The following is a 60,948-nucleotide window of genomic DNA, read 5'->3' as shown; positions in this document are numbered from 1 at the left end:
TCTTTCAGTACTCCATTTTTCCAACTTTCTTTCAAAACTGCAAGCTGAGCATGAGACTCACCAATGCAGCATGCAAAGCTAGGATCAATGTTATGCTGATCTCTACTCATATGTATTCAAAGAACCCGTGGCAGCAGATGCTGAGTTTTCCCCTATGATTTCCAGTGTCATTGCTTTCCAGGGAATTGTGTTGCTTTGGCCCTGAACACTAGATGCAAAACCCCAGCACTGTGCTGACTTTGTACACAGACAGTGGATGAGAGCCAGGCTGCAGAAGAGGCCAGGTTGCTCTGCCCTTGTCAGTGCTCACGCACAGACTGCCAAACACAAATTTCATCAATAGCAACGTTATATCTTACCTTGGGATCAGTGATTGAAACAATGGATACCTCTTTCCTAGTGACTCCAACAAAGAGAAATTAGCAGGGATTTATTAGAGGGACATTTTTTATGATCTGTTACTATATCACTAGTTAAAAGTTAAACATAAAAAATATTTTTAAGAATAATACTGTTCAGATGGAAAGCATCATGGCAAATGTGAAATACACTGAAGTGAGATTAGGCCTTTTGTTATTCCAATCAGAATACCAATTAACCTATTTATTACACTAAGGTGGTGAAATATAAATTATTTATGAGAAAAGGAATTTGTTTTTCCTCATTTTGAGCTCCAGTCATTACACATTTGGCTCTGCAGCCACAGCTGTTTCTTTTTTGGAAAATGAATAGCTGAGTAAAATAGGCCAAGTAGAACACAACTCTGATTTAAATTGCAAATACTTAGAAATTTAAATAAAGCCAAAGAGACCCAGCAGGTAGAAACACTGGGTATTTTTCATTGCTCCAGTGAAAACTCAATCACTAAGTTAAAGGCAAACTCACAAGGTGCCACAGTTGCTACAATTAAATATATTACATGAGATAGTGCAGAGCTATCACCTCAAAGGACCCTCCAGAGAGAAATGAGAAGCAGAAAATATTTTGTAATAGCACTGATAGAATCTTCCTGGATTTAAACAGACTTCAGATGTACTTGTTCCCCAAGTGATAAAGGGCCAGACTGAAACATTATGGCAGTTAACAAGAGTGAAGAAGGAACAGGGAGAAATGAAGATAAATAATACCCCCCCCCCCCAAAAAAAAAAATTGGAAAAACCTATGATGGCAAAATCATTCTATCTAAGATGTATCATTTTGACGTCCCAGCAGAAATTATTGGTGATGTCACTGGTTTGTAACATTTTTTTTTACTGGACTATGTCAATATAGAGAAGTTTTTATGGGAGAATAATTATCAAACAAATTAGAATTAAACAAATTTCAGCTCATTGCGCATTTCAGACCCCTCAGGGCCTGACTAAGGCATAGGTTAGGCTAACTTTTTTCTATTGCCCTTTCATTGACAGCAGTAGAACTATTCAATTTGCTGTCATGTGGAATTTGGATTAGTGCACATCCAGAGCTATACCAATTTACTCTAGGTGTTATCCAACCCATTATTTCCATGTCTGTTTACAAACTATTTTATTTTTTGCAGACTAATCTACAAGAAGATGAAGCTGAACCAGCTACTGGAATGTATATGCACTGGGTCAGGTAAAAGAAATATATTCCCACAGTTGAGGTAATTCACAGCATGCCTGAATTCTCACTTCACAGCTGTTTAGTTCTGGGTGCTGTCTTCCTTTGTGAGGAATCAGTGCATTTCATGACATTGAAAATGTGGAAATTTTGAAAAAAAAAATAAATTAGTTAATGCATCTCTCTGTCTGTGTATGCTAGAGATATGGAACCTTTGAAAACGCAAATCATTGTATTTTTCAGTGTGTGGAAAAAAAAGCCTCAGCAGGACAATGCTTGCTTTGAATCCTAAATGAATAAACAAATGAGTAGAAACTGAGACTGTGCAGTCAAAGTTTGCAAAACAAGCCAGCTCATGCATCTGAGAATAAACCTGCAGTTAAAACAAAAATATGAGGCTACAAAAAACCATCTCTCATTGCTGGTATAACTGCAAATCTAATTTCATTCTTAGAAGATTCATCAAGATACCTTTGACCAGAACACTCCAGTCTAATTTGGATCAGCATATGTTGTCCAACATGCTCTCTGCTCATCTGCTCTCTACTTAATGGAGGCTGCACTGGTGTGATTAACAGAACTCACATGGGGAACAAGTGGTGTTGGGCTGCTTACATCAAAGAGCAGCCAGTGGTACCCTGAGACAGGAGCCACTAGTGTATCTCTGGAATGTAGTCACGCTCCTCTTCCTTCTTGGTCTCTGAACACTTGCATTTTAAGCCAGTCTGGGCAGAACTTTATAGCTTATTTTTGGCAGCATGTGAAAGAGCTTGTTGTCAAGCCTTTAGCTTCAGATTGGTCAGCACAATTTTCTGAAAATTTGTATAACGTTTGGTCTTCTGTGCCAAGTATGAGCTGAGTGCAGAGGACAACATTGCACTTACAGCAACTGCACTTCAGCTGTCATGTTCCAGGTGGAACTGCAAATGTTTACAGATGAGACAAGTCTTCCACAGTTCAGTATATGAATGCCTTCAATCTGGCCCTCTCCCACAAATGTGAAGGAAGTAAGCTGGTAGCTCTGGAGCAAGTTAATTGTGTGCCCATGACATGCTGCAGCCATTCATTAAGCAAAGACTTTTAAAGTCATGCAAAATACTGAAGAACATTAGCAAAGACCTCTAATAATGAAAGGTTAAGACTACTGATGGTATTTTACAGCTTTGACATATGTAAAACAAGCTCAGGTAGCATGTATTCTGCTAGACTGTGTGAAGAAACATCATGTACTCCAACAAGTACTAGCATTGAGTATATCAAGTCTGAAATGAAAAACTTAAAATAATTATATGTGTATGCAATTCAAATAGAACAGCAAATAAAGTTACAAACACTGAATTAACATACTGTGCTGGTTTGGCTGGGATGGAGTTAATATTCTTCATAGTAGCTATTACAGGGCTGTTTTCAATATGTGCTCAAAATGGTGTTAAGATAGGGGTGTTTTCATTATTGCTGAGAGGTTCTTACACACCATCAAGGCCTTTTCTCCTTCTCACCTCACCCCAGTGAGGGGACTGGGGATGCATAAGGAGTGGGGAGAGGACCCATCCAAAACAGCTGACCCCAACTGGGGGCCAGCACATAAAGCTGGAGGGAGAAGCAAAGGGGGGGATACTTGGAGTGATCACATTTGTCTTTCATAGTAACTTAAGCAGGATGGAGCCCTGCTTTCCTGAAGGTATCTGAATACCTACCTGCTGATGGGAAGTGGTAAATGAATTCCTTGTTTTGCTATGTTTGTGTGCATGGCTTTTGCCTTACCTATTAAACTATCTTTATTTCAACCTATGAGTTTTCTAACTTTTATGCTTCTGATTCTCTTCCTCATCCCATTGGGTGCTGAGGGGAGTCAGTGAGTAGCTGTGTGGGGCTGAGTTGCCAGCCGGGTTTAATCCATGATACATACTGAATGCAACAACACATTTTAAAAAAGGAAGGTGGATCTTTAAGTGAAAGAATTGTCTACTTTCCGACCTCCACCATTATTTAACAGCATAGAGGGAATGACATACAGCAAATATGCTCAAACTGACATGAAGGTAGATTTAAAACAGCACAGGCAAGGCTCTCAGGAGGAATATCTGCAGCAGATCCACGATCCTGGCTCCAGCATTGTTTCAGTATTAGCAGGAACTTGGTCTTTGAAGACAAAAGATATTCATGACATCTTATCCCGTTGATGCTGATACTACCTTATTTATACCAACTCCTGTCTACTGCCAAACTTCATCTTTGGCTGCTGCCAGACCTCTCTCAGACCTGTTCCCCGGTCTGAGCAGGCACTGGAGCGCTCTCAGCCCGGCACTGCCACTGAGGCTCTGCCAGCCCCGCGCAGGTGATGCTCGGGCTGAGAGCAGCGTTCCCAGCGAGGGGATCACTCAGTGTGCTTTGTGCCCAGCGCCGCGGCTCCTGTCCCGCAGCCCAAGAGGCTGGAGAGCAATGGGAGCGCTCACCGCCCTCCCCATGTGCTCCATGCACAGAGCCGCGGTTCTCCCGCAGCCCAAGGGCTGGGAAGGAACGGGAGCGGCTACCCCCGAGCGGCTCCTCAGCTGCGAGCTCGCAGCAGTGATGGAACCGCACAACCCACTGGCACAGGAATGACTTTCTAAGTGACAGTTTTTACATAATTCTTCTAATTAGGAGTATGACTATTATGTTAAGTCAGTAATTTTTCACGATAGCCACCGCATCACAACAGTATCCGATTGCTCATTCAGTTTCTGCTTGTGCTTCTCCTCCACAAATAGAAGATGGGAAAAATTAAACATTCTCACTTCAAAGTCTCTTTTTTGATCCTCTCTATTCATAAAATTTATTTTTGCAGCTATGTATAGACCTGGCTGATGTTAAGCTTCTAGATACAAGAATTAAAAATGCATCATATTAGAAGACTTTCAGTGGCAAATTACTGAACTATACTTCAATTTCAAAAGGCCCCAAAGATCCACATAAAAAAAATATCAGTAATATGGGCAAGGCTAGAAAACAGTAGTTGTTCAGAACTAGAATAGCGACTCAAAGTAAATGTGTAAAGAATTGCTTATGAAAGATATAACTGCCTTTTTCTTGAAGAATTTAGGTTCTTATGAATTGCTGAGTAAATACTTGCAACCCATGTCAGACACTTCAAACAACTCATTCTTTAGAAAATAAGTACAAAAGGAATTTCACCAACAGTTTCACGTAGTCTTAACTTTCTCCTGCTTACTCTGGGAAAATCAGAAAGGCTATGCTCAGCAGTATCCCATTTTCCACACTTTTACACTGCTCTGCATTTCTGGTCAACTTGTTATAGTGCTTCTTTTCTGAAAATCTTTGCAAGGTTCCATAACTGTAAAAAGTTATAGACTATTAAAAACTGGACCAGGTGACACCACATTACAGTACACTGAGAGAGAGAACCACCTTAGAACCATGAGTCCACAAAATTTTTTATTAAAATAACACCAAGTTTAAGCAATCAATGCAGTGCAAAGAAAATGCAATGATTTTTCATCCTTAAGTATGTAAACTGCATTCCAATCCTGACAGGATCGATGTAATACAGGAAACTGTATCCCAGATGAATGTCAAAGTTAAAGACTGGCATGCTGAGCAAGAAAGGTTCTTATTCTTTGCAACAGTTCTTTCTTTACACTGTCTGGTACCAAAGCTGAAACACAAATAAGACAGCAAGAAGTAAAAAAAGTCAAAATAAAAAGCTAAAACCATACTTTTACAATAGCCATTTCTATTCCTTTTATTGTTCTTGCAATTCTGTTAATACCTAAAGTAACTGAAACTACTTGATTTTCATATAGCACATCTATATTTTTCCCATTTAAAATAGGCTAAAATTGAGATCTGTTGAGAACAATGTTGTTATTGCTCTGGTTTTTTTGCCTATTCCTAGTCCAGAATGGACTTGGAAAGTCTGAGGAAAAGGATTATTCAATGGGAAACAGGATATAATACCAGAACAAGTGTGATTATCTTACCTTTTTTCTTCACAAATTTAAGACCAAAAAAAATCTCAACCCTAGCCTCTGAGTAAAGGTATTGAGCAATCTATTTTGAAGGCCTATTTTTATTTAGAACTTAATGAAGTTTCTATCACTAACATCAATCCCTGCTAGAGAGCCCGAGAGGAACAATATAAAGACAACTGCAGTTTCCTTACATGATTTCATTTTTTTGGTATGTGTATGCTATGTCCTTTACTTTCCCATTCCACTAGAATGGTTAGTTCTGATTTTCCATCTTAAATATTTAGAATTTTAAAACATCTGTGTTGCATACTCAGGACTATTAAGTCAATTATAAAAATGAACATAGGCATGACTAAATGATGTAATCTGCAAAAGCAATCTGAAGGCTGATACGCAATACAAATTTACATGTTTCATTTGTTGTTAATATTAAGCTATCAACATTTTATTTATCAAGCTATTAACATTTTTCCTTGAATCCTACATAGGCAAGCTCATGATGCTGCTTTCAAAACATTAATGAAATAGAGCTACGTATGTTTACTGATGTGCTACTCCATCTACATTTGTATTTTCTTACCTCTGCCTTTGGGAGTGATTTCTGCCACCAAATCATCAACAGTAACATGCTCTAATCCTTTTTCTTTAATGACATCTGGGGAAGACCAAGACCAATACTTTAAGTCTTTTAATCCATTCATAAGACAACAAAACCTGCCTATATCATCACGGGAGAATATGAAGTAGCATGGGACCTAAATATAGGTTATTAGCTCGGTACCTGCTGCATTGTACAGTGGATTTTAGTATCTCACTCAAGCAATAGATTTAAGGATGGGAACTTGTCACTGCTGATGCATCTTGATCAGCTCATCTTTTAAAAACAAACATTAAAATGTTTTATCTCATCCGAGCATTACCAGATGTGGCTGTTACTGGAATGTTGGAGCAGTTCACAAGTTGGCTCACTAATCTCTTAAAACATTATTTCCACAGTAGTAGGAAAGGTGCAACTGAAAAAACCCTTTGAAACATGCAATATGGAAGAGCACAGACTGTAATTGGTTTAAACAAGATTTCTGTACATCAGCCAAGTCAGAAATTATGTCAGAGAGAAAGGAATAAATCTATAGCAAAATAAAGGCTACTATTAACACACATCAGTATTGAAACAACTGTTTACTTATAGTGCCTTGCACACTACTGAAAAATGCAGATGTCAAAGCTGAGAAGTAATCTGAATTCAATAGCATGTTTAAACTTAAATGTCAAGTTGCCAAGGTGTTGTTTAAATTGTCAGTAAAGCCTTCATCTGGGACTTTTATTTGGCCAGAATCTCAGCTGACTACAAAGGAAATTAATTAATTGACCACTGTTACCTTTGCAATGTGCCTTCAACTGATCCTTCCAACCACATTCAATTAACTTGGCTCTCAGCAACTCTTTAAGGCTGTTAAGACAATATAAAACTTGTTAGAACAGTTAACATTCGTGATAGCTTAAATATGCTCGTCTGAAAGTCAAGCCTACAAGTACTACCCAAAAGCTCTCAGACCAGCAGCAGAAATAGCTGAACAGCAGGTGAATCCAAAGCCAAATGAGTTCCAATTTCAGTTTACCACATTGGACTATGAGGATTTGGTGCCTCCAGGACTAACTCACAGAACTGCTTCAGGCAATGTTGATAATGCAGCCACGGAGAAAAAGGTAGAGGCCTCTGAATTACTCGAACTGAATCTACTCTGATAGCAGACGTGTGCAAACTTTCAAAATTGGAGTATTGCACCTCATACCAGGTCTTTAAAATAAGTAAAACCTTCTCCCTCAACTTTCAGGAAGAATCCTGCACTAGTCAACTGCAGGTTTATCTCCTCAGTTACACATTCCCTCATTCTGGGCGAAAATGAAGGATCCTAAATCTTATCTTCCTAACCATGGTTAGCTATGTAAGCTTAAGCAACAAGCATTCAGGCATTAATGGAAAAGACAAACAATCTGCTACAATGAAGCATCTACTCCATATATCAAAACAGAGTATTTAAAGTTAGCTAAAAAAGTGAAAATTAGTACTAAAAAACCAGAAGAATGGAAAATGAAAGTAAGCTATCATAAATAACTAATATCTTTTACCCTTTTCTCCATTAGCTAGTCAGCCTGCTTATCTTGTACTATCTTAAATAACTCTAGCAAAACCCCGTTTTTATGAATTAAAGGATTGTAGCAAGAGGTTGAACAGTGTAGGTCTAATTCCTTTTACTCAGTGTATTGTGTAAAGGGCAGATAACTAATGACAAAAAACAGAGTAATAATACAGGTGAAATTGGCTGCCTCTGGATATTTCTCAGTTCAAGAAATCCAAGTACCCTGCCTCTGATCACAGTATAGGTCTGATAAAGCCTGTTTTATACAAGACAGCTTTTGACATCCTAATAAAACCCTTCCTATTCTTAAATTAGCATAAAATGGATCCCAATACCATTTCAAGAAATTGCTTGCTTTGCTGAAGCTCTGTGGCACCTCCAAGAGGATGGTCACAACCAGGAAAGATGTGGAGCAGAGATACCGTGTCAGGCTACAAAAGGTCACACCAAGTATAAGGCTATGCCATGACCCAGGAAAAAAACTTCTTCTCATACAGGCCTTTTAAAATGAAGGAAATAGAGCTTTTGGTGCATGGTGTTGCAAGCACAGTGAAACCATGAGGAGGGAAATGTCATGAGCACTCTTAGTGATATGTAAATACAAGGATAATAAAACAGATTGAAGAGACAACAGGCCAAAACCATTGTGCAATTTACTTGTTTGCTTTTATTGGAATCTCTACAATGACTTGCACAAGTGCTGCTTTATGTATTCTACTATGTATTGCGTTACTTAACAAAAGAGCTAGAAACACAAAAAAACTTAAAAGCAAAAAGGGAAGTTTTGTTTCATTCTCCTTATCAGGAAATAACAAGATTTAACAGCAACAAATTGCATGGCATGTTGATTCTTACATGAATCTAGGGCATTCCAACACAAAATACCTACATAAGAGAAAGTTTTAGAGTTCATAAGCCAATTTGCCCATCCTTTATTTCCCCATTATCTCTTTTAAATTGGAAAACCAAATAAAGCTGTTCAAAAGGCATTTTTAAAATAGTTTATATAACACTCAAGACTTTCATCTGCAAGCATTTAAAGTTAGCGTTGAGTTTACTTTATTGAGTTTACTTCTAGGTGTAGTGCAGGTTTGATGTATTTAAAGCCTCTCACCGACATGGAATACGAAATCAACTTACCGTTCTCGCTCTCCTGTTTCTATTAGCTTTTGGTTAATGGTTGCTCTCATCTGCGCATCTTTATTCATTTTGGAAATCTACGTTTTCCACAAACCTACACAGAGCAAAGCAGAGTTTCGACAAGTGCTGGCGTCATTCACTCAACAAAAAAAAAAGTCAGTGTTCTGTCCACTGACAGATCCCCGCGGTTAATGACTGGAGCATCGGTGTATGACCGGCTCAGGAAACGAGCTCGGCACGGCACCACGGCACCCACCCCGCTGCCCGAGCGCCGGGCACCGGCAGTTCACAGGGCCGCCTGCGCGGGCACGGCCCACCCTCGCCGGGCGCGGCCTCTCCGCAGCCCGGCCTCCCTCTCGCCCGGAGCCCCCGGCGCTTAGCCCGCCCAGCGGCGCCCCGGAGCGAGGGAGCGGCGCGGGGAAGGCCTGGCACGGTTCGCTCCCGCCTGGCTCCCGGCTGGCTCTCCGCTCACCGCCCGCCGCAGCCCCGCCGGTCCGTGTAGCAGAGGCGGAGCCGCCTGCAGGACGCACCATGCGCCGCCAGCCCCACCGCTCCTGGGCGCGGGCACCGCCGGGAAACGTAGTCCGGGTTTCGCGACTACAGCTCCCGGCGCGCCCCGGGCGCACAGGTGCCTCCGGACCCGGACTACGGCTCCCAGCATGCACTCCGGCGGCCGGGCGTCCGCGCCCCCTCTTCCCGTAGTGCTCCTCGGCCGCTGCCGCGCGTTCCCCGAGGGCCCGCGGAGTTGTCGGCGCTTCGCGAAGTTTTTCCGGAGCCGCGGGATGGCGGGCGCCGCTCACTGCTCCCTGCAGGCCAAGCGCCTACTGCTGGACCCCAAATTCGAGGGATACAAGCTGTCGCTGGAGCCGCTGGCCTGCTACCAGCTGGGGTTGGACGCGGGTGAGGAGCGGGCGCGGCGCGGGGCTGATCCCGCCGGGCATCCCTTGGGCAGCGCGGGAGGGGACGGATCCCCCGGCGTTTCCCTTCGTCCCCGCGCGGTGCTCCGCGGCCGGGCAGCGGCCCTCGGTGCAGGGTGCCCCGAGCTGGGGACAGCCCGGCCCGCAGCACCGGGAGTCCCGCGCTTCTCGAACGGCGGGGATTCAGGGAGCGAGCGCTTCGTCTCGGCTGTTCTCGTTATATTTGCTGCAGTTGGCCGGGGGTGTCCGTCGTCCTCCCCCCAGGTGGCTTCGTGGTGGCTCGAGGTCTTTGACTTGTGAGACCTCTGCCTTGTAGCTGCCTGCTCCTGGTGCGCTTAGTTCCTAAATGAGTAAGGAAACCTGTGTCCTAAATCTGGTCTTTTGTGTACAGGCAAGGTGAGGCCAGATGACCAGCTGAGCTATTTCAAAGCGGAGCACATGCGGTGTAGAGAAATACATACGAAATTAACATCCCATACAAACTCACCAAATAAGCTGGTTTTCTTTCTTACTCTGCCCGCAGTTCACAGGTGGATCTTCATGCCATGCATTCCATGTCCTGCTTTCTCTGCCAAGCATCATTAGTATTTGAGATGTTGGTCTATTAACAGGCTAATTCACTGAGGAGTAGATTAGCACAAAGTCCTGTTGGATATGTACCTACAATCTTAGCCATGCCCTGAAATATCTCAGCACTCTTTAGGTTTACTGATTTGTGAAATCGAGGTCTTTTTGTATAGTGGATAAAATAGTTTTGGTTTTCTTTTTAAAGCTGAGACAGTAAACACAATTTGTGTGGACTGATCTCTGTCTCTGTATATTTACTGAACGATATACCTGTCTACAGACTTAACTATTGCATGTTACTTTAGTTTTGTGTAGAACATACTGTATTCATAGTAGATCAGAAAGGTATGTTTGGCATACCGAGTTGTTAGCAGGAGGAAGGAAGCTTTTAGATAAATTTTGTATGGAAGTTTAAGTGAATGAGACTGTCATCGTGTCTATGGTAGGACTGGAAAATATAACGAGAGTATCATTTTTACTGTAAGACTTCTTTAGGTGTCACCCTTCAAAAGGCAGCCCAAATGCAGGTGAGTGGGTGCTTTATGAGTGTGCAGCAGTTGTGTCAGAGATGGTAACAGTGTAGCATTGGAGCATTCCCTTAGTTTGTCTCCTGCTGTTCTGCAATGGTCAAGCAACCCTTGCGGTTCTTGGATAGTCAGTTGTGCACCTGTTCTAAATAGGTGAGGATTACAGATCTTTCTTAAAATACATGAACAGTGGAGTTGGTAATGGAGAGATGGATCTACTCGGCTCTTGTCCGTTCAGGTATTTTACACAATAATTATAGTAACTCATGTAACAGAGGATTGATATGTGTGACTGTGTTCTTTTCTTTCCCCGCTTCCCACAGCACAAAGACCCTGCCTCATTTCAGTCTAACTTACTCAACTGTCCTATGGAGTCACTAATACTAACTCACTTATTCTGTTCTGTGTGCACATATATAGATAGAGATACTGGTCCTCTGGAGAGTGGAAAGCTTTTATTGTTGTTCTTGTGTTTTGGAATTAATAATGTATCAGGCCTTATATCTGTCTCCCAGATGTTTTGTTTGCAGCCTGCTCTTTGGCCATACAGCTGCCTCTTTCTCTTTGCTGGTTTTCTTTTGTGTCCTTCAAGGCAGTTTACTTATAGGGCAGAGGTGTTCTGTACCTGACTTTTGTATTTCCCAGTGTCAGTGGTCTACACACGTGTTAGATTTAGGGTATCCTTCCAAAACTTGATTTTTATGTTATGCAGGAGTAGTGGGTTGAGTTGTAGAGACTCTGGATTGTGTGTAGGCTGTGGCTTTTTCAAATTACTGCGTCGGAGAATAAACAAGCATTGTGTGGGAAGGCCAAGACCTTCTGCTTTCCAGCACACTTGTGCGCAGATTCAAAGCCTCTGGATCATGATGAAGAGCTTGGTACTTTTGGGGTTATTAAATCAATATTTGTCACTGTGTGAAGAATTTGATTTCATTTTCTTAAAGTGGGTGCAATAGCTGAGAAAAATGCCAAATGTTTAGGAACACTGTCAGTATAGCTATATATGATTTTATTCACAACTGTCTGCAAAAATATCATAGTAGAATCTGGAAGATTAATGTAAAAAGGCGGTTTTACAGGAAAAAAATTAATGAGTGTTAGTCTCAAGTGACCTGAGACTTCTAGTTCTGCCTGTGTGGCATCCCAAATTTGGTGGCAATTAAGAGGAATATGTGAGTTTCGGAGTACTTGGAATACAGGACAATAAAAAGAAATAAGTGCTTGTTCTTAAGTAGAACTGAGTGTTAACTCACTTGTAGTTGAAGTGTTTATGCAGTGTTATTACAAACTTGCTTAGTGAACTTTAGAGTAACAATCTTCTCTGAGTATTTCTATCTCTGTTTTTATATTTATCTATTTTCATTAATTTCACTACTATCTATGAAATAAAATGACCAAAAAAATTGCCCTGTGGAATTGATGCAGTCTTCTGCCCTTGCAGCAGGTAGATAGCAGCGTGTGGTGTTGTGTGACAACTTGTGGTTGTCATGTTCCTGAGGACTGCAGGGAGCTTCATTTTCTGACCATCATGTAGAACTTAGTGTTCAGTTCTACTGTGCCTTCAACTGGTTGACTATGGTTGCAAGGAATTTGCTATGGTCAGATGTGTGACTGACAAAGAAATACATTCTAAGAAATAATTTGTATATTAGATCTGTGATAGAAAGTGATTTTCTAGTAAATATCTTAAAACATATGGTCACAGTGAAGAAGAATGGGGGAAGTAAGATACCTTCCCTTTACTTCTAAATACTATGATTTGCATGTTCTTTTATTTCTTCCTTGTTCCAACCCATTCTGTCCTAGTTAATGCTAAACTCTCAGTCATTTGTTTTCTCATCTCTCCTCCTGGTAATGTATTTCAACTAGTAATGAGTTATTATGCTTTTTAATTCCTAGCTCTTCATTGTAAATTTTGTCTTTCTTCTTACTTTTTTTAGTTTATTTCCATAACTTATTTCCAAATGTTTCCTTTGCATTGAGTTTTGTAATGCCCTTTTTTAGCTCACCAAACGTTTAGGAGGGACAAATGAGCATCTTGTTTGTGGTTATCTCTTCTGCCCTAATCAGATATCAGCGGTGTCCAAAGCAGAGATTGTGGGGCAAATCGTTGTCTCCAGCAAGGAACATGTCCAAGTGCACAACATTTTTAAAGGATCCAGACCTTTACTGTTTACTATTAGATGTATCATAATTACTTTTCCTTTCCAGAGGTTTAGAATTTATTCAGATGTGGATGTCCCTGATCCCTTTCCTCTCTATCTTGTCTGTTTGGTAGGACCGTTGTACCTATAATGTAGTAGTGGGTGCTTTTCAACATAGCTACAGCTGGAAGGCAGAGTAAACACTTGCTCAGACATGGAGCTGCTGTTGCAAGCCAGGAGGATATGCAGAGAACGCATTCCTTTGATCATGTGCATTTATCAGTTCTGTCACTGTTTTTGAAAAGTGGTGGTAATGTATGCTGTTTAGAAGGTCTGCTTCAGTGAAAAGTTGCTCATTAGTAGTCTTCCATGGAAAACATACGTTTTGACTTTTTATGAAGCAAAAGGCACCAGGGTGTTTCAAACATTTAGAGATTTTAATTTGTATTTTCCATTTGAACTTGAAAAACTAAATATTAAATAAAGTGTTTAAAGTAATGTATGGGAAATAGTAAGAAGTTGTGAGCTTTGTCAGACATTTGCAGCTGTAATTCGTAGAAGTTTAGGTCTCAGGCACATGTTTACTCAACAACAACGAGATGCTGCCTTTGACAATACAAACATGGTTTATAATTAAAAGAAAAAGCATTAATTCAGGGTTAGAAGGATCTTTGAATGCTGATATTAGAAAATAAATTATCTCTTGCACTAATAGACCAGTGTATCTGCAATACAAAATTGCTTCCACTGGGTGGCATTGCAAAACAAGGTATGACATACAAGCTAATAATGTTTGATGCCACAAAATATGCTGGTGTAATTACTTTCTGTATTTTGCAGTTTTTTAAAGTTGCTTTGGTGTATTCAGGAAAACGTCTGAAAATTGAGGGACTGTTTGGGGGTGGCTTCTCACCCTTTTTTCTCTACCTTTCTTTTTTTTTCACCCCAGTTCTGCTTCATAGTGTTTGGTGGCAGATGTAAGACCTCTCTATACATTTAAAGTATAAGTTCATTGATAGTGTTCTTTATTGAGAGGATATATTTTTTTTTTTTTTTTGCATTGCAGACTAATAATTATAATATCCAGCTAGGGATCTTATAGTAACAGTTAGGTTAGGGATGTATTGCTTCTTCTGTTGATCCTTATGAATTACTTTGTATTTTGTGCTTTTGCTTTTAAGTAAAGCATTGTGAGTGCATATATTTTCTTTAATTATGTTTAAACTATTTTGAGTCAAATTATTCTTTTAAAGCGGGGAACTAATAGACATAAATACAATTCTCAAAAAGTAGCATAGTTTTCTTTATACTGGTCCAAAATACCCTATGTAACTAGGGTTATTGGGAAATAATATTGAAAGCTGAGATTTAGTTTATACATTCTGTATACTTGCTTTCTTCTGCTATGAATAATAGTGTATGAATCAATGTTTCTGGGTTATCGTGGTGCAGGTATATTTATCAGAAATTTGAAAGAGACCACATATTGTTCTGTTTAATAGCTTCCATTGACTGCTGCTCCTTAATTGAACCCAAACAGCCTAGTGAACTCATTGAGACTGGTGAATTAATCTGACTAAAAATCACATTTCAAAAAAAAAATAGGAAAAAAAACTTAGGCTAATACAAAACAAGCAAAACAACAACAAATCAGGAAAAAACCCTGACTGAACAACCAAATAAAAACTCATAAAACTGTGTAACTGTGAGACTGAATAAGGTGATGATCTGATTGAAGTATTTCTTCTTCTCCATTTATATTAACTTGCCTTTCTCTGACTTTATTTTATTAAAAGGCTCTGTTTCTTTTCTCTTTTCTCCTTTATTTTTTTGCACTCAACTCTATTGCTTTTCTTTTTTTTTTCGAAGGACCATCAAGAAACCTTGAACTTCAAGGCTGTAGAAAAGAAGGAATGAATTTCACCCTAGTGTAGGATCTTCTATAAACTGTCTAAGCACATGGTATGTGATAGCAGATGGAAGTTGTGCACAGATTTCACTTGGTCATATATGGGTTTCAATTAAAGGAGAATGGAATAGGTTCTTTAATTGCTTCATCGTGGCAGAGCTGCACATATGTATGATATGTTCTGAAAGCAGTTGGCTACCTCATTTGAAGTGTTTCATGACAAGACAGTACACATTTGTCAGACTTCCTAGTTTAAAATCACCTTTGAATTGTATAGTTTATGACTTCTGTTTATGTGGTATTAATTACATGTTGCAATAATACAAGGGATTTGGATCTCCTATTCCTGACCTCCTTTATTATTCAGGGCTTATCAGAACTACAGTCTAGAAAACTCAAGGGCAGGGAATTCATGTTCTTCCAGATTTTATAAAGTTTCTCTCTTTACAATCAGCTAATCAATAGTTTATTGTTCCAAGAATTTTCATGAAAAGTTGTACATTTACTTTAGGAATCATCTGGTTTGGAGTATTTAGACTGTTTAGTTGCAGTTCTGACAAGAGCAACATAATTAGGGGAGTGGGAAGGGAGAAGTAGAGAAAGGAAGCCTTACCATTTCAGGTTTTTTGTGCTAAAAAATCTTTACATGTTTTGTTTCTATATGTATATTCTAATTTCATGGCCATACAGGAGGTAGATGATATGTGCTTGGTTTCACTGAAAATAATTATCCTGGATTATATTTGATTTGATCTTTAGTTGTTTACAAAAAATTCATGTCGTGTTGGGAAAAATATCTCTGTGATAAAGCTTGGTTACACAAACAACTTTAAAATGCATTTTCATAATATATTCTATTTTTTAAACAGTGTTATTTACAGTAAAATACTCTAATTAATTAAAGTAGAAATTGGAATGGGTAGCAATCTTTGCCATTAAAACAGGCGTACTTTCTTCTCACTCCTTTGTTGATATTCTAGCTTCTTTTGAATGGCCATACCTTGTGGAACAGTAATTTATTAATTGCAGAGGTACATAAATTCCTCCTGTGTAGTGAATATGAATAATGATTTCATCTGGGTGGAATTAAAACTGCTGATTTGCAAATATCAACAGTGACTAGAAGACTAATTGCTAATTATGCTGTCATTTTACAATAATTTTGTATAGCATGACTGGATTTTTTATCAATCAGGCAGTATAATCTTGCATAGTTCTCTAAAGCCACTTTTATATTAATAGCCAGTGTGTCTAATGGGGTCTGTTCTGAAACATAGAGTGATGGGCTGGTGGTTGAGTTTGTGATAGCTGTGCAGTGGCACTGATGGCACTGCCAAATGAACTGCTCTTTGCAGGAATTGGTGTTCTGACACAGTAAACTACTTCTGCTGCAGTAGGGTTGAAGAAGATGCTATAGAAGAGTAATAAGTCTGAGTGCTGCTGCAGAGAGTTGTGTGTGGTCCCTGTTATGGGGTGGGATGGAAGTGAAATACTGGAAATAGATTTTCTCTGTTTCTGAGCAGAATAGGGAAGAATGTAGAAGTTGAGAGATTAGGAACTGCACTAACTGTGAACTGAGAAGAATTAGCCTTGAGGTGCTTTCCCCATACTCTGGGCTTGAGTATTAATCATCATGGACTGACAGAGTTCACTTGTAACTTTCTAAAGGATTTTTCTTGTGTGTACTTCAAGATAGGTTCCCTGCAGGAAAGCTAAGAATCCTGGGTTGACTGTACTGGAGAATGAAATGGAGTTCTGGTCTATCTGAGACCATTTACAGAAGAATGGACTAGATCTCTGCTGATGTATTTCAAGATGTTTGGACTACAGTTGCTTCATCTCTGTATAGATATAGAATAGGAGGAAAAAGCTGCACCTAATTTAAATAAAAACCTGATTAGTCTTTGACAGATAATTCAGTTCTGATTACTGGTAGTTGAGTAGATGTTTTCTATTTGGAAAAATCTTGCTCAAGTGAATGACTGTAGGTAGCATGCTTCTTGCCTTGCAGAAGGTAGTATTCTAGTGAAAAGCCATTCTTTGCAGCCTCTTTCAATTAGGAAAACTTAGTCTGAAATTCTGATGGCATCTTGGACATTTCTGGAAATGTCAGCCTCAGTGAGAGTGCTAAGAACATGGTGGAGAGGTTGTTTGTTTGCTTTTGATTTTTTTTGTTATTTTGTTTTGTGCTTTTGTTTTTGCTTTATTTTGTAATTACTGTGAATTAACTCTGCTCTGTACTGTTTTAATCTTTTGCCTTGCAGGTGTTGGTCAGTAGTTCAGAATTTAAGACTGTGAAATTCATGTAGTTACAGGGAATATTTCTTTTGGCTGAGAGTTACTATAGAGCAGACTTTTTTCCCTTACTGTAATACAAAGTAGGTTTGACATAGTTGTTGCATGTGTGTTTCATGTGTGAGAGTTATTGATAAATTGGACCTCAACACATGCTGGTAAGAGATGGGGTGGAGGTGTACTGGGTTTGCATGGCAAGGTTTTGGTAGCAGGGGGCTCCAAGGAAAGGCTTCTGTGAGAAGCTGCTGGAAGCTTCCTCCATGTCTGACAGAGCCAGGGCCAGTGGCTCTGAGATGGAACCCACGGCGCTGGCCAAGGCCAAGCCCATCAACCATGGTAGCACCTCTGGGGTGATGTATTGGAAAAGTATAAAAAGCTGCTGCACAAGAGCTGCAGCCAGAGAGAGGAGTGAGACTGTGTGAGAGAAACCACTCTGCAGACACCAAGGTCAGAAGAAGTGGAAGGAGGTGCTCCTGGTGCCAGAGCAGAGTCCCCTGCAGCATGTGGTGAAGACCATGGTGAGACAGGTTGTTCCCCTGCAGCCCATGGAGGCCCATAGGGGAGCAGAGATCCACCTGCAGCCTGTGAAGGACCCCATGCTGGAGCAGGCTCCAGATAGGACCTGTGAACTCATGGGGAGAGGAGTCCACAGCAGGTTTGCTGGCAACACTTGCGACCACACTGTGCACTCACCCTGGTGCAGTCCTTCCTGGAGGACTGTGACCTGTGGAAGGGAGCCACTCTGGAGCAGTTTGTGAAGAACTGCTGCCTGTGGAAAGGACTCACCTTAGAGAAGTTTGTGAAGGATTGTCTCCTGTGGAAAGGACTCCATGCTGGAGCAGGCGAAGAGAACGAGGAGGAAGGAGAAGCAGAGAGGTGTGATGAGCTGACCTCAACCTCCATTCCCTGTCTCCGGTGCCACTGGAGAGGGGAGGAGGGAATGAGCAGTGGGAGTGAAGTTGAGCCATGGAAGAAGGGAGGGTTGAGGGGGACTGTGTTTTAAGATTTGGTTTTATTTCTCATTACCCTAGTCTGACTGGCAGTAAATTAAACTAATTTCCCCAGGTTGAGTCTGTTTTGCCTGTGACAGTAATAGGTGAGCAATCTTTCCTCGTGCTCATCCTCCCTCATGAGCCTTATGTTTTCTCTCTCCTTCTAGCTGAGGAGAGAAGTGATAGAGTGGCTTTAGTGGGCGCCTAGCATCCAGCCAGGGCAAACCCACCACAATAGGCCACTGTAAATGGTAATGGTGATGAGATAATCAAGGAAATGACTGCAGTGGCCTTCAGGGTAGATTACTTGCTTTCCAAGCTTATGGTGAAATTTTAAACTGTATACATAATGTATGTTTCTTCAAATAAAGCATACATATAGAATGAAATTGAAGAATTATTTTTAAATTATTAGTTTGAATTTTAAATTACTAAACTGTAAATAAATAATTGTTAAAATAGTCTTTTTCTTTTCCCTCCAGCTGTAGCAGAAGTGCAGCTTCGTGATGATCAATATACCCTTGACCACATGCGTGCTTTTGGCATGTATAATTATCTTCACCTTGATTCCTGGCACCAGGATAATGTCTACTATGTTGATCAGTTTGGAAGGGTTATGAATCTGTCAGTGACTCTGGTAAGAATAAAATCTTTTTTTTAAACCGCTGAATTGGAAAAGATGGGAGCAGAAGAGACAGAAAATATTGCAAGTAGGATCCAATTGCAAAAACTGGGTAAAGCTATTGCCAGGAAGATAGGTTGGTCAACAAAAATGCATTTCACCAGGAAGAATAAAAGGATTTTAAATGAGGTTTCTGACTTCTTTGTGTTAATAACATTGCATTAGTGTTGCAATAGTGTGTGGCATCCCACCCTTAAGGGGACAGGAGCACTCAGGAGTTGAAGATGCTTGTGGCCAAAAGAAACAGCAAAAGCCAGAGGGTTCACAAAAGCTTACAGAGTTTTTTAGTGAGTTACACATTTGGCATAGAAATGGAAATGTTAGGCCCTGACCTCCTAGTACAAACACACAGCACTGGGCTGATGGGATTTTCAGGGTCCTGGAGGTGCTGCCTGGGCTTGGTGAGGGTATCTGTTGATGGGTCAGTTTCTCCACTTGTGAAATAGGTGGCTCACTTGCTATACAAGTTAGTTATCATGTGCAGTTTGTTCTTCCCTTCTGGAAATGGGTTGGAGGGCCTAGGGGGTCTCTGGTGGTCTTGATCTCCCCCCTGCAGTCCACATCCACTTCTCCACATTATTCCAGTATGTGTGCTGTACTGTGCTGTGCTTATCTCTAGGAGCCAGAGCAAGGATGTTTGTCCCAGAGAAGTGCTGTCCTTCCTCTGTGTGGCCCCTGTCTCCAGCCACGTCCTGTTCTTTCTCACAATGTGTTTTACCCATGAACCTTGGTTGAGTCCTGCCTGTGGCTGTCACTGTTGGAGACATACACATTAGCTCTTTTGTTTTAGGCTTCTACATAGTGCTACATCTGCTTCCATTCTGGGCAAGATGGACATGACAGTGAGTTGAAGAAAAGGGAAGATGCTTCTTTTCTAGTTGCTTTTCTCTTTCTCCCTGATATTACTTGATGTTTGTTTGCTAACTTGAAAACTCAGTTGTGTATATGTTAGAATTAGAAATGCTCAATCTAGACATCATTTGTTGGAGAAAAAAGATGCTGGTGGCCGTGAAGGAACTTGAAATAGTATAAGCAAGCTAGTGCAAGTCTGAAATTTCTGCTTTTATACTGGTGGTCCTAAGTAATCAAATTTTGTATTTCTTTTTAGCCATTTTAACACATCTTTTAGTTTCCTTTAAAAATTATGCTTCATTTTAGAGAGGGAAGGACATGTTTCTATGGACACCATATTTCTGGCACATACAATTGTCATGCTTGGGCATTAAGGAAAAAAAGACTGTGTGGAAAGGAAAATATCCAATGTCATACTACCAGAGAGTTTGACTTGTAACCCTGTCAGACAAAAGAAAACACAGGGCTATGTGTGAGTTTTTGAGAACATGTTGCTTGGCCTGTGCAAGGTTCTAGGGACATAAATTACTAGGTCTACAGTAAGAACAATTCTGAAATTGTAGTTTTAGATTTTCAGGAAATACAGGATGATAGGGTGAGAACAGTTCCTTTGCTTTGAGATTTTGGCAGACTCTTACTGTGACAAAATAATATTTTAGGACTTGTTCCAAAACTTTTGAGATCATCTGGATTCGTAGTAGAAACATGTAAAAGAAAGCCTTCTCTTAACAGTGGCTTGTCACAATCTCATTTTTTGTTTTATCCTTGAGGTTGGTTAACCCTGGCTTCCTGCTGAACACCCACTCAAACACTCTCTCACTCTCCCTGTTCAACAAGATGGCGAGAAGAAATGAGAGAAAAGCTTGTGGATGAGGATAAAACCTGGGAGATCACTTACCAGTTACCATGGTGGGCAAAACAGACTTGACTTCGGGAAAAACAATTTATTGCCAATTAGAACTAGTAGGATGGTAAGAAAGAAGATCACCCAAAGCTTGTACCAGGAACTGTTGTGTGGTCCATTGTGTGCTTTTCCATGGACAACAGTATGGATATCTGTTCTCTGTGGGTTTCAGGACAGCCTGCTTTTCCATGGTGTGCTCCAAGGGCTGCAGGCAAACCTGTGTTCCACAGCTGACAAGCTGAACTCTCCCCAGTGAGTGCAGTGGAACCAGCTGGAAGTGTCTGTGTGTGCACAGCACAGCCCTGGCTCCTCCTCACTGAGGCCACCCTGCCTGCACAGCACAGACACCCAATACTTTATTAGGAGGGCACTATGTGTTTCAATTTATTTCTTAGCAGATAAAGGATTTTACAATAGGCTATAAATCAACATAAGACATATTCTTCCCTAAGACCTATTTCAAGATAATGGCATTTGACTAATATCTGGTCACAAGTTTTGGGGGGAAATAAAACTGATTAAACTGTGAAATAAATAGGCACCATCTTGTGTCCTAATACGTGATCCCTGCTATTTTGCGAAGGAAACACATTTGCATATGAATAAAATGGAATATGTGTTCAGAAACATCAACAAGGTGTCTCATTACAAATGTGCCCAGCCATATATTAGTCAAATGTATATTAAAAATAAGATTGGTTTTGGCCAAGTACATCTTACAATTAAAATTAAAATCAGTCTTCTTTAAAACAGAAGATGGAACAGGGTAATGTGTTCATCCTGAAATCAGAGTGAAAGAACACACGTAGGCTTTCTAACTCATCATTATTTCTATTTTTATTTCTTATTTTGGTAGCAGCTTTGAGTCTAATATGACAGTATGTTGGTTATCCATATATCATGAATTATCTCTACAGCTTAGGTGTTTAAAAAGATGCTATTTGTGAAGAAAAAGAAGTGCATATAACAACTTGCCACTTGCTCAAAATCACACATAATTGAAAAAAGCAAAGTGATCAACACAAGCAGTTCTTCTGTGTTGATGGATGTGTCTTCAGGTGGGTTTTTTATACCAGATTGAGGAAATTGTTACTCTAACTTAGCTGGAAATACTGTATAATGGCTTTAACCTTATGCTTTTACAGCTTTTTTCATTCAGTATGCCAGCAGCAGTCAATACATTGCTTTAAACACCCAGTGGGTAGGGAGGGGAGTGACAGGTTTACTGACTTGAGATTTTTTTAATTGGTCCTTTTTTTTTGCATCTGACTCAACTTTGTTGATTGCATGGTGTTTGTAGCATTCAAATATAGCTGCAAAATATTCAAAGTTTTCTCCCTTAGCAGTTGGATTTGGCTTCTTGACCTTAAGCTCTTCTCACAAAGACAATTTGATTTCCTTTTGTGTTCAAATAATCAATTGAAAAATTGTGGCGATAGGAACTCTTTTCACACTTAATTAAAATCCTTAATGGTATAAATATTTTTATCTTTTAATTTCAAATAAGAATTAGCTATGGAATACTGTTTCTGTAACTTTCAGTTAACTTGAATTCAGAACAACTGATAGTGGCACCAGAGACAATGTGGAAATTCTATTTGAAACAAGTCAGAATAAGAAAGCAAATAGAGAACAACAAAATCTTTCAGTATTGTGTTTCAGGGTTTTAAATACTTGCCTCTGTTATTCAGAATGCTGGGTAAGGACATTTTTTTCAGTTAAAGAGATGTTTCAAATGCCTAGGTATTTTGATTTTTCATAATAAAAACATAGTCTTGTGTTTGTTGTTTCTACTTTGTGGGAATTGCTATATAACGTTTTTTCCTTTCTTTTTTATTCCTTTGTTCTATTCTCATTCCCTGTTATTTTCTTGAAAAAATTAATTTGTAAGTCTTTAATGAAATATCTCATGTTTGTACAGTATTGTCATTAAACCCCAGTTGACATCTAAGTACAATGCAGCTGCCTGCTCACTGCTGCTCCTCCATCCTCCGTTGGATGGGAAGGAAAACCAGATAAAGGTAAAACCCACAGATTAAGATAAGAACAGTTTAACAATTTATATAAAGCAAAATTTAATAATAATAACAAAAAATTTATAGTGAAAGAAGAGAGAAACAAAACAAGGAAAAGCAAGTGTTGGACAATACAGTTGCTCACCAGTGCTGACCAATGCCTGAGCAGTGCTGAGTTGTTTTAGCCAGGTCTTGCTGGTGTAGTACATGACTACAGACTCTCACCATGTCTTCTTGCTTCTAAAGCAGGGAGTTACTGTTACCCCAGTTAACCACCTGGTGAGCAAAGAAACAGTCAAAAAGATAATCTCACACAAGGGATTGAGAGGAGGTTTTGTTTCAACTTCAAGGAAGTCCATCCTTTCCATTGTCAGAATGAGATGAGAGACTGTTCTAATAAATGCCTAAAGTTGAATTAGTGAACAGAAAGGTTGTGCATAACTTCCCTTCTTGCCTATTGAAACAAAGGCTTTGTAGTAAAGATAATTTTTCATTTTTTCAGGAGATTGAGTTCTGAAATTCCTGCTCGATGCTGATAAATCTGATGTGAGCTTTAGAAGATTAAATAGTTGATACTTTTTTATTTTAATTGCATCTGAAACTATTTGAAGCTTATTGTTGAAATTCACTTGAAGGCTCACAAAAGTGTGGTCTTCTGTAATGTTATATAGTATACCCCTGTAAGTCACTGTTAAGAGGAATGATGCTTCCTCTTGCCATGGTAAGATACACAGGATTTTGACATTTTTTTGTAGGCTCAGTAATCATTGCTAGTTACAATGGAAAACTTTCCTACTTTGTAGGGAAAAAACTGCCTTTCAGTGAAATCTAAAAGTTAAATAAAATATGAGGAAGCCGATATTCATTGTATCTAATGATTGTGTGATATTTGTTTGGGTTATGGGTTTGGTTTATTTGGGTTTTTTTCCTTTTAAATCTTTCATTCTCCCCTTCTGAATGTGTTATAAATTAGCAGAGTAGTCCAAGGGCTGTAGTGATACAGCTGACTCCAGAAACTGACCCTGAATGCTTCTAATAATTAAAAATTTGTGGGTTTTCCATTGCAGGTTTCATAATCTTCTTGTAGCACACAGTAATCTCTAATGTGAATTTAAGTAGGCCCAAAAGGCAAGCAGGCTATCTGTTTGTTATCTGGTCTTTTTTTGCCGTTGCTTATTAAACTGGTGCTTACCCAAATGCAATTTCTCTTGCCTACATTTCAGCATGTGTTAAATGCACATCTGATTTTACTAACATCTGGAAAATAGGAAGGTTTTGAAATGCCCTCCAAGGTGGGATTCTTAATAAATGAGGCCACTGCACACTTTGCATGCACAGTGTGCTCTCTCTGTATTGCATTCACGTGCCCAAGAGCAAAGGACTCTTTTGGAGACAGTCCTGGAGACAGTCCTTTGTATGTATATTTTTGACTGTCTTATTTCACAGAGCAGAATGACTAAGTTTCTTTTGCTAGAAGTAAGTTATTCCCTCCAAGCTATTGATTGAGTGAAAATAGAAGGACAAGATGTTTAAATGATTTGTGGCTGAATATTCGAGGTCTGTAATGAGACACAGTTTTAATTTTGAATGTTTTCATTATTTCTTAGTCTCATGCCTTACTATGTTAAGGATGGGCCTGAGACTAAGAAACATTTTGTGTCACAGAATCAGTAATTACTTGTTTCCCACTCAGGTTATCAATACAAAAATATCCTTCTCTTTGTGCTTCCTTTTACATACTTGTCAGTATCTTCAAAACTGTCCCTGTAATATCTTTCAAATTTTGTTTATCTGTTTCTACAAATACATTTCTTTGTAAACATATTTTCATCTTAGTGACAGCAATGCTGATTTTTAGTAATAAGGGAAGAATTTCCCTCTTGTTAAACAGGTTTCTGACTTGTGGATCTTCAGAAGTAATTGTAGATCAACTGACTGGAAATGAGCCTAGTAAAATAAAAAAATAATTTCATTGGCTCTATAACAATTTTTTATGTTCTCAACGTGGTCTATTTGCTGTTGGATTAAGAAGATAGGTTGGGTGTAAAAAAGGGTGATCTCTAAAGGTCAGTCAGTACATCTTTTTTCAGAAATAATTTTATTGTTCAAATACATGTAGATACATTAGCTTATAAAATACCTGTGAAACCATTGTGTCTAATTTTGTTTCATGTATGATACAAACCCTCTGTGAAATTAGGGGAAATGACCATAACTTCCTGAGAAATGTTTCTCCAAAAATACAGAGAAGAACAGGAATTGCTTTTCTTTGTAATTACTGGAAGACCTCTTTGAAGACTGCAAATCAGATTCTGCAATCTATGAATCTGTAAGAGGGATAAGGTGGTAAATATTTTGTGGATTTGGATTTTTAAAATTTTTTTTGTTTATTTTAGAATCATAGAACAGCACAGATGAAGGGATCTCAAAAGATCATATAGTCCAAGCTTTCATGGCAAAAGGAGCCTAGATGAGGCTATCTAGCACTGTCCAGTTCTGTCCTGAAAACCTCCAGTGATGGAGTTTTTGCCATGTCCCTGGAGAGGTTGTTCGCATTGATTGTTCTCATAGTAAAAATTTCTCTTATGTCTGGATGAAACCTCACCTATTGCAACTATTAGCTGTTGTCCCTTGTCTGCTCTACATGACCTCTTGTGAAGAGAGAGCCCCTGATCTCTTTGTGGCTGCCCTGGAACACTGTGATGAGTTCTCCCCTGAATCTTCCCCAGGGAGACAGGCCTGACTCCTTCAGTCTTCTCACACGAGGGAATTCTCCAGTCATTTGGTGGTGTTCTTGGCTGTCCTCTGCACCTTTTCCAATCTTTCCATGTCTTCTTTAAACATTGCTTCAGGTGGGGCCTGACAGCCACTGGGTAGGGTGGGATGATCACATCTCTTCTCTCTGCTAGTGATACTTCTGCAGATGCAGCCCAGAGTCCAATTTACCTTTGGTGCTGCAGCATTGCACTGCTCACTCATGGTCAGCTTGTTACTCCTGTTGCCCTCAGGTCCTCTTCATCAGGGCTTCACCCTGCCACACAGATCCTGGCCTGTTCTCAGCTCTCTGGTTGTTCCATTCTAGGTGCAGGACTGTGCTTGTCTGCTTATTTTCCCAGTGTTCTTGCTGCCCCACTCTTCCAGGCTCTCTGTGCCACATGGCTTTCCCTTGTAGGTACACGTCCATTTCATCCCCTGGTTTTGTATCATCAGCAAATGTGGTGAGAGTGCTTTCAGTCCCATCATCCAGGTACCTTATGAAGATGTTCAGTGCATGGGGCCTGGTATCAATCCCTGAAGGACCCCACTTGTGACAGATTGCCAGCCCATTTTATTAAACAGCTTCTTAGTTCACTTGAAAAACTTCAAATTATTAAGTTCTATTTCAGTTACTTAAAAGATTATAGAGATGTGACTGAGATGTTGCTGAATCTCCAATTGCATCTTATGTTTTTCTGTGAGAATATTTTGTTAGTGCTTTAAATACTGCAGCCTGAGCTACTTCATAAGTAGCTGATCTGGTTTTTAAACTGTGATGCCAAATTCTTTTCAAATCATAAAGATTTTGTTAGTGTTTTCTTTTAACCTAACATGCCTCTGGAGTATTCAGAGATTACTTCAACACAAAAGATTGAGGTAAATCTTAGTACTAAGCAGACAGCAGCATGGCTGACATTTCATGAACCAAATAGTGAGCAGAAAGTCAGTCACAAAGCCTTATTCAGCAAAGAAAGAGCTGTATGTGAGAGTGAAAGCAGAGGATAAAGAATAATCCCTAAAAGATATGCTGGAAGACATGCCGCTGTACTTAATGAAAACAGTTGGAAATAAAATTTTCAGCATGAAAGCAGGTTTTTTTCTGTTAGAATTAGTAGGAAATTAAGAACACAACACAGAACTGAAGCAGGACTTATGGGAACTACTAGAAACATAGATGGAATTGTTAATCTAATATCCATTTTGCACTGTCACTGGATCAAGCTGATTTGTAAGTTAATAGTGTAGGAAATAATGTTTTTCATTTTTTTGTAAATATAGTGGTATGCATAATTTTAAAAAAATCTGTACATTGTTCACTGAAGAATTTTATTGTTTGTGCAATTTGTTCACCATAGTGTCTGTTTATTTCTACTCAAAAGCTGTCTGTAGTTCAGCTTAAAAAGGATTGCAGTGAGGCACTGCAACAGGATGCTAAATAAACTTCTCCTGACGTGTAGTAGAATCATAGAATTATTTAGGTTGAAAAAGCCTTTTAGGATCATTGAGTCCCACCAGTCACCCAGTACTGCTAAGTCCATCACTAAACTGTGTCCCTAAGTGCTGTATCCACACATCTTTGAAATATATCCATTGATGGTGACTGTACCAACTACCCTGGGCAGCCTGTTTCAGGGTTGTTTCCCTCTGGTGAGGAAATTTTTCTTAATATCATCTAAGCCTCTCCTGGAGCTACTTGAGGCTATTTCCTTTTGTCCTGTCACTAGTTATTAGTGAGAAGAGACCAACCTTCACCTGGCTACAACCTCCTTTCAGATAGTTGTAGAGAACCATAAGGTCCCCCCCCCCCGAGCCTCCTTTTCTCCAGGCAAAACAACCCCAGCTCCCTGAGTTGCTCTGCTCCTCACAGGACTAGTGCTCCAGACCCTTCCCCAGCTCCCTTGCCCATCTCTGGACTCACTTCAGCCCCTCAGTGTGTTTCTTATAGTGAGGGATCCAAACCTGAACTCAGGACCTGAGGTGCAGCCTCACCAGTGCCCAGTATAGAGAGACAGCAACTTCTCTAATCCTGCTGACCACACTATTTCTGATACAGGCCAGGATGCCATTGGCCTTCTTGGCCACCTGGGCATGCACTGGCTCATGTTCAGCCATTGTTGACCAGCACTCCTGGTCCTTTTCCACTGGGCAGCTTTCCAGCCATTCTGCCCCCAGCCTCTGGTGTTGTCTGGGGTTGTGACTCAAGGGCAGGGCCCAGCACTTTTCCATATTAAACCTCATACAATTGGCCTTGGCCCATCAATCCAGCCTGTCTAGACCCCTCTGCAGAGCTTTCCTACCCTCCAGCAGACCAACACTCCTGCTTAGCTTTCACAAACTGACTGAGGGTAAATTTACAAATTTTAAGTACTATTTTGAGTACAATTCTGTGGCTTTCTTTTTCTCCACGTTTTTCCTGGGACTTGAATTATTTGAGGTAAGTGATTATTCTATAGAAATACTAGGGGAAAATAAAAGCCTTTACTAATGCAAAATATAATTACTGCTTAAAATTGCAGAAAAAAGTGCTGAAGTATCAGTTAGGAAACATAGAAACCAGTTTGATGAATTTCCACCACCTTTTCCACATCTGTGGGAATTATGCTTGCTACCCACTTTTTTCCAAATATTCTCAATGATACACAAAACTGGTACGTTGGTACTGAGGTTTATCATTCTTAATTTGCCTGTAATATTTACTGAAATTAATAAATACTTCATAAAGTCTTAGATCATGACTGTTTTTTATAGGACACTGCTCTACAAAAACCAAGAGAAGTTTTCAGGCTACCTACAGACTTGACTGCGTGTGATAATCGCCTTTGTGCCTCAATGCATTTCTCATCCTCCACGTGGGTTACCCTTTCTGATGGTACAGGAAGACTGTATTTAATTAAATCAGGCAAGCGTGGAAACAGTGCATCTGAAAAGTGGGAGGTATGTCCTGCAATAATGTATTTAGGAGTTGTACACATATCCCTGTCAAAGTGATCTAACTGCATTAATAATGGTATTCGTTATCCTCCTTGGACACAACAAATATGATTGTTGCATTTCTACCTGAAGCTGTGAGTCTCATGTTCTGTGGTTAGTTCCTCTTTGTTCATGAGAGATGAGTCTGGTAAAAAGTGCCTGTATTTTGCATCTCTTGTCTTTATTAGATGGTAGTTTCCTAAGAAACCACAGATGTTTTAGTATTGGCAGAAATATAGGTGTATATACTGTAGTGGAAGATTTCAATATGATGGATTAGCTCCTTTCTATACATCTTTTGAGAGTTCAGTAAAGGAAATTGATCATCCTGTTTATAGATGCTTGGTAATAAATACCATCTGATTTTTATTCTGTTCTGTGTAAGAATGCTGACACATAAATAAGTAATACTGAAATTGTTAGGGTCATGAAAATACAAGATTTATATCTAAGGTTTTGTCACCATTTAAATTGTCTTGTTGAGTATGTACAGCACCCAGTAGTTTAGAGTTGTGTTAATATCACAACCTTATAAATCCTCAAACTTTAGGTTTCTATCAGTTTTCTACCTGAAACTATCAAGTTTCAGTAATAACAGCTGCATTGAGTCTATATTCATTCAACCGCTGCAGCTTGAATTCTTTGTAACTTATTCTTCCATTTGTGCTTGCATTTTCACATGTTAATCTTCTAGCAAATAACATTTCTTCTCTGTTGTTCAGATTAATTTTGTTTTTATTTTCATTCTTTTGCTGAATGAGTACTTTTTGAAAAAAGCTGGAATATGGTTTTTAGAATTAAAACTTGCAGCTATAAGTACCAAATGTCTTATGCTATAAGATATGGAGTCTTTCTATATGAAATTAATGAAATCATTTTCATATAATATAAATTTTCATGAATTAATGAATTTTATAACTTTAAGTTCATAATTAATGTCATTTTATATTCACAGTGGTGCTTATTAGCCTTTCAATATGTCAGTAATAGTTATGTATCCTACCTACTTAGACTACACATCCAAATATTGGATGGACTTTCCCAATCCACGTACATAAATAAAAATTCAAGAACTTCTAACCCTAGCTTCTCCTAAGCATGAATATTATTCTCCTTCATTGCATTATAACTTTTTGTTTCTTACATCGTGGAGGAAGAAAATGGGATCTCTTTGTAAAGCTAATAATAGCATGTTTGATGATTGAGCACTGATAGTGATGCTTTGGACCTTTATGTCTTCCTGTTTGCATATATCAAGGTCTACAAAGATTTTTATAATGTTGAAGTGTCTAGAGAACTAGTGAAGGCCTTGGCGAAATGCCTGCATTTTCATCTTGAATGTGACTGCCCAGTTGACAGTCAGTGTTTATGAACCCTGTTGTCATCAGTTGCTGTACCTCTATTGCAGTGCTAAACAGCCACAATACAGACAGATTTGAGGATCTTTGTGCTTTGTTTAATGGGCTCTTACAATAATTGTTTAATCTAAACAACAATGTTTAAAAACATTTCAGTACAGTAGCTTGAAAGCCACAGGAGGAACCAGAAATGTGTGACATTTGTGGGTTCGTATTGGCAGAGATTTGTGGGAGACAAACTGTTGCTGATTTGAGATTCACTGAAACCCTTTCCTGCTTTCTGTAAGAGAGAGAGGCTTCCAGCTTTAACTGTCTGACTTTTTATTACATTTTTGTCTTCTAGATTGTGTTTAATGAAGAACTAGGAAGTCCCTTTATTGTAGCACACAGTATTTCATTTATAAAATCTGATGCACATTCACTAGCTGTGCTGCTGCTTAGGGTTGAAAAAGATGACCTGGATACAAAAGGAAGTGGATTTCATGTTACCTTGGAATGGGTTACAGTTGCAGAAAGAAAAGAGGGTAAGTGTTTTACATTTATATTACTGGTGAGTAATGTTTAAAAAAAAAAACCCATGGTTTTTATTCTCTGTCTTAGAAGTTATTTTTCCACATGTTCTGGTATTTCTTTTCCTTAGCTTAGATTTTCCATAGGTAATTTTTTCTTTTATTTTGAGATCAGGTTATTGGTTATAAACCTAAATTTTGACAGACGTTTGGAAAACAGGAAGAAGTAAAGTTTTGCAATTGTGTCATTAAGACAATTAGAAAACATGATAGCACTTTACTTGAATGTTATGAAATGCAATTTCTGTTTAGCTTGGTCTTGTAAAATTGAGATTATATGGAACTATTTCTAACTAATGTCTGTTGTATTTTTTATGTATTGTACAGCTGGATATGGGTCTTTGGTTATGTTTTTTTGTTGTTGCTTTTTTTAGCTTCCAATTAATGATGTAGTGGGATTGGAAGTAGTATGAGATAAATGTAAAACCTATGGCATAAAAAGTATATACCGCATATTCTCGGTTTTCCTGTAATAAGAATATTAAGTTATTCCATCAATTTTAGACCAACACATGGGAAACATATTAGTTAGTATATTAATACCTTTCAATTAATATTTTATCCTAATAAAGTTTGACAAATTATACTTTATATATTCAGTATGACCATATATATGTACATTAAATATGATTTACATAAAGGATACAAGACCCCATGCATCAATGTCTAATTTAAAGAGTGTGTGGATTAAATTAATAGAACTTCTTGGAATAACTGTGATATGGTCTTGCTCATTATGTTCCAGGAAATAAAATTTTGATACTGATAGAAACAAGATCTCTAACTAGTTGAACTAAAGCAGTTCAGGCATACTGTGATGTTACTGTTCTTCCATCTCCTACATATACAGTATGAATAGGATAACATAGAATAGAATAGTTCTCTTGGAAGCCAGTTCCAGTGTTTAACCACCCTCTCAGGAAATAAATGCTTCCTAATGTCCAGTCTGAACTTCATCTGGTGCAGCTTTGAGCCATTCCCACATGTTCTGTTACTGGATACCAAGAGGAGCTCAGCATTTCTATCTCCACTTCCCCTCCCTGGGAAGATTAAACAGCAATGAGGTTGCCCCTCAGCCTCATTTTCTCCAAACTGGACAAGCCTGCAGTCCTCACCTAGTCTTGACAGGACATTCCTTCCAGCCCTTTCACCAGCTGTGTTCCCTTCACTAGTTATGTTTTCTGCTGTTGAAACCTTGGATGATGGAGATATTTCTCAGAAAGCCACAAGACCAACTGCCTTATGCTTTTGTGCCCAGCTCAACAAGAGAAAGAAACCTCTGAACAGTACTGTTTATAACTTAGAAGAAAAGCTAAATCAGTAACACTGCCGCTCTAAAGCTGAGGACTGTTAGTCGTGAGAGGACCGACACAGGCTTTCATTATATTTTTTTAATATTGTACACTTTCATTAAAAACTCTTTTTACATTGTATGTTTTATAACTTATGACAAATATTCTTGGAATCCCTATAAGTGCATTTAGAAATCTTTCCGAAAGTCTGGCCAGTTCTCCAGCATTTCCAGGGAATAGAAAATTTGTGAAATTACTGTCAGCCGAGATGCAAATAACAAAATTCAGAGCAATCTTTAATTATGAAGAGAGAAATAAATTCTGATTTCATTTAAACAAAATCTCACAAATCAGACTGATGTATGAACCAGTCTAAAAGATAAAAGCTGTTTTGAGGTATTACAATACTTTACAATCTCTTTCATCAGTAGAAAATTGCTGTTGCTTGCTTTTCCTTGAAACTCTGTGGATGCAGTTTATCAAGTCAGATTCTAGTAGCTAATTAGCAAGCCATTTCTTAAATTTTCCAAATCTGTGCTTCATCAAAGCAAAGCCTTAAAACATGGTTATGTCTCTTGACACCAACAAATGTGAGATCTCTGCCCTGTTTGGCAGACTGGACAAAGGGATCACACTCACCACTGTTGTGTTACCAAAGAACAAAAAATAGAAGTATGAAAATAAATCAGAATGGGGGCAGTGGTTAGGTCTTTTCATATCTTCCCTGCTACTTCAGAGGACTGTAACAAAAATTTACCCTTTCAAAGTTGGTTTTCTTTCATTAACCAAACTTTCAGGAATACTTGCTGTAAAAGCTTGAAATGAGGAACCACCATGCTGCCTTATGAGATTCACAAAATGTGACATGCTTAGCTTTCTCCTGACCTTCTCTACAAGAAAAAAATTATTTATAGAGGCTGTGCTGGGCTAGCTGTGCTCAGCAAAGACATAGTGAGAATAAAAGACAGTCTTAGATCAATCCAGTATAACTCATTGGAAAACCATGGTAACTGTGATTGAACAGGTCGGATTGCATAGTATTCTTAAATGTAATGAGTTCTTTAGATAATAATTTGTCTTCTAGAAATATGACTTTTTAAAAATTTTATTTTATAGGTGATCATACATACGAAATCATTAAAAGGAGAGTTTTGCAAGGAAAATCAGTCCCCCATTATGCAGCAATAGAGCCAAGTGGTGATGGTCTAATGATTGTTTCCCACAAACCATTCACATTTATGCAAAGTGAAAGTGACAAATTAGAAGAAAATGATGATGCAAAAGTATCAAATGAAAGGAAAGGTAAGAGTCTGACAGGTTATGATAGGCTGCTTTCTTGTTTGACTTGGGAGATATCTTGTTAGTTTAGCATTTGTTTGGAAACTCTAGCAATATTTTATATCTATCTTATGGACAGATTGACTTTTATTTGTTTGCCTTTACTGTTGGAAGTTGTATTGTGCATAAACCTATATTAGGTGCTTTTTTTTGATAGGATACACTTAAAGAATTTTTTTGTTTTAAGAAAAAGGTTATTTTGCAGACAGAGGTATATTAAGTTTTTGTATTAGTTGGATTGCTAATGCCTAAATTTAGGCATCTGTCTGAAGTACTCAGATTAAGAAACCAGTCTTCCTAGATGGGAGTCATTGACCTCCCCAGGCTGTTATTCATCACAAAGCTTTTTGATATGTAATTTATTCCTGCCTTTTTAAAATTTAAATAATTGTTTTGAAAGAATGAGACTACTGTAAAAGATTCTCTTTTTTCCAATGGGAATGCAGTTCAGAAAAACGTTGACAAAATGCATTCATACTTTTTTTTCTTTGCAATCAAAACAAAACTAAGTATGTAAAAACCAATTAATAGAGATGTTTATTCCTAAGTATCACTAAGCTCTGTAATGTCTATGTTTATGTAATTATGTTGGATTATTCTGTTTCTGCATATGAGACATTGGTTGGTGAACAAATTCTAACTGAAGGATAATAGCACAATCTTTGTCAATAGTGTGAAAATCTATTTGGAAAACAATACAAAAGGATCAAATTAATACATTCTGGAATATATTAATGTTAAATACTGTGGCAATGTGATATCGTACATGTAATTTTATTAAGAGTAGTCTGTGCATATAAACTAGAGGTAAAGGAGTTCTTCAGTACACTGAGCACCATAATGCAGTTGCCTTTTGCTAAACCTAATGTAGGCTTTAGTTTTATTTGCACAGTTTATATAAATTGCAGGCATAATGGACTCAATATCAGATACAGTTTGTGTCAGTTTTTAGAATTTTGAAGGCTGTCATGTCTCAGGTAGTAATAGTTTCTGGGGAAGTATAATTCTTGCACCTGTGACTGATCCATTGCAACCAGGGCAGCTGTGGCAAAGGGGAACAGTGCAAGAGTCCTTCCAGAGTCACAGTTGCTGGTATGAGGCATTGATCAGTGGAATATTAGGTTGGGTTTTGACAACTTGAGAGCTTTCAAGGGGAACCCATATATTACCTTTTCTCAACATAGAGAGGTAACTTGTACAAGATTGCTCTTTAGAAAATATGTTCATCTGTATTTGTATTTTCTGTGCATTACCCACTCTTGCTGTCATAGCCTTCCTTCTGTATAAACATTTTTCTTAAAAAGTCATTTCTTCTAGCAGTTTAATAATCAGACAGATTGTAGACACAGTAGAAAAAGTCAGTCACTACCTTTGGGCAAGCAGTTTTATTTCATCTCCATTAGCTGAGGCAGAGTAAGATTACTTAGTCTTATAAAATCATGTCTGTTGAGTAGTCAGCAAAGCTTCTGGCAAAATGTATAAGAAAAAAGCGTTCACATCTCTGAATGGCTTCTAGCCATGCAGTAGCTTGTCACAGAATCACTAGGTTGGAAGAGATCTTCAAGATGATCAAGTCCAACCCATGCCCTAACACCTCAACTAAACCATGGCCAAATGCCATGACCAGGTGCCACATCCAATCTTTTTTTAAACACATCCAGAGATGGTGACTCCACCACCTCCCCAGGCAGACAATTCCAGTACTTGATCACTCTTTCCATAAAAAACGTTTTCCTAATATCCAACCTATATCTCCCTTGGTACAGCTTAAGGCTGCGTCCTCTTGTTCAGTCAGTTGCTGCCTGGAGAAAGAGACCAACCCTCACTTGACTACAGCCACCTTTCAGGAAGTTGTAGAGAGATAAGGTCACCTGTGAGTTTCCTTTTCTCCAGGCTAAACAACCCCAGCTTTCTCAGACATTCTTCACAGGGTTTGTGTTCCAAGCCCCTCACCAGCCTCGTTGCCTCCTCTGGATGCACTCAAGTACCACAGTATACTGCACCTGATGTCTCCTTAACCAAATTATTAATCATTAATGTTTTACTGTATTTAAGTACATTTTGCATTCCAATTTCATAATGTTACAATAGATTTAAGAGTAATAATTAATGCCTGTTGTGTTGTCTATCAGCATATTTGATTATATACATGAATATAAATTACTTTCAAAATGAGGGACACAAATAAATTTGATTACTAAAGAGGTGTTTCTCCATTTTATGATCAGAATATATTTTGTGTAAATTTTTCAGAGTAAAAGTTAATTTCGACTCTTTCAAAAGGTTTCAGAAAACTCCAGATGTCTCAGCATTGAATGCTGTGGAATCCAGTAATCCTTGTAACCTAGTTTGTATTTTGCTGAATGTTTCCAATTGCAGACCCTCTCTACTACTGGCAGCAGACTGAAGATGATCTGACTATAACAATTCACCTGCCTCAAGACATCACAAAAGATGACATAAAAATACGTTTTTCCCCTGATAATATATGTGTTACACTAAAAGACCAGCCTCCTTTGATGGAAGGAAAGCTCTATTCATCTGTGGACCATGAAAGCTGCACGTGGGTAATTAAAGAGGACAAAAGGTATTGTATATATTTTTTAGGTTTTTTTATTGATAGGAACTGATTTCAAAACATATACCAGACTTTTGGCCCTTCTGGGATGGTCTTGTTTAGTACTACACTCCATGTCCATTCTTGCAAGAATGTCTCCTCTCCTGAAAACAGTTCACTGTTTTTGCTGTCTCAGTACTGTTTCTTTATTATCTAATTGTGAGAGTAATCCCTTCCTTTTGCAGTTATTCTCCAGGAAAAAACCCCACCCAATATAAAAGTGTTAAACATACATTTGTAAGAAGAGTAAACTCAATTAGTTCAGCAATTATTTTTTTCACTGTTTCAATATTGATTAGTCTGAATGTACCTTGTTGTTTGTGTTAGTTTCTCTTCTACTTTCTACAAACAAGCATTTAAGTAATAATACAATGTATTCTTTAGGGTTGACTTATAAATTCCTTAATATATTTTCCTAAAAAAATTAATGTGCATTGTAGAAAATGAATCTGTGTGAACTTAACATATTGTAGACCTCAAATAGAAATGTTCCTGCTTTTATTTGAGAAGTAACTTTTAGATGCTTTTCTCATTCTGAAATAAAAATATGAAAGAATGGAGGGGGTGCAAAAAAAATTCAGAGCTCCCTAAAACAGAGTCAGATTTTCCTTTGTGCATTGTGTAATTTTCATACTCTGCCTGGGCTGAGCCACGTTTTCACTGACCCACTCTGGTCTAGTTTTCTCGGGGATATTCACACCTTTAATGAACTCAGGAAGAAACATGTACACCACCAGGTGATCCACTCAACGGCTCATAGCTATTTATCTAAAAGAAAGGCTACCTTTCAAGCTGTGATAAGGTTGGCTTTTTACAGTTTCCAAAAGATTACCTGTAAAGCACAGTAATTCTAAAAAAAAAAAATGAGAGGGACTAATATTTTTATATAGATTAAACTATTACTGTATATTAAAATTTGACTGTGATTAGAATGCGTGGGATTGTTGGTTTTTAGGTATCATGCTGAAAAATAACTCAGCTTAATAACTTGTTTTTTTTAATTACTCATTCAAATGAGTTTATTTCATGAATCTCAGCCTTCTACTTTAATGAGAAAGAGTAATTCCATATTTCAATGTAGTAAGCTGCACTCAGTTCCTAATGTTCATACTGCAGTGCTGCTATAAATCTATTGATTAAAAGTCAAAAATTTGCTCCAAATGTCTTCTGTAAAAGTATGGTTTTCCTTATACCAGTGTAATTGCTTCAGAAACTGATTCAGAATTCAGTAAATAGTTGGTGCTATGGTGCAGTAGTTAGTAACTTAGAGGATTTTCTGTCGGGAACACTACAGCTGTCATTGCTGGAGAACATGGAAGTGTGTGTAAGAAGCGAGTATAATAAAACTGACTTCAGTTTTATCTTATATCTATGTGTTTGTCCAACACAGTATTTAAATGGAATTACTATGTTGGTGCATTGGGCAGTGTCTTATTTTTCATTTAGTTAATTAGTTATTCCTAATAGTTTAGTGATTATACTGGGTTCTGTTTGTTTTGTGTTGTTTTTTTTTTTTTTCACATGTTATGGAAATACTGTCTCTTCTGAGATATGGTTTTAGATAGGTAGTATACACAATTAATTGGTGCAGTATTTCTGAGGTCTATAAAATACAAATATTTTTGTCCCAGATGTTACGTAGAGGTAGGGCACACTTAAGTAGCCCTAAGAACTACCACTTATGTTTCAAGTAAACCTCTGTAGTAAAATTTTGAGAGTCTTTGAATAGATTACTTTACAAGTGGTTTCCTGCCATATTTGAAATATTTTAATGAGACTACTTCAGGGTAAAATACACTTATATTGAAAACCCTGAAGTTTGTGTATTAGAAATCACATCTTTGGGCTGTTTTTCTTCAGAATATTTTTTGTTAGAATAGTTTATTTTATAATTTGAATGCTAATAGTTTCTGTTATGTGATTTTCATTATTAATTCAGTTTGAAGAGAAGTGTTCTTACCTACATTTAGAGCTTTTTGACGAATCTGACAAATGGATGTAGTGTTTTCATGTGCTACTCTTTGTCTTCTCTTTGCATTTTAGCTTGGAAATTTCTCTGATTAAGAAAAATGAGGGATTCCGGTGGCCAGAGCTAATTATTGGTGACACAAGAGGGGAATTCATTATGGACCCTTCCCAATGCTCTGAAATAGCTGAAAGCCTGATGCATCTTACTTCTGAAGTAATGGTAAAGAGTAAAGAATCAAACACTCACAGTTTTTGTATTTTTGCATGTTGTTTTTTCTTGATACTCTAATTTGCACTGCATTGACCCAGCTCATCAGTTCATTTACTATTCATTCATTTTTAATTGAAACTGCAACAAACTAATGGCACTAGAGTTGTGAATGTACTTTGAAGAGTAAAACCATCTTCAACAGTGACTGAATTTAACTTATATGATGGTGTCTGTGCACCAAACACAAGCCTGATTTAACATTGAAAATAAACTTTGTTCCCACCATTTAGGATGTGGCAGTTTGTTTCAAAGCAATTAATTAAATGATTTTGAAAGATGTCTGTTTCTTGTTTATCAGTAGGTTAGCAAAACTTTTATACTGTCTTCCTAGGGATACTGTACTTGACATACACACTGAGTGTAAATGACATGTTTGAAAGGAAAACTTAGGAAACTGAAAACATGACTCATGAACTTCCTGGTATTTTTGTTATGAAGGAAGTCTACTTAAAGTTAAACATGATTTTTAGATGCTATTTACTTGATACTTGATTTAATTAGAAAATGGCATCTCATTTGAAACCTGTGAAGTGTTCCTCCCTGTGGCTTTTGATATATTTGGTGTAGATTATTACTTTGTTATTAATAAGGCTGAAAAGTTATTAAAATAAATTCTATATAGTACTCCAAATCCAAATTTATTTCTCTCCTCTCTCCCTCAGTATTTGTGAGCAAGATATTGTGCTATATCTTGTGACCATAGATTTAGAACTTCAAAATTATTTTCTTTTGTACTTCATACTGAGCTTAAAGTGATGATTTTTTAATCATAACTTTTCATTAATTTTAAATAGATTTTAATAAATTAAAGTTATTATTAGCAAAACTAAAATGTGTCTTGTGTTTAGAGCTGCTTATAAAATGAATTAATTAATTTTTTAAATAGCATTACTGATGGCAAGCTGAAACAGTCTTATACTGATGTACATTTACTAAATTTGCATATGTTTTCAGGACTGGATGCTTTTGATACTTAGAGAAGGGAATTTATTGTCCATGTTTTAGTGGCTTACGTACCTTTCCTCAAACTGAAATTGATTTTATTGCACCTACAACTGCTGTCCTCCACAGCAGAAATTGTTCTATTAATTTTAAGTTAGTACATAATAGCTTAATCTTTCAGTATGTATGGATATGCAAATAATTCTTCATGTTCAATTGTTCTTTAGTTGTTGTTTTATTTTGTTTTGTTTTTTAATCATTTTTTTTAGTAGTTTTGATTTTCAGTGTAGTTAATTCTTTTTATTTTTCAGAATCCAAACCCCGAAAAGGAAAACCCACCTTGTAATGCTCAAGAGTTAGAAGAATGTGATGCTTTTCTTGAAGACGGTGCAAGCTTGTGCAGATTTGATGGCAATACCTTGAAAGTCACTCATATAGTAAGTACTGCAAATTATTACAGAAATACTTAAAAACATTTTTTGTTTGGACTTTGACCTCTATTATCAGTACAGAAATCTGTTCTGACTGTTGAAATCACATAAATTTCTCCCACAATATCAAATCACAGTAGCAACAGAAATTGTCAATCCATATGTGTCATTCAGTGTCATTTTAATATAAAAACAAAGATCCTTTTGTTCTGATTCAAAAAAATACATATGCTTTCACAAGTGAGCCATTTGAAAAAACAAAGTTATATCAAAGTAATTATAAGAAAAAGATCTTTTTCAGTGGCATAAAATTCTTTAGATGACTTAGTTTGCTTTTTCTTCAGTAATTTTTCAGACAGCCTGGTAGAAACCTGATCTTTTTTACTAAGAAGCTGGAGTATAGATAATAGTTCTTTGTCAATCACATTGCAAATAACAAGACTGGGGGCAAAATGCTTCAATAGTGGGCTTGATCTGGGTTATAAGCAACCCTGACTAACAGATTCAATCTGGGCTGTTGCCTAGAGTTGGAAACAACAAAATCATAGAAAAACATTACAGATTAACTCGTTCTTGTGTTTGGTTTTTTTTTTTTTTTTAATTGGATGAAAGCAAAAACTACGTCGTGGTTGTAGCATGGTTTGGGTTGCCTAGTAAGTTGTGCAACCTCTGTCCTTGAGATTTTCAAGGCCAGACTGGATAAAGTCCTAAATAACTCAGCCTAAACTACTTCTTCTCACACTGAAGGGTAAGAAATGCCCCAGAAGCATTTCATAGATCAAGAGGAACATGAGCTCATGGGATCACAAAAGGCTGCTTTCTAGCAGGCAGCAAGATATTGTGGAGCAATTTTGAACTGCAAGGTGCTTGTAAAGAGTTCCTAAAATGGGTATCATAAAAGTCATTCAAAGGTTAATGTGTTTAAAGCATTATGGTCAAAGGACAGTTACTGTGGGTAGGAAATACTAATTTCAACCTTTTCTTTGGGAACTTGTGGTACTGGTCCTTACGTAGAAATGTGAATATTTCAGTATATTTTTCAGCATACAGGAATATATTTTCACTTTGATTTAGTTATTCTTTCAAGTTGTTTGGGGTTTCTTGTTAGCAATTATGGGGCCTTTTCCTTTAGAAATGGGGCTTTTTACCCACAGCTCCTACAAACATTTTTATTGAAGAATCTGAAATTTAGTAATTACTTGATTGTGAGTAAATTAGAAAATGTTGGCATTTCATAATTTTAGTATTCCAACTAATCCTTGCTTCACTGTTTGTCAACTTTTACCTAAGAGGGACAGTATTTCCTTCCCTGTTAGCCCTGCAGAAAACCAGATGTGATTACTTAGAGAGAATCTTTTCCTAAGGAGAAGTTATAGGTTAGGATATATGCTAGAAAACAATTTCTGCACAAAACACACTCCCATTTGCTTGTGTAGTGGACATAATGTTTCTCTGAATATTACTCCAACAAACTTAATTGCATCTCCTTGAAATGTGTAAGGCACCTGTGGTGTATTGAGCTGATCAACAGCATAATGTATTCAAACATTTTGTCAAGTAACAAACATAAAACTGTTGATCATCTAACTTTGGCAGTATGTGTAACAGAATCTGCTTTCTGTGCTTCGAATATTTTGTATTTGTTTTGTTTTCAGATTAATCTTGGAAGCAACCAGTATCTTTTCTCAGTTGTTGTGAATCCCAAAGAAATGCCATGCTTCTGCCTGAGGCATGATGTTGATGCTCTTCTCTGGCAGCCTCACTCTGACCAACCAGAGAATATGTGGGAACACATTGCAACTTTCAATGCTTTAGGTAAGATGTCCCAAACCTCTGAGACTTTTCTATCTGAATAGTTCTGATATGGCTCATGTTGATATTTCATTTACTTAAATCTGAATTGAAAGTTATTATAATTCTGTTGATAGCAGCATGGTAGCTTAATTTTGGAAACCATAGAATATAGAAATGAAATGTTTTTGCCCTGGGAGGAAAACAAGTCTTTTCAGACCATGTATAGGATGTAAGCACAGAACTGCATAGTAAAAAGGAGAGTTCCTTGGATAAGTGACCTTAAGTTAGAGACTGAAAAGCGTAATCACCACCTTAACACTCACATAGACATTGTCAGGGCAATAGCTGCAGTTAATTGATTATATGCCTAGGTGTGTGTAATCTTATGCTAAGGTATTTTAATAAATGACCTTTAGATTTTTCCTGTCTTGTTGACCCATGTGATAACCATTGGCATGCATTTTTCAAGGGAAGTGAAGAAAATAACCTTGCAGAAAGATGGTAGATCACTTTGCAGAGATTCCCAATCTCAATTTGAGCTATCTCAATTCCCTTTACAGCATTATGAAAGGAAAACAGTCTGAATACTCTGATACTAGAGTCCTGTAATGAAAGAGGAAAAGGGAGGGTTTTTTTCCTTCTGAGTAATTTTTCTTTCTAGTAATTTCTAACAGAAATTACAGTGTTAAAAAGTAACTCGTTATTTTTTAGTCAGTTCTAAACAGAAGACAAGTTTTAAGTGTCTGTTCAAGATTAGGTAGGCTCAGAAATCCTAATTTTTAAATGTAATAACACACTGGGAGATGAGGAGAGAGAAGACATTTATTCTACTTAGACTACTAATATTGGGCCAAGATTCCCCATATAGACCATGTCAGTGACCTTATGATCCAGCTGAGAAAATGAAAGACCTTGTGAGGCAGAAAGGAGCCAGGGAAGAGTATCTCACAGTACATATGTATCCAAAACACTGGTAAGGATGAGGTACATGAGACTTGTATTTTGGCATTAAACTGCTTAATGCATCCCTTCAGAAAGTACTGGCTTATATAGTAAGAGTGGTTTGATGGTTTGGGGTTTTTTTGTTGATGTTGAGGTTTTTTGGTTGGTTGGTTGTTGTTGTTTGTTTTGGGGTCTTTCTTGTTACAAAATGCATACTATTTTTTAAGTTAAGCTTGGTTTTTTATCAGCCACTTAAAGTCCTGTTGAAACCCACATATTACTTATCCCTTCTACTTGATTTTGGGCTATATAGGTTATGTCCAAGCATCAAAGCAAGACAAGAAGTTCATGGCTTGTGCTCCAGATTACTCCTACGCTGCTCTCTGCGAGTGCTTGCGACGAGTTTTCATCTATCGCCAGCCGACTCCTCTGGCCACAGTTCTGTACAACAGGAAGGAAGGGAGACAAGTAGGACAGGTTGCTAAGCAGCTGGTAGCAACCCTGGAATCCAATGATCCTATCTTAGGCTTTCAAGCTACAAGTGAGAGATTATTTGTTCTCACAACAAAAACCTTGTTTTTAATAAAGGTGAACTCTGGAAATTAATTATTCAGTGTGCTCTGCTGTAGTTTGTGTTAACAATTTGTTATAGAAGTGAATGGGTAGGCAGTCTGGCAAGTTCAGTACAATTTGCTGAAAATCAAAAAGGGGATGTTTTATAGGGGAATCAAATTTCTTCATTAGAATTTTTCTGTAAGAAAGTGAGTTTTGACTTTGCTGCTATGGAAGTAAGCTTTTTCAGAGCTATGGGAAAATGTCTTCTGCATTAACATCTTTGTCAAAGTATTGTCAAATGCTGCTATTACATAGGTGAATAGATTTATGCATTGCTTTTTCCAAGTGACTTTGCTGTACTTCTGAGTTTTGAGAATTCACTACTGTTTCCACTGTTAACCTATGGAAAAAGTAGTCAGATAAAGAGTTACGATGTGGAAAGTAGAATGTATCATAAAGAAAACAAATCTCCAGTTGACCAAAAAACTGATTTGGTATTTTGACATTCAGTAGTTTTGAGTGAAATGTGAGTGAAATGAATGGGTTATTATGTTTCTTATACAGGTAATTAAATGGAGCAATTTTACTGTATATGCACATTTTAAATTATTGGTTTGGGACTTATTTATACTTACATTAAAATCTGTTCACATTTCTAGAATAAGCTTTAGTAGATTTTTCCAGAAGAAAATAAGGGTCAATATATAGCTGGCAGTTATACATCCAGTGCTGTTACTTAAGGTCTTGTCATACTCTCAGTTGTGCCATTTTCACTTGACGTTATACTTCAAGTGACTCATTTACAATGAGAAAATGGCTGACAGAAAAAGCACTGGTATTGTAACGTGGGATGGGACACTCAGAGGTGCTGCTTCTGCCTCAGATGCCACTGTAAATGCTGCATTGTCACTTAACTGTTCTGTCTGTGATGCCTAAGTCAAAACGTGATATATTTGCAATGTAAGAGTACTCAGGCCAATGAGGATGCTTTGGTTTAACAAACTGGTGTGGTTAATTGAGTTGAATAGTTGTATCTGAAGATTTTTCTTTCTTTGGTCTTTTTAATTTTGTTTAAATTGGCATTATCAATACATTTAAACCAAAGAGTCAGTTGTGACAGCTCCACCCTGGGTTGGGCTTTTTTCATAGTTGGGTTACAAATCCATAACAAAGAATGCCTGACATGTTGTGTACTGACAGGAAAGCTGCTGTCATCAAAGTACTGAGAGGCACAAATACAGACAGTCTTTTAGTTTGCATCTCCCTACCAATATTATCTTAGAACTCTGTAAGAATCTTTTGAGAGAAGAATAAGTGTTTCTTTAGTTGTGATTGTTTTGACTCTCCTGTAAATTCTCCAGATTTGTATCAGTGAATTGATTAAATAGCAAGAGGGAGGCAAGCAGTTGTGGCTTGCAAAAACCCTGCAAATGCAGAAGCTTTTCAAGGGACCTGATTTTCCTTCTCTTCACAGCAGGATTATATTGTAAATCCAATATTGAAGAGCTTTTCTTTACTTTTACTTGGGTAAGTTAAAACAGACTGGATTTGTAAACCTCTTTTCATTCTGTCCTTTTAAAACTGTCTTGAAAATGCTTTTTGGAAAGGCTCAGTGAATGTATTACTATTGCATGACTGTTTTGCATCTAAATTTTATTTATTGTCCAGTAATGTCAAACAAGGTGGTATAATTCCTGCAGAGGTCCTATAAGTGCTTTTAGATGTATATGAATATTACTTAGTAACCTGGGGTTTAATCTTTGGGGACGCAGAGTTAAGAATGTGGTATTTGGGAAATGGAGGAATGAAAGAGTAAAGGAATCATAGTCAACGTGCTTCTGTCACCTCTGCAGGCAGCTTCAATATAGATGAGAATTTCAGCTGTTCTTTGTCAAATTCTTCTTCCTGTGAGTTACATATCTGGAAACATGCTCTGCTGTCTCCTGCAACAGAGGAAACAGCAAAATGGTTATCTCTTCAGAGATATTAGAATATGCAGTGACTAGAACTCACATTCCAAAGGTGTGTCTGTTTCAAGGGAGGTCCTGTTTGCATCTCAAACTGAACTGAACACAGTTATCTGAAATAACTGAACACAGGAAAAGGTTCACCCCTTTTCCATGTTACTCATCTGTTTGTAATCATGGTTCCCAGGAAAAATGTATCAAGTAGTCTCTCTCTTATTTTGCTTCTATGATAGTCAAGCATGTTATTTATATTATTTTTTACCTTGAGGAACCTGGAGTGCTGTTGCACAGCAAGCTGCTATGCCCCTGAGGCAGGGCAATCCCAAGCACAAAAGCAGGCTGGGCAGAGAATGGATTGAAAGCAGCCCTGGAGAAAAGGACTTGGAGGTGCTTATGGATGAGAGGATGGACATGGCCCAGCAGTGTGCATTTGCAGCCTAGAAACCCAAACATATCCTGGGCTACCTCATGTGACATACATGGCCTGTAGGTCCAGAGACGTGATTCTGCCCGTCTGCTCTGCTCTGGTGAGAGCTCACCTGGAGAAGTGCATCCAGCTCTGAGGACCCCAGCATAACAGAGACGTGGACTGGTTGGAGCAAGTCCAGAGGAGGGACACAAAGATCATCACAGGGCTGCAGCACCTTGTCTATGAGAGGTGGAGGTTGTTCAGCCTGGGAAAGAGAAGTCTCTGGGAGACCTTAGAGCAGGCTCCTAGTACATAGAGGGAACCTGCAAGAGTGTTGGAGAGGGGTTTTGGACAAGGGCGTGTAATGGTAGGACAAGGGATAATGGCTTTAAACTGAAAGAGAGTGGGTTTAGGTTAGATACTGGAGGAAATTCTTCACTGTGTGAGTGGTGAGGTACTGGACAAAGTTGCCCAGAGAAGTTGTGGATGCTCTATCCCTTGAAGCTCAGCACCAGACTGGATGGGACTTTGAGCAACTTGATCTAGTGCAAGGTGTCCCTGCCCGTGGCAGTGGGGTTGGAGCTAGATGATCTTTAAGGTCCCTTTCCAAACGTTCTATAATAATTAAATGGCTGCAAGCCACCAGGAGACACTAATCAGTATTTCCATTTCTGTGTTCAGTTACTCTTCAGGCTTATTTGTTCAGCATATCCTCAGTAGGCTTATACAAAGTATAAAATACGGATATTTAAAGAGATGGTTTTCTGACAACCATGCTTCAATTTTGCTAGGATTTTGTTTCTTGAAATCTTACTTTCCAGACAGTTCTTCCTGAGAGGTCCCAATCACAATCTGTTTACAGAATTTCTGAGAAAATATTTGTCTATTACAGGCTTGCTTGGCTGTTACTGCATTATTCGATTTTAGTATTCTTTTTCAAGGCTTTTCTTGACTGCATGTTTGGAATGCATAATGTATTCTACAAGTTTAAATAAATAGGAAAAATGTTAAAATTTTAAGATTATTTTAAAGGATTTATATTACTTTCAAATGCATAGCCTTCCCATGCTACTGAAATAAAAATAGAAATAAGAAATTCCTTAAAATAAAACTTGTGTTAAGAAGTTTTCTGCTAGGACAAAGTTCTAGCAGGTGTCTGCACTGCAGGGCCAGGGCTGTTGCCAAGACATGCACTATTGCACTCCTTGTTTATCTCTGTGAAATCCCCTTGCTAATCTTCCATTTCTGCCAACACAAAGAGGTAGTTACTGGAGGGAGTTGATAAATATTCAGGTGTATTCTTATGTTAAAGTGCACACTGTGCCTCTGATACTGTGTCTTCTTTATGTACAAAACCCTAATGATCTGGACAAGCCCTTCTAAATGCAAAAGAGAGATCTGTCCTTCCCTTCCTTTCCCCCCTACCTCAACACAGGTGCTTTCTGCAGGAAAGTGAAGGAAAAGAGGGAGTGTGTGTGTGTCCTTTGTCAAAAAGTAGCTCTTCATAAATGAAACAATAGATCCTATGAGAACTAACAAACAAGGTTAAAGCATATATTTTATTTCATTTTTTTGTGCTTTGTTTCAATAATGAGCCAATAGAACTTTTTCATTTCCTTGCCTTCTGTCAATTTTTGTTTTCTATTCTCATTATGCAGGTTAAATGAACTTGAGGCCTGCAGTCAATCACATATTAGCCATGTAATAAAAAATTTTGGTTTAAAATTTTGTGCCGTCAGTCCTATGTGCCATTTCTAACATATTTCTGGAAATCTGGTGGGATTTGTTTCTGCTCTTCCCTATGCAATACAAGTTCATTTGTGCTGTGAATAAAAATCAGCAAGGTCTAAAGATAACATCTTTGCCATAGAAGAGCCAAGCGTCAAGGCTATTGCAATCATTTCAAACTCAAGGTATAGTCCTTTTTTCTTTGAGAAGTGTTTGCTGGAGTAATAGTTTCTTCTTTATAAAAGGTTTCAGGTACTTCTGAAAAACTTTCTTTACACAACTGAAGTGGTAGCTGGATATGGATTAAAATAGATCTAATTAACAGTTTCAGATGCAGACCTGGAACATACTTGTCATAGTCTTTACCAATCTAATGCTCTATGCAAAATATCCTTTATAAACCATTCCAGTGCATTTTTGCAATCTAATGTCAGTTGCAAGGAATTCTCAAGAAGAAAACACAGGAAAGCAAATATTACAAAATAAATCATTTTAGAACGTGACTTTCATTATGCTGTGGTGAATATACACTTTCTAGTAGTGTATTCCAATAATACATTTCTTAATGTATTAGTTGTATTCTGAATGTGCAGGGCTTAACTATGAATGTACATTTGAAATTTCATCTGTATATGCACACACCCGTATGAATTCAGACTGCCTTAAGGTACTGGGGAGGGTGGGGTGGCTTTTGGAGAGGATGATCTTTTAACTTTACTGACAGTAAAGCTTAAATTATTTATTAACATGTTCATGAATCTGCCATACGTGTGTTGTAATGTCATGATAACTGCTTGATGTGAAAGCATCAGTCATGAATCCTATGGTAGTTTCCTCTGCTGAGGATTAAATATGAAATATCTTAGTATTTCATTTTACTCAAACAGCTCAGAGGCTAAGTATTGAGTAGATGCCTCAAATTGGCAGAATTGATGCAGAAGTGATAAGCATTTGTTTTTATCAGAACAAATGATGTTTAGAGGGAAAAGAAATAAGACCTACTGAATACTAATTCAGTCACTTTCAGCACTGAAATTGCAGCTGATTGGCCTTTAATGATTTTTCTCTTTGAAGTTACTCGTTCTCTCTGTTGCATGTGTCCCCTCTAATAAATGTGGAGTATCTTATGGTAATTTAAGGTTGAGCAATTTATGGGAATTTTCTGAATAACTGAATTATGCTTGCATATGAGGTGTCTAAAATATGGGCATGAGGTACGAGATGGATACACCCACTCATAAAGAGACCAGGAACTCAGGCTCTTGATTTGATCAAGGGCTGGTGACCATCTGAGCAGAAATAAAAAAATGCTTTGATGACATTTTAATGAGTTGCAATTTCAGATTCTAAAAATAGTAAAAATATGGGAATCTGTGCAGAATCATTATAGAATCACAGAATAGTTTGGGTTAGAAAGGACCTTAAGGATCATCTAGTTAAAACACTCTTGCCATGAGCAGGGACAACTTTCACTAGACCAGGTTGCTCAGGGCTCCATCCAACCTGTCTTGAAAATTCCAAGGATGGGGCAGCCACAGCTTCTCTGGGCAATCTTACAGTGCCTCACCATCCTCACAATAAAGAATTTCTTCCTAATATCTAATCTAAACCTGCCTCTTTCAGTTTAATATCCTTACTCCTTGTCCTAGTCACTGCATGTCCTTGTCCAAAGTGTCTCTCCAACTCTCTCATATGCTTCCTTAAGGTCCTGGAAGGTGCTCTAAGGACTTCCTGGAGCCATCTCTTCTCTGGACTGAACACTCTCAGATGAGAGGGGAGCACCAGAGTCAAAGACAAGTCCTCGTGGAGGTATATTCAATGCTTTATTTATTGCAAGGATACTGTTACATTTATAAGGTTATCCAGGGTACATGTGGTATGTGGTATATATAGTATAGTCCTCCAAAATGCTCTCTGCAGTTCCCCCTTTTTCTTTCTGTACAACCCAGGCAGCATGAATAACCTTTTCAAGCCCCCTTTTTATGCAAGATAGCGCACAGCTAAAAATTATTAAAGCAACAACGATAACTAAAATGCACAAGCCTTTTAATACCAACGTTTTTAGCCATCCCATTATACCAAATTGCGAAAGCCAATCGTCAAAAGGATCATCAACTTTTAAATTATGCAGGTTGTTTTTGAGGTTGGCCAATTTCTTATGGATTGATTCCGAGTGATCCAAGTGACAAATTCATACAGCACATCCCTGCAGTATCCTCACACCCATGACCATGGGCTAATAAAAGAAAATCAATGGCAGCTCTTTTGCTAGACTGCATGTCATACACTTGTTACATCAGCTGTTAGGTCATCCAGGATTTGACTAGTAAGGTTAAGCTCATTTTTGGTAAAGCAAGCAAGGTGTTTTAGGGAACTCATGGCCCAGGTGGCTGCTGCCCCAGGTAAGAAAAGGGATGTGAGTACTGTAGTAGCTGTACTCCATAATGTAACTTGATTAACTTCTTTGCAGTCTAGCTCATGCACAGAGCACCGGGCTCATGACAAAGAGGTTTGGTTAGTCCAACTTAATAGTTGATGTATATTGGGGTGAAAAAGGGTGAGCTGACCTAAATAACATAGTCCTCCATGGGGATCTGTGGGGATCCCATTCCAGGCTGTCCCCCCACACATGAGGATGATTCCTGGGGGGAGGCGTTTTGGGGGTTGATTTGTACAATTAAGTTGGGAATAAATGTATCCATTGTTTTCGTTTTCCCAGCCTTTTTCATATGGATCTACCATGGCCCATTTGCTGGAAGGTTGGTTCAGTTGCTGATCCAACCAAGGTTCAAATTTAAACCAACCCCTGCTATCATTAGTGGAGTTAGGGTGAAGACAGCCAAACAGGTCTAATTCTTCTGGGTCATTTTTCAGGTATTATTCAGTACCTTTATAAATTCTGTTTGCCAACAGCCATCTATCTGGGCAGCACATGTATTGCTGGTGTTACAACTTATTACAATGGTACAATAGTTAAGAACTGTCTTGTTGCTTACATATCCGCTAAACTGCAAAGGTTGCCAGGTGGGGATGCCTATCAGACAAGTTCTAAATGGGTCTCCAGGGGTGGACAGGCTCAAACACATTGAGTCATGACCTGTTTGATTTGCTAAGGTGGCCCAAAGGTTTTGGCATGGGTTAATCTGTGTCAACAGTTTTGCTCCAGCTAAAAGGGCACATGCCATAACACAAAAAATCTGCAACTGCCACGTCTTATGCTAATAAGCTGAGTTTCCCTAGCCTGAATTACCTGTTGCCTCGCTCGCTTCAAAGCCCAAATGGTTTGGCTTGCTATAAACGTGTCTGAGCTACCAAAATCACTTACCTGTAGCTGCGGGTTACTATATATTATAATAGCAGCTGTGTGAAAAGCATCAAAATTTCCACTATAGCAAGAGTCACAAAGGCTGCCTATTTTTGCTATGTCTAAACTGTTCCTTCTGAATCTACCGCCACAAGCTCCACATTTCAACACCAGTATAAGTCCTGCTGCACAATGTTCACATCTGCCCTTCCACATGATGCTCAATACAGAGTTCAGTTCCCACTCTCCTCCAGGTCCTTGAAAGTCCAGTAGGTTTCTCACGACTTGTTCTGGCCGAATCCTTACACCGGGCAACCCAGTTTCTTCCTTTAGTTGCTCTGTCAAGCTGATGATGGTTTGCTGTTGCCTCCTGTAAGGGTCTTGATTTCTTCCCTCACTGCTGGTTGTGTCCATCAACTAGGAACCCATAAGGGTCCTTGATCTGTGGAGACACAACTATAACCTCAGCCAGAAAACAGCAAAGGACTGGGTCCCTCCCACCTTCCTGTTTTCGGATTCTTATATCATATTTGGACTTCCGGTATTGCTTGCATTTTTACTTCACTATTATATATCACTACAGGGGGTTCTTCTACGTTTGCAGCTAAGCTAAGGTAATTCAAGGTAAATAATACTCTCCCCAGGTGAATTTACGGATCAACTTCTGCGCCATCTTTTTGTTTTGCCAAATATTCTTTAATTGTTCTATTAGCCCGTTCTACTATGTCCTGTCCTGTTGATAGGTGTGGAATACCTGTAACATGCTGTACTCCCCATAACTGCAACATGTTTTTTCACCTTTCCCCCTATGTAGGCTGGAGCATTATCAGTTTTCAAACACTTTGGTACTCCCATCACTGCAAAACAAGTTTTCAGGTGCCTAATGACATGCAGGGCTTTTTCTCCACTTTGAGCCATGGCCCAAAGCATCTTAGAAAAGGTATCAACACAAACATGAACATATTTCAGTCTCCCAAATTCAGGCACATGGGTGACATCCATCTGCCATAACTCACAGGCACCTAATCCTTTGGGATTCACTCCTAAACCTAGCCCACTGCCATGCTGGCTACGCTGTGAGCAAGATTTTGCAATCCCTTGGGCATTTGCCTAGGTAAGGTTAAACTGCTTCTTCAAAACCCAAGCACCTTGGTGGAACATTGAATGACTTTCCCTAGCCATGGCAAAAGCATGTGTAGGGGCAGGAAAAGCTGTACTAACAAGTGAATCTGCAATAGCATTTCCCTCAGATAGCCCAAGCTACATATAATTGACACATGGTGGGAGAGTTCTTCATGCTCTGTGGGAGCACAACCCATTCATACCTTTCTGCTGGTGCTGCTGCTGTTAATGGCAGCATAAAGGCAAAGCGTACTTACAACCTGAAGTGTCTTCAGGTTGTAAAGGTATAGTAAAAAAACAGTCCTTTAAATCAATTACAAGAATGTGCCATCCCTGTGGCAACATGGTTGGTAGGGGCAGTCCTGGACCACATTTGGTCATTCACCTTTTGCAAGTCATGTAAAAGATGCCACTTTCCTGATATTTTCATAACTACAAAAATGGGGGTGTTCCACGGACTGATGGACCATTTTATGTGCCCTGCTTGTAGTTGTTCATAGCACCAATTTATGTGCTATGTGCAGCCACTCAGCGGGCAATGGCCACTGCTCGACCCACACTGGAGTATCTGTTTGCCACTGAATTCAAGGGGTCGGTGGCTGCTCAGCAGTGGCCTGCATCAAAAAGGTGTTGATGCTGAAGGTATACTGAGGGATGTCCCCAACTGGGACAAAACGTCTCGCCCTACCAGGCCTTCCAGGTCTCCAGGTAGGGTCATAACATATGCTCTTACTGCAACCATTTGTCCTTCTGGGAAACATAACTGCATAGGGGCGGTCCCTCCCCCAGCCCCTTGTATGGAGTCAGTCACTGGGGCCAAGGGCCATGACTGTGGCCAGTGATGTCTGCTGACAATTGTCACGTCAGCTCCTGTGTTCATTAGAGCTCGAAGTGTCCGCTGTTCACTCTTCTTCCGCAGTGAACGTTGTATCATGGGCCTCTGCTGCATCTGCTGAACCAAATTTACGAGGGCATCACCTGTGGAGCCAAATCCACTGTTCAGTAGTTCAGGAGCTGTGTTAAACATATCTTTTTCTGTGGCTACTTTCAAATACAACACAAGCTGTGCTATCGTAGTGCCTTTTTTAATTATCAAGGGAGGAATCAAGGTATAAGCAGCAATCATTATTTCTCCAGTGTAATCTGCATCTCTAACTTCTGGCAGTACTCTAAGTCCTGCAAGGCCGGCTGATGATGGTCCCAAAAACAATGCTCCCAGAGCGATATCAACAGCACAGATGGGTCCTCTTACCCCTGTTGATACTTTATGAACTGCCGTGGTAGTCATTGTAACATTTACTGCTGCTGTTAAATCGATTCCCAAGCTCCCTTTGGTTACAGGGGCCTGTAATTGTTGGATGACATTGTGGGGTTCCCGATTTGTGTCACCAGCAAAACTGCCTGGATGCTGGTGTGATTGGAGTCACTCCTTTTGTCCTGTTTCTTGCCTGGTGTAACTTCAGGTGGTTGCAGCTGTCTTAAAAATTCAGTTAATAGTCCTTTAATAGATAGTTAGATATTAACTACAGAACTAGCTATATATAGATATATATATATATCTATCTATAACTATATATATATAATAATAGTTATATAATATATAGTTAATAGTTATGAACTATAAGACTTGGCTGCTGTCAGCAACACAGTTCTGAGCCTCTTTGCATCCAGTGTGACATGTGATGAAATCTGCCTTTTCACGTAAAACAAATGAACAAAAAAGAAGACAAAAAAGCCCCAGAAACAAACCAGAAAGAAAACCAAATCAAAAAGCCCAAACAAAGAAACACAAAAAAACCACCACAAAATACCTAAAACTCAGACTGTTTTATTGTTTCACTTTTTTTCTGGGAAGTACAACAATAATATTTCTCTTTCTGCTCTTAGAAATGTTTTCCTGTGCTTTAAAGAAAGAGGCAATATTCTCAAAGTTAAAACTTCATGTCTCTTAATGCCGTGGGGACAGCAGGATATCTGTCACTGATTCAGTTGTGTTTCAGGGACAAATTAGTGTGCAACTTAGTTAGACTGACAGCTGTTCCCTTAGGAAGTGGGGAGAAGTAAAGTCAGGTTATTTTAATAGGTTCACTGTGTCTGTTTGCATGGCTGCCCTCTCTGAGGCCCATATAATTCAACATACTGGAAGGTTCAGGTGCCCAAATAGGGAGCTGTGAGCACATTTCACTGTGTGAACCCATCTGGTGTATCTACACGGTTTGTATTCAGTTATCTACCATCTCAAATTATTTTCCACTGTCTGTTTTCTTTGATAATAGAACTGAGTTACCTTGCTGACTGACTGCAGTATCTGCTGTGGAAGGAAGGAGCACACAGTAGATTCTTGAAGATACATTTCTATATCTAATGTGATTTATACCATGACAAATCAGTTACATGGTTTTGACTACAAGCTGATTAATGTTTATAATTAATGAATTCCCACAATTCACATTTTCTGGTGGAATTATTCACAGATTTGTAAGCAAATATATGAGAACATTAATTCAGGACTGGAGATAATTAGCACTTCTCATTTAGTCTTCAGTTGATTATTTTGCTTTCATTATATGAACTAAATTTCTTGAAACCTAAAAGAACTAGTTCACTTTGAAATCTTAAGTAATACTTAAGACTAAGAAAGTGGAGCTTTGCCTCCTAAGTACTGGCAATGGTCAAAGTCCACAAGGCCAGAGAGGACTAGGGAGAATTTCATGGTGCTTTAAAAGCATCCTGTTAAAAGCAACCTACCAATGCAAAAGTGTGCAGATGCTTAAATCCCACCACTTCTGGATGCTTCTTGCGTTTAGCAGCCCTCATTGTTCCAAAGCAAGATTATAGCCTAGGAAGAAGCATCCTGCAGAACCCAACCCCTCCTGCTTTACAGCTCTGCAGAGATTCTGACTGTATGAATTAAAACAATAATGTGTACCAGTGATGTCCAGCTGTGTCCATACCCACAGCACGTTCCTCTGAAATGTGTGTAGTTGGATATGAGATAGAAAACATATAATAAAGTGGTCTGGCCAAAGCTCAATCTGTCCATCCCTCATTTCCCTTAAGCAACTGCTTTTGGGTGCACAATTCCTCGTGCTTTGTCATGAGCAAACAGGCAGCCAGCACTGCTGTACAGCCCTGAGCCCTGAGCCCTCCAGCTTTAGGCTGCTGGCTTTGTGGCCAGCTGTGGTGCTGGTACCAAATGGCACAGCTCCAGCTTTCCTTATAACCTGCCAGGGTGTGCCCAGCTCTTGGTGTTTCAGCATTCCGTTTGAGGAACCTGTCATGTGCTGGGAGTCACAACCACGCACCACAGCCAGGGTTTGCCTCGTGTGGTTGTGGCTTAACAGAGCAGGGAGCTGAACACCACCCAGCCACTGCCTCACTCCCCACTGCCAGTGGGATGGGGGAGAGAATCAGGGGAAAAGAAATAAAATTTGTGGCTTAAGGTTAAAATGGGTTATTAATACAGAAATCGAATAGAAAACAATATTAATAACGACAATAACAGTATGTTGTTTTGTTGTTGTTGTACAGAACAAGAGATGCAAAATGCAATTGCTCACCACCAATGCCCAACCAGTTCCTAAGCAGTGGTCATCTGCCAGCTTTCCCCCGATTTATATGCTGATCATGACACCATATGATATGAAATATTCTTTTGGCCATTTGGGGTCAGCTGTCCCAGTTGTGTCCCCTCCCAGTTTTCTGCACATTCCCAGCTTCCTTAACGTCAGGGTGAGAAGCTGAAAAGTCAGTCAGGACTGCTCATCAGCAATTAAAACATCAGCGTGTTATTAAAATTATTCTCATCCTAAGTCCAAACCACAGCACAAACAAGTAGGAAGAAAATTGACTCTATTCCAGCCCAAACCAGGACAATGGCAAAACTGAGCCCTCCTGGGCTTCAGGCAATGGGTGTGTGCATCCCAGACACCCCCAGGCAATGTGTGTGCCTGAACAGCCCAGAGGGAACTACTGAATTGTCCACTGAGGGGTTGCTGGAGGGTTTCCCATCTATGTGCACAGGTAAACTCTAAACATGTTTCCAGGGGCAGGGGAGTGAAGGCTAAAAGATGCTGGGAATGGCTTTGAAGAGTTGTAAGAAGAGTTCAAAGGTAACATGATAGGTATGAGCAGGTCTGGTCCAAAGGATTTCTGTGAGAGACAGTGCAGTTTTTTTGAGCCATGGCTAAGCTGTGTTGCTTTAATGTCCCTTTTGAGCCAGCTTTCACTTCCTTCTCTATTTTAATGGTGGAAACTTTTGTGCCTTTAGCTGTGGTGGGACTAGACTTCCTGTGATGACAGCAGAGCCCAGATTCAGGGAAATTCTTCAAAAGCCAGGCCAAGGAAGGTACATTGTCTTTTAAACTGTTTTATTTTTTTCCCATTAAAATTGAGTGGAAACAGAGTATATGATTACTGCCAACTCAGAAAATTTTTCAGAGGAAGACAAAGGTGTATTTTAAATAAATTGAGTATCATATGTGTTTATATGCATGCAAATGTGCACAAAAGATGAGGAGAGAACAGAGCCATATGGCAGTGGGTTACGAATGGCTCTACTGCTTAGGGAAATTAATAAGTGTAAGCTTTGATATATATGAGCCTGCTGGGGTTCAGATGTTCTCATGCTGGTGCTTTAAGAAACCAGCTGAATCAATAAACAAACATTTGAAAGATAAAACACTCAGCCAGTATCTAGCTTGAAAATTCAGAGAAGATACCCTTAAAAAGAACTTAGAAAAATGGTTGGAGCTTCTGCTGAGACTGAAATACACATAAGACTGAAATGAGCTTGTTTACTTTTATATGTTGTGCTGTTGTGTAGCTACTGTACATTTTTGTACAGTACCAGTATTATAATGTATACATTAATGTACAAACCTGCTGTTTACAGTGTTTTGTCTTAGCCTCTAAAAATATTATATTAAAATCAATATAAAATCAAATATATAGAATTATATAAAGCAAATATATAAAACTCAATTCTTTAATTACTGAATCAGAGTTATTAAAAGAATCCTGAAGAGACACCAATCACTTTTAGTCAAAATACAGGCTTTCCACCTTCATAAAAAAAGTTAAAAGTTTGTATACAATATTCCTTCCTTTACTCTGCATCTTTGTGAGAAGACTAAATATTTATTAGGAAAGACATGCACTGGAAATTGCACGAAGCTAAATTCTCCACAGCAGAACATAAACAGCCCAGCAAAGCTGCTCAGTAGTGGCTTCTCTGCACTTAGGCTGAGACTTTGCAAGGCCTATATGCCCTAACACACGAGTGGGACTTCTTAATTTTGTGGTTTCCTAGGAAAGAGAAGGAACAGGCATGGTAAACAGAAATAGTGCATCACACTGTTTACGTAGATTTACTCTGAAGGAATATTAAAAATCACATAATATTCATGTGAGACTGCAGAGTGGTATTGCTAAACTTATAAGGAGATATAATCAGATATTAATTGACAACCAGCTGCATTGAATGTCTCTAGTAATCTGCAGAAGTCCAAGCCATGAACAGCCAGCTTTTCCAGGGGAGTGTAATTGGAAGTGGCAGACAAAATCCACAGCCTTTCCTTCATCCACCAAGCAGGATGTCATAGGAGGTCAGGTTAGCCAAGCAGGACCTGCCTCTCACAAACTCACACCAGCTGAGTGTGGTCTCCTGGTTGCTCTGTTGTGCCATGTGATGCCACTCCAGATGATCTGCTCCATGACTTTCTCTGGCACTGAGCTCAGGCTGACAGGCCTGTAGTTCCCTGGATCCTCTTTCTCACCCATTTTGTCCCTGGCTGTCAGCTTGCTGACCTCTAGTCAACTGGGATGCCCTGAATTAATCAGTGGCTTGCTGAGCATCTCTACCAGCTCCAATATGGCCTGGGTAGACTTGTGTCTAAGAGGTGAACGTGAAGAATGTGCTCTAGTCTCAACACATTGCTCAAACCCACTGCTGATGTGACTGTCAATAACTTGTCTTCAGGAGCATTTTTTAAATACATGTACATCATCTGTCATTTTAATGCTTTTGTTTCTCTTGGCTAAAGGAGAGGGGATGCATTTATCTTTAGATGAAGTAACTGTGCATATCCATTCTGACTTCCCTTTCTACCTGTATTCTTTTACATCAACTTCTGAGTTGTCCTATCTACAAAGACATACTCTCTGGTCTTCCTGTTCAGATGCCGTCTCCTGTTTTTCTTGTTTTCTTTTGTTTCTTGGACTTTGTTTGCTTGTTTGTTTGTTTGCTTGTTATAAATTACTTTTTTTACCATTCTAGCTGCTTTGTAGCATGTGTGTTACCGATGTAAGAACTCACCTGACAGGCATTAATTCATTGTAAATCATCAAAAGGGAATACAGTAAGTTGGGGGAAAAACCCCACAGAATGTGATGCCCTCAAAATTCAAAGTCCTTTGGTCAGTTGATAAAAATTTGAGTGGGAGAAGAGATATTGAAACATGTTCTTTGTTGCTTCAACTTTGATTTTTTTGCCCGTGATATTTCTAGACAGATTAATTTTTTGAACTGCTTTGTTGACAATGAATCCCTGGAACTAATGAACCCAGTGATTTCCTCACCAAACTAAAGACTCAAAATCCATTAGAAATCTTCAGGTCAAGAATATGAAAACATAGATCAAGATTCAATATGAGTAGAAAGTGCTTGCTTGTAAAGATATGACATAAATCATCAATTACTTGGTTCAATTAATATTCTCCATATGGATCTCACTTCTTTTTGCTGCAAGGGATTTTGGCTGGCTTTCACTTGCATGCCAGAAAGTAAATATTGGCGAGTTCAGACTTTCACACCATCAGCTGTTTGGGATCCATGTATTTGTAAAGTACTCTGTACTCCTAGCTCTATATACAAAGAGAAATTATTTAGCTACCACTTGTTGAGGATTAATACCTGGGATGAATTATATCTTCACAGTGCTTTCCAATTGGCTGCCTAAACTAGAGGATTTAGTGATTCCTATTTATGTATAGCCATTTATTTATGGTTCTTGCTGATAAATATGAAATTGGTGTCTTTCTTGGCAGAGCTTGTTTGTTTCTTCCCATTTTAAGGTTTTAAACACAGCTATGTGAAACCATGACAGGTTTTCTCTGCTGGCAGGGGTGACTCAGGTGGCACCTGTTCAGCCAGAGCTCTTAGGCTAAATTGTATTGTGCTGGATTTCCCCTTGGGGTCAAATGCTATTGATGTAGGGTTAAAAAATGATCCCAAAGGAAAATGCTAAATCTTGATTTTTTTTCAGTCTGCTCTGGCATTGATTGAGATGAGCAGTGTGTAAGTGCTTGTGAGTCAGCTGCAGAAATGGATGCATGGGTTGCCTTTTCCCTGGCTCAGACACACTTAACACAGGGTCATATCCCAGATTACAGAATTTTGCAGCTGATGATTTCTGCTTCCTGGAGAGGATTCAGACTTACTCACAGACACGCTTTGCCTTTCTAGGATGAAAAGGAGCACTAAGGAACTGGCAGCATTAACAGATGAGTTCTGGAGTTCATCTCTGCAGCTGTATATGAAAGAAAGAGGAAGGGCTGTTTGATAAAATCCAAGAGAGATAAAGTTTTCTGCTTTCTCAATAATTTACATTTAAAAAGGTCTTTGATTTACAGCATCAAACATTTCTTAGTGAAGCAGTTGCTCTTGTGGAGAATACCCAACTCCACCATAAATTAAGTTGTGCTAAAATTTGTGCTATGAGTGGAGGTAGGAGAACTTTCATCCCACCTGGTTCTCCTGACGGGGTTTCAGTGTTTCTTTATGATTGTTCCTCAGTCTTTGTGATTGCTCCTCACCTGAAAAGAGATTGTGGTATTCTCCTAGAAAGCCCTGGAAGCCCACAGCAAAGTTTTGTTGTGAGAGGAGTTAAACAGCACATTTAGAAACTTTGGGGGGTTTTTAGTGTTTTATGTGCAATCTGAACATGCAGTTATTCTAGAAAGTTCTTCTTTTCAGTGTGTTGTTCTCCCTGCATGGATTCTGACCTGTCCCTGCTGCTGTTTGCTGTGGAGCCAGGAAAGTTCCTCCCAGCTCTGTCCTCCCTCTGAGACCCTCGCTCAGAGACCACCAGGTGTGCATTCATTCCAAGGGATAATTCTCTGTCAGGAGAGAATTTTCCTTTTCTGCTACCAGAACAGAACAAAATATTGAGGTCAGCCAAAATTGAGACATGATTTTTGTGGTTTTCATGTGCCTTTAGGGGCAGCAAGCCAGCCCATGAGAGATTGCTTTTTGTCTGCCTGAAGAGGGTTGTACCTGCAGTGGGCTACTAGAAAGACTTAAGGGGAGAAGGGAAAAAAGATCAGTCTGAACCTGAGAAGAAGCACAAAAGAGAGATCTTTTATGTCCTAGAAGTCTCACCTCTATAGGAATAAACCTATTACCCTTCTTTCTGTGACACTTGGAGAGACTAGTTGACCGGGGTTTGTTTTCACTGCATTAAAAATGGTGGATCTTGGCAGCCTGCTTTATCCTCTCTTCTTTTTTCATCTTTTTAGCCACAAAAGGGAACTGATGTGTTTTCTCTGGTATGCTCAGTGCCACCACAAAAGACTATGTCTAGCATATTGCACACCAGCCATTCATTCTCTGTCAGAGAAATCTTTGATCCTTTGATATTCCATGGCATTCAAGTGCCATTTACAATTGTTACTCACTGAAATTTGGGAAAATACATATTTTTTCACGAAATGTAAAGAATGCTCTCAGCTTGATTGTGCTCTCAACTAAATTTAAAAACATACATTCTTAAATGAAAAATTTAATTTCTAAATGGAAAATTATTTTAGTTTTTGCTTGGTTTTCTACATTGATTGATTTCCATCCAGTTCAACAATGACATGAAGAACTCTTCAAAGTATGTTTTCTATAAAATTTACCAAAATAAGATACTGAGAAGAGGAAAGAAACCCTAGTAATGCCACAGCTGAGGCAAAGCTCTGACATCTTTAGTCAGAGCTACTTTTCTGTTGCACCAGTGTCAGGAAGTCCCTCAAAGAAATTTCTAAGAAGCAGGACTGACTTCTCTCTTCTTAATGAATGTGGAAAAATTTGTTCCAAAGAGTGTGCATGTCATTAACTAAACACTTAAATACACATAGGTGCAAGCTGTGTCCAGTCTGGAGTCTGACTGAATTGCAGATACAGCATGAAAGTGCATGAGGATGGAAAGGACAGCATGGACCTGGAGGAGAGTTAAACAGGATGATGGTGAAGATTGGCTATAACCAGCCTTGACAATCAGGCTATCCGTGGAAATTTTAGAAACTTAACATTTGATAAGATATCCCTGGGCCCAGTCTTGCCCAGGAGTTGGACCTCCCTGCATGAAATGCACCACTCATTTGTTGGCACAAAAACGTGTTGCCAACACTGGGAGTGAATGCAGGGACCTGCATGTACTCTGTCACACTGAGCACAGAGAGGGGAGTCACTTACATGGGCAGATCCACCATCAGACAGATAGAATTCTGTCCGTTCTGTCCCCCCTACATCTGTGCTGGCACATCTGAAATGCAAGGGGATTTTCAGGTGAGATTAAGACTGGAAAACAAGAACGCCTCTGCTTTAGTTAGTGCTTGGTTAAATGCCGTGAAGAGGAGCTGCAGCACCCAAGTACTCGTTGCTCATTTAGATGGATTGGCTTTATTTTCTTAGAGACAGAATGGGTTTGTTCAAGCTCACTTTCAGCAGTGATGACAGGAAGACATTGCAAATTACACTCCAAATTAGCATGGCTAAAAATCTAGCTAATTATCTGGGTTTGAAATTAATTTAACTTCTGCCTTTTCAAGTCCTGACCCAGATGCCTGTTGATGGGTTGTTGTTGTTGGGTTTTGTCCTTCCATGCTGCTCATATCTCTTTCTGTCACTTCATATCTGGATGTTGTGTGCTTTTTCCTACAGGTCTTGGATGATGCACTGAACTGCTTTGAATGTCCCCCTCCCCATGCACA

At 38.7% G+C, this 60,948-nt stretch overlaps 2 protein-coding genes across 6 annotated transcripts; one reads left to right on the top strand and one right to left on the bottom strand.

The window, feature by feature from the left end:
* Positions 1–4,998: 4,998 nt before the first annotated feature.
* ENY2 (ENY2 transcription and export complex 2 subunit) lies at positions 4,999–9,401 on the bottom strand. 2 transcript variants are annotated; one of them, XM_088178369.1, is made up of 5 exons: positions 9,309–9,401; positions 8,837–8,930; positions 6,935–7,005; positions 6,136–6,210; positions 4,999–5,239 (listed from the first exon to the last, which is right to left on the bottom strand). In XM_088178369.1, the coding sequence occupies exons 2-5, from the start codon at positions 8,902–8,904 to the stop codon at positions 5,163–5,165; spliced, it is 291 nt and encodes a 96-aa protein (XP_088034495.1). In that variant the 5' UTR covers positions 8,905–8,930; positions 9,309–9,401; the 3' UTR covers positions 4,999–5,162. The 2 variants fall into 2 exon arrangements, with proteins under 2 accessions (XP_088034495.1, XP_088034497.1); XM_088178371.1 differs by having other exon boundaries at positions 9,367–9,386.
* Positions 9,402–9,529: 128 nt separating this feature from the next.
* NUDCD1 (NudC domain containing 1) lies at positions 9,530–46,545 on the top strand. 4 transcript variants are annotated; one of them, XM_014879346.2, is made up of 11 exons: positions 9,590–9,736; positions 14,861–14,953; positions 18,670–18,824; positions 28,146–28,331; positions 30,069–30,249; positions 32,703–32,888; positions 35,304–35,511; positions 37,585–37,729; positions 39,034–39,159; positions 40,809–40,968; positions 42,203–46,545. In XM_014879346.2, exons 3-11 carry the CDS (start codon positions 18,717–18,719, stop codon positions 42,493–42,495), a joined length of 1,593 nt encoding a protein of 530 aa, XP_014734832.1. In that variant the 5' UTR covers positions 9,590–9,736; positions 14,861–14,953; positions 18,670–18,716; the 3' UTR covers positions 42,496–46,545. The 4 variants fall into 4 exon arrangements, with proteins under 4 accessions (XP_014734831.1, XP_014734832.1, XP_088034474.1 ...); XM_014879345.2 differs by lacking the exon at positions 14,861–14,953 and having other exon boundaries at positions 9,530–9,736; XM_088178348.1 differs by lacking the exons at positions 9,590–9,736; positions 14,861–14,953; positions 18,670–18,824 and adding exons at positions 18,938–20,630; positions 21,543–21,683.
* Positions 46,546–60,948: the final 14,403 nt, after the last annotated feature.

The sequence above is a fragment of the Sturnus vulgaris genome, chromosome 1, assembly GCF_052056855.1.
Source record: "Sturnus vulgaris isolate bStuVul1 chromosome 1, bStuVul1.hap1, whole genome shotgun sequence".
Lineage (NCBI taxonomy): Eukaryota > Metazoa > Chordata > Aves > Passeriformes > Sturnidae > Sturnus > Sturnus vulgaris.
The sequence above is the reverse complement of the archived record's forward strand: the minus strand, read 5'-3'. Positions and strand labels throughout refer to the sequence as shown.

What these genes read in the sequence shown, in the direction of transcription:
- ENY2 (XM_088178369.1), bottom strand. Translation starts at nt 8,904, where the DNA reads ATGAATAAAGATGCGCAGATGAGAGCAACCATTAACCAAAAGCTAATA. An exon ending in GTTGAAGGCACATTGCAAAG is followed by an intron (nt 6,211 to 6,934) that starts GTAACAGTGGTC and finishes GGTCTTCCCCAG; the next exon opens with ATGTCATTAAAGAAAAAGGA. An exon ending in AATCACTCCCAAAGGCAGAG is followed by an intron (nt 5,240 to 6,135) that starts GTAAGAAAATAC and finishes TTTGTGTTTCAG; the next exon opens with CTTTGGTACCAGACAGTGTA.
- NUDCD1 (XM_014879345.2), top strand. Translation starts at nt 9,619, where the DNA reads ATGGCGGGCGCCGCTCACTGCTCCCTGCAGGCCAAGCGCCTACTGCTG. An exon ending in GTGCATCTGAAAAGTGGGAG is followed by an intron (nt 28,332 to 30,068) that starts GTATGTCCTGCA and finishes TTTGTCTTCTAG; the next exon opens with ATTGTGTTTAATGAAGAACT. An exon ending in AGTATCAAATGAAAGGAAAG is followed by an intron (nt 32,889 to 35,303) that starts GTAAGAGTCTGA and finishes TTCCAATTGCAG; the next exon opens with ACCCTCTCTACTACTGGCAG.